At 42.8% G+C, this 72,089-nt stretch overlaps 1 protein-coding gene across 1 annotated transcript; it reads right to left on the reverse strand.

The window, feature by feature from the left end:
- Positions 1–4,512: 4,512 nt before the first annotated feature.
- On the reverse strand, positions 4,513–51,535 carry ect2 (epithelial cell transforming 2). Its single transcript, XM_076079340.1, has 26 exons — positions 51,197–51,535; positions 50,337–50,494; positions 49,668–49,747; positions 43,527–43,619; positions 41,864–42,046; positions 39,617–39,706; positions 37,584–37,691; positions 36,114–36,187; positions 34,178–34,308; positions 33,713–33,825; positions 33,151–33,213; positions 31,794–32,019; positions 30,916–31,086; positions 29,698–29,822; positions 25,728–25,847; positions 25,556–25,624; positions 23,622–23,732; positions 21,617–21,713; positions 21,280–21,361; positions 19,181–19,259; positions 17,377–17,496; positions 15,905–16,043; positions 13,324–13,478; positions 11,730–11,837; positions 8,306–8,440; positions 4,513–5,052 (listed from the first exon to the last, which is right to left on the reverse strand). Exons 2-26 carry the CDS (start codon positions 50,467–50,469, stop codon positions 4,513–4,515), a joined length of 3,345 nt encoding a protein of 1,114 aa, XP_075935455.1. The 5' UTR covers positions 50,470–50,494; positions 51,197–51,535.
- Between the last annotated feature and the right edge of the window lie 20,554 nt (positions 51,536–72,089).

The following is a 72,089-nucleotide window of genomic DNA, read 5'->3' on the forward strand; positions in this document are numbered from 1 at the left end:
ATCGTAAAACAGAACTATGAAAAATGTAATCTTGTAAAAAATAAAACGTTATCTGGAAAAACTGTAAATGGATTTAATATGGCCATACGTGTGTGTGTGTGTGTGTGTGAAGAGTAAGGTTGGTTAATGTGCTCCAGTCTCATTTGAATTAGTGCACAGAGACAAATGCTGTTACTAGCTTCTCTGCCTTCAAACTAACTTTGGCACTGAACTCAACAAGATGGGCAACCTTTGCCAACACACACACTTCATTAGCTTCACCTGCTCTCTCACACACACACACACACACACACTCTCTCTACAAGCATTGAGGCAGAGCCCTGTGTGAGCAGATGAGCGGTGAATGGCGGCCTACATTACATGTGAGAGAGAAGTGTCACAAACATTGAGCTGAATGAATGAGCAGATTACCGGCTGCTTTCCACTGGCGGGGAGACCATGGCGAGGGCCGTCCCGGTCACAATGCAAACATATCGGACCCTCACCACACACCTGCCAGAACTCAGCTCGGACGCAAACGAGCTCTTGATTTGTGGGAGTAGGCATGAAAACGTCTCACACACACACACACACACACACATCAACAGATTGTCCACCCTTCCACTGATATATTACCAGCGTCATGCAGAGCTATTCTCGCTCTTAACACTAAAGTTTACCCAGATGTGGCTTATATTGGAGCGCATTGAAAGGGGCTGATCACAACACTGTCACAGCAGTCTTTCACCAGCTCCACGGGCTGTACATCCAACCGGAGACGAGCGGAAGCTACAGCAGTCTCATTGTATTCAGCCACTCTGCACTGTGATGCAGAGTGGCTGCCTGCTGATTTCATCTACACTGTGTGCACAATTATTAGGCAAATTTTTGAGGATTCATTTTATCATTGAACAACTACAGAGCTCTGTCAATCCAAAATGTTAATAAACCTCAAACCTGAACATTTAAGAAAGTAAAAGTGAGGTTTTGGCTTTCTCAGGAGAATATCTGTGTGTGCACAATTATTATGCAACTAAATGAAAAACGAAAATGTTCCCATCTCACTTGTTTATTTCCATCTGTTAAAGTGAGAATAATAAACAAGGTAACTGATGGCTTCTGGTCCTGAGCGTTGCAGGTGCAGGTTTGCTGCTGGGCAATAAAAGAACATCTTGACGTGTTCGACCCACAGACTGTTAGAGTGCCCCGTTAATAAAGGTGGGTGCAGGAGAGAAAACTAGTTTTGACCTCAGTGAAAATATCGTTTTTGAAAGGCTAAACGTCAACAAATATGGAGCAGAATATTTTGTTAGATAAAACATGTTTGAACTTTAAAAATGTAAAAATAATTACATGAGATAATTACAGAAACGAGGACACGGCGCGTTGCTCGCTGTGTTTCAAAGAAAGGGTGGGGGGGGGGGGAGGTGGAGGCCAATGTTTCTGTCAGTTAATAATAGGTATGATAATAATTCAAACGTCAACATTATGAAGGAACGCATCAAAGCTTCAAACTATTGGATACAGCCCCAGGTAGCGATGACTCCAACAGCAAAAATGTCTGCTCTCGTCATCAAAAGGTTTGTTGATTCTTTGGACGGAACAAAGTGATTTGTAAGCTGTGTGAGAAACAAGTCGGGACTAAAGATGGAAACACCACAGAATACGCTAGTCTGCCACCGACTCCATCCACAAAGAGCAGCCGGACCTAAACTCCTAGCACAGAGAGCAACCACCCCTCAATCACTGCAAGGAAAGCAGAGACAAACGTGGGAGACGTACCAGGTCAGTACTACCGGTGGACTGAGCTGATTGATCTCACAATGCCCATACATTGAGTCTCTCTGTGGCTTGGTTTTTTTGGACAATTATTTTGTATATTGTTGTTCTTAAAGCAATATTGTCAGTGGGGGGATCTTTATACACAGTCTATGGTTCAAACCTGTTTTTAGGAACAGGATGTTCTGTTTTGGAAGGACTGCACACGGCACCACACTTTTGTGTACATCAGGGAGAACCCAACTTGAATTTGTGTTCATAATTAAAGCTCTATGGAGGACAATTCTCCAACACGCCTATACCAATCATGAAACCGATTTGATGGTGGACAGTCAGACAGCCAATGCAGAACATATGGGACTACTACATCATCTGATCTGATTCATATTCATTTTATTAATTTGAAATCCAGAGTGGGGAGAAAATATTGCGGTCATCAGGATCTGCTATCTGTTCCCGGTTCACCCATCTTGTGGCTCTCAGAGATGAGAGAGTAGCTGATTTTCACCTCTTTCTTACACACTATAATATTTAACATGCTGGGGCTGTTGCTTTTTTAAGCATATGAAATGTACTATTAAGCCACCCTCCCCAATCCAATCATTTTATTCTATTTTACATAAGTAAAGTAATGCAATGGTATGGTACAGTTATCAGTCAGGAGGCCTCCCATTAACTGCTAATTTCAATTAGCAATCCTAATGCAGCAATGAATGATGTAAGACATACATCACACCTAATGTGCCGTTATTTGTGATAATAAATTCCCCTGCTCAGAGCGGCTGACTTCATCTTCTGCCAATACTACAGTAACATGATTGATGAGGCCTGGGTTCTCCTCCAGGAGGAAGACGGGACAGCAAAGTGTCTGGACTGAGTTTAACATCCAGAAGAATGGACACAAAACCTTTATAGACAATGGGGAGGTAGACATTTTTGGGACTATTTTCATTGTCTCAATCATGTCTAGAACATTCCCAAAGTCAGCTGAAGAAATTCTTTAGCCATGCTAATGACATGGCTTTAGGGGCGGTGTGTCTGTCTGTCCTCTTCTTTGACCCAAACTGAAATGTGGTTCAGACATTCATGGTCCCGTCAGGATGAATTCTAATAACTTTAGTAAACCTTTAACTTCTAGTCTAGCGTCATCAGATAAAAAATATATATTATATAAAAACAATTTTCAGCTGATCGGCCATGACCGGCTGGCCCGTCTCATCATTTTTTAAAAATATATAATAAAATAAAAAATTCCCAGGCGCCTGTCATAGGCAGCCACTGCTCCCTATATACAGGGATGAGTCAAATGCAGAGACAAACTTCTCCCTTACCGGGATTAATATAGTATAATGAAATAAAAAAAAATATTTCAGGAGTGTTTCCGGTCATATTTATGCATTTGTGCCACCGCTGCTTAATTTTACATCACACAAAGCAGCACAGATAGTAACGTGTCTCTCACACGCACACACGCACACAGAAAATAGGAGTAAAATGGATAATTAATTTCCTGTTCTGTTGGTTGGAATGAAGAGGCTTCTGTATGGTTCATAGTGAAATGGTTTAATGATCTCCAAATAGAAAACACTGTCATGTGTCTGTTGAAAGCCCATGTCACAAGCAAGAATAGCTTTCAGACTGGTAGAGCTCTGTCCATCATCTAACATGGAACGGGTTAAATGGCTGCGGTGAAGACGGAACATCGACTTAGCAATCACAAGTGGTTCAAATGTGGGACAGATGACACGTGAAAGATGAGAAGTCATAGACCATAGATACACTTACATTTGAATTCCAGGGAGCTGTTTTTGTGTAAACTAGCCAAAACACACAGAGCTTGGGATCCACAATCAAAGGCATGCCTTGACATTTAGATTTGTACTCTTGATATTATCTCCAACTGGCACTTATATTAAATGGTAGATGGTAAATGGACTGTACTCGTTTCTCTCTCTTCTAGTCTTCTGACCACTCAAAGCTCTTTACCACTACATGTTACCATTCATGCACTGATGACAGGGCTACTCCCATATTAGTCCCTTAACTTCTTTCTGAAGTAGCTGCTTTGATTAAAAGAAAGACATCGGACTTTAACTTAGTAACACCTTTTAATGTCAATGATTAATAATCAGATCAAGCCTTTATAATGAATATGAATTTCCCCGTACTAAACGGTAATGTTTAAAACACCTGACAGTTCAGTGAAATATTCTATATGTGACGGCATGCCTTTAAAGAAGCCCTTTTCCCCTGAAGGAGAGAAGGCGTCCACCTGGACAAATCTCTTTTATGTCCCAGCTCTACACCAACTCAGATCCTTTATACCCTTTTGTGTTCAGCCCACAGTTATTGGCACCCACCTAGTGAACATTCCCAGCCACCACCATCAGTTAGTAACCCGGGTGATTCATACCAGCAGAGCAATTCCAAATCAACCCTTAAAATCTCTGCCCTGTACACAATCTCAAGTAGGGAGCAGCATTACACCCCCCCTCTCTTATCTAACCCTTGAAGTTCAGAGTTCAGCTGAACAGCGGGGCCTCATTAATCTGATGCATCTTTTCAAAGGGCCTCAGCTTCTAAGGAGTTGATTTGGGACTAGAAATGCACCTGTGGCATTTGGATGTTAAAAGGCTAAAGAGTAATCTGCAGGTAATGAGGATTAATATGAAATTAAAAATGGTATTGGTGCACCCCTAGTTGAAACTAGACCACAGTGATAGGTTTGCTCACATCAGACTCCAGGACTGAGGTTTAGAGCAGAGTCTCCCTGCGAGGACTGGTCAGGGCAGCCTTGCATGGGTCCAAGGGGGCTTGGGGATCCCTGTATGACTCAGAAAAGGTCCTGCCTATGACATTAACAGGCTGATTAGCCAGGAACCTTGCCTGGAACCCCACTGAGGGTAGGTGTCTGGACACGTGCTGGCTAGATTTTGGTTGGGAGTTTTTTGAGTTGAGCTGAATGAAGTTTCGGACAGCTGGAATCGAGGTGGAGTTGGGAAGGGTTGAAGTGGTGGACTGTTGAGAGGTGTCGGGGCCTGAATGAGCTGGTGCTGGTTGGGACAATAGTGGAGCATGAAGGATGGACTTGGGTTCTTGGGTGCTAGGGCAATAGAAGGGGCGGAGGCTTTCGTTAAACTCGGGGGCAGGGTTTGGGGGTGGGCTGCTGGGGGTACGTATACAGACTGGGACCCTGGCTCTGACTGGAGGATGGTCCAGAGAGTTAGAGCGCTGCACCACAGCACTGCTCTTGGCAGAATCACTCAAACTGAACGTTGAGGCAGAGCGAGACATCTAGAGCACATAACAGAGGGGAGACACACATGGAGCAGGGATTTACATATCATGAAACAAAACCTGAAAAACAAGATGAGACAGGCAGAGAATAGAGACGCTGAAACAGAGCTTAAGGAGAGAGCATATCCTCAGAAGGTAAAAAAGACAGAAACAGATGAAAGACTATATAAGGCTGTGTATCACATGAAGTAAGTTAGAAATGTTAGGAGTTTAAGCAGAGCAACAAAGATAAACGCAGGGGAACATTTAAAATTGCATACCTAGACAGACTGTAGTTTTAAATATACAATGCACAACAGCATACACTGTTAAATTGATAAACACAGGTTCAAAAGAAAGCTGTGTATCTCTACCGTGTAGCATCTCTATAGCGCATCTCTATAGCGCATCTCTACCGCGTAGCATCTCTACCGCGTAGCGCATCTCTACCGCGTAGCGTATCTCTACCGCGTAGCGTATCTCTACCGCGTAGCGTATCTCTACCGCGTAGCATCTCTACCGCGTAGCGCATCTCTACCGCGTAGCGTATCTCTACCGCGTAGCGTATCTCTACCGCGTAGCATCTCTACCGTATAGCGTAGCACATCTCTACCGCGTAGCACATCTCTACCGCGTATCTCGATCTCGGAGACTTCAGAAACACATTGGGCCTCATTCTCGAACATCTTCCGAAATGTTTTCTTACGGACTTCGGAAGACCAACGTCAGAAAAGATCTCCGCCTGATTCATGAATGCCTGAAAATGGGTTCTTACACAGCCGAAGTGTTCTCAGCTGTGCTCCCCCGAATTAAGAATTCTTAAATTGAAGGCGCGTTCTCGTGCACCTGGATCTGCATACAGAAACGCCCCGCCAGCTCCTTATAAGGGCATGCAACTGAAGAGACGTGTGCACAATCGACAGACTCCACATGCAACGCGAAAGCAACTTCAGACTGATTAAAATCATGTCAAAGCGGAAAACGAGCACCGGTCGAGTAAACTGAGACCTAACTCCACCGGTGCAGATACTGTTGCAGAATGTAGATGTGACCTTACTTACATTAGTTGCACTGACTGAGAATTTTGTTAGTGTTGTGTAGTAACTTCAGTTGATAAATACAACAGTTAATATTGGTAGATCATCCAGCCTGCTCATTGCAAATGTGTTTTTTCTTGTTCATATTGTGTGCGGTTAACAAATAATTTCCTTTTTATGTTGCACTGAAATTAAGTCATTTAGTGTGTTCTTGGTCACATCAATTTGAAAGCTGGACCAAAGTGTTCGATTTCATTCAATTATAATTAGGCCAAATAAAAAGCCTCAAGTTGTAAGTACAGTCTGGACAGTCTTTTTCTCTCAACGCCTCAATAGGTAGATCTTGCCTGTCACCAAGGCAGAGGTCAGGGATCTTGGGATTAAAAAGGTTGGTGACCAATGGTGTAGCACATCTCTACCGTGTAGCACACAGTATCTATTGTGTGGGAGCTAGTCCTGGATGCTACTATATCTGAGTGTAGGCTAATGTGTCCTGCTTTATTGGATTTGAGTAGGGATGACCTGATCATGTTTCTATTGTATTTTCCTACATAACACAGCTGCAGTGCACACTTCAAGTACATTTAAAGTTATTAAAATCAATACAATGTTTATGCTTGATAATTAAATAGCTCTGCATTGCATTAAACAAATTGCCTGCATCCAAGCTGTTGCTTATGGGGTTTTTTTTCTTAATAATGAAGTACTCTTTAAATTAACAACCCCTCTCTGTAATATTTGTGGCCTAGCAGCTGTCTAGATGGAATTTCTCTCTCCCTTTAAACGTGTCCTCCGGTGTTTGTTGCCTCAGTGTAGCCTTTGCCTGAGTTACCTGAATGAACTCTACTCCGTAGAGGGTTTATTTTTGTCTTCTCTACATCTTTTGTGCGGATTACATTAATAAATTACTCTTATTGGCTTTTTGCTTTGAGATTTTGTCGCACTTGCTGCGTGGTGAGTGTGGTTGAAAAAGAAAGACTCCCACACTAAGTGACATAATTTAGGTAAATATCAATAAACTGTCTCATACTGCATTTTGCTTATGGTGTGTGTGTGGCCCCCTCATGCACATGAGTGGAACTCAGCAGAGTGGGGGAGTGTTGAAGAGTTGGCAGTCATTGTGTTACTGTGCATTACAGTGTTAGTGTGACAGTTGACGTGAAACAAAAGATCAGGCTCAATAAAGCCGATACGATCAGTTATATATTGCCTTTAACGGACCTGTACAGATCTTTGAGATCGGCTCATCCAGAGTTTATACTCCAGCAACCTTGTTGTCCTCTACATGGATCATCCACTGGTGAGGTCTTTTACCATGACATGTCTGTAGCCGTCGAGATACATTTTATAGCCCTGTCCTCATTAGCCAAATTGTCTCAGCAGCCACATTAACTTTCCTTTTCTTTAGATGCAGCAGTTGTGGCTGAGACTCACCTGCTCTGTTTGTATTAAAGGAAGTGCCAACTGTGAAAAAGGATAAAGCACACTCTGCTGCCAGTGTTGACGAGGAATTACCTGAAGCCTGCATTCTACACAGCAAACTATAATATGCTAATCAAGGAAACGAGTTTCAGTCATGGACCAGTTTATACATTAATATATAGCAATATTAATCCTTCAATTAATTATAGATTGACATCCTTGTGTCATTGGAAACAAGGTAACGAGTAAGATAAGTGACTAACAAAAGTGTGTAAACGGTGGGAATTCGATTTTTTTTCTTTAACTTCTTAACATTTCTCCTCTTCTTCACACCCACTTGTTAAATGAAAATAGAGTATCATGAAATGAGTCATTCAAACACTGGCCATAACACAAAACATGTAGGAAAATAAGTATGGTAACTACTGAAATAGCAATCCTACAAAAGAGCAGAAAAAGTTGCTGCACATTTAAGAGCAGAAGGCTCTTTTCCTGCTTTTAAATCAAGCTCGATCAAATCAACCGACACCGGCTGAAAGCTGCTCCATCATGGATTGATGGAGAGATCAATTGTATGGTTCTCAAAGGGAGGAAGAGATGGAGAGAGAAGAAAATAAGTGAACAGATGGACAGGTAGATGGACAGAGACGCATCCCAGTATTAATTGTGTTATGCTGTTGATATGAAGGAGACAGAGTAGACACATTTTCAAATTCAGGAAATGTATTTTCTGAAGTAAGTAAACCAAAACTTATATAAGAGAACATCATGTCCTTTCCCCCACCAAGTAAATATGAACAAAAAATACTTACAGCCAGCGTGGAGCTGCTGCCGAGGCGGTTTTCACAGCTCAGCCTCTGGGTTTTCTCATCTGGAGTACTGTTGGCCATGAACGCCCTCTGGATCGCACGCTTTGGGGTCTTGGTGAAGGAAAAGGCCCTGGTCACCTAGCACACACACAAACAAAATCTTAGCAATGTACACTCAAGGGCCACTTTATTAGGTACACCTTGCTAGTAGCGGGTTGGACCCTTTTGCCTTCAGAACTGCCTTAATTCTTCGTAGCATAGATTCAACAAGGTGTTGGAAACATTCCTCACAGATTTTGCTCCACATTGACATGATAGCATCACATCCATGATGAGAATCTCCCGTTCCACCACATCCCAAAGGTGCTCTGTTGGATTGAGATGTGGTGACTGTGGAGGCCATTGGAGTACAGTGAACTCATCGTCATGTTCAAGAAACCAGTCTGAGATGATTTGAGCTTTGTGACATGCTGCACTATCCTGCTGGAAGTAGCATCAGAAGATGGGTCCACCGTGCTCATAAAGGGATGGACACGGTCAGCAACAATACTCAGATAGGCCGTGGCATTTAAACCATGCTCAATCGGTACTAAAGGGCCCAAAGTGTGCCAAGAAAACATCCCCCCACCATTACACCACCACCAGCAGCCTGAACCGTTGATACACATCAGGATGGATCCATGCTTTCATGTTGTTTATGACACATTCTGACCCCACCATCTGAATGTGGCAGCTGAAATCAAGACTCATCAGACCAGGCAACGTTTTTCAGATCTTCTGTTGTCACATGTTGGTGAGCCTGTGAGCCTGTAGCCTCAGTTTCCTGTTAGCTGACAGGAGTGGCCCCCGGTGTGGTCTCTGCTGCTGTAGCCCGTCTGCTTCAAGGTTCCACGTGTTGTGCGTTCAGAGATGTGATCTGCAGACCTCGGTTGTAACGAGTGGTTATTTGAGTAACTGTTGCCTTTCTATCATCGCCATCCACTCTGCCCATTCTCCTCTGACCTCTGACATCAACAAGGCATTTTGGTCCACACGACTGCCGCTCACTGGATATCTTCTCTTTTTCGGACCGTTCTCTGTAAACCCTAGAGATGGTTGTGGGTGAAAATCCCAGTAGATCAGCAGTTTTTGAAATACTCAGACCAGCCTGTCTGGCACCAGCAACCATGCCACGTTCAAAGTCACTTAAATCCCCTTTCTTCCCCATTCTGATGCTCGCTTTGAACTTCAGCAAGTCCTCTTCACCACGTCTAGATGCATAAAGGCATTGAGTTGCTGCCATGTGATTGGCTGATTAGCCATTTGTGTTAACAAGCAATTGAACAGGTGTGCCTAATAAAGTGGCTGGTGAGTGTATATTGGATTGAATGGGATCAGCCACTTCATTTTGACTATCTTAGTATCCGTCACAGCTGAAGATAATTATACAACCTGTTCTTTATTCGTCCCAAACACTGCCAATAAGTACTGCAGGTGATGTGCATGTGACTGAGGACCATCTGTACTAGACATTACATGGTCTGAACAACAAAGGTAACAGCTTTCATTAACAACGTACATTTGATTTATTATAAGGGTAATGTGCACTATGTAATGATAATAATAATTACAATATAAAAACATCCAAAGATACCCATGTCAAAAGACTTATTTCTATATAGTTTAGCAGCAGCAGGCTGGTACTTCATTTGTGATGCTTAGATATTGTCTTCAACTTGTTTATTCACTTTCTTCACATATTGATTTAACAAATATTATCCAGTGCTGATAACGATTTAGAAATGTGAGATAAAAACTAAAATCTGATAATGAACGCATATTTATTTCGCATTAGGTTCGTAAGAGACAAAGTTATGTAGTGAATGAGACACTGGGCCACCAGTTGGTTTGTAGACTATGTTTTTGAAGCCCCAATCTCAGCATTTTGGCCATCGCCATCTTTTTTTTTTGTTTACAGTGTTTACTGAGGTAATGAATCAAATGAGAAGTAGAGTAATTTTCTCACAGAATTCTATACAACCAGAGGAGTCGCCCCCTGGTGGACAGTAGAGAGAATGCAAGTTTTAAGACACTTCCGCATTGGCTTCACTTTTAAATGTAGAAGATGCCGAATGCCGCAAATCATTTAGGTTGTAGTTTACCTCTATGTTCGTCCAAAATATCATCGCTTTATCCTATTGGACAATTGTGAGAAATTATCATAATTAGCAAACGAATTCATGATTTGTGGCCAAAAATGTTTTTTGTGAGGTCAGTGACCTTTGGCCACCACATTCTTAACAGTTCCACCTTGAGAGCAAGTGGACGTTTGTGCTAACTTTTAAGAAACTCAGATATAACGTTCATGTAAGGATGGATGGACATTCAGGCAGACAAGCTGGAAACATAATGAAAAATAAAAATCAGGAAAGCAACATCGGTGTCATACCAAGTCCTGACACTTTGTACTGACCGCTTACGTGGAAAAGAGCTAAAAGATGACAGGCAGAAAACCCAGGGAGCATGCTGCTATCTTAGCTTCCAAAAAGTGAATAGCCGTTGTGACAGCTCGTGAGAAGGATCAGCATCTGACAAGCCATGGTTTTTATAAGCGGCCAGACATTTTGCCATTAGTAGTTCTATAATGTGCTTTTATCTGTTAAAGGAGTGGTCTCCTACATAATGAATACATGCAAAGCTATTTCTTGAAGAGATAACAGCTGTTGACCTCTGCATATGTGGCCATGTTTAAATTCAGCGCACTATGAATGAGGAAAGAAACTTTGTAGCACCAAGGAAAAGAGAATTGGTCGACTGACAGTCTGCCCCATAGCCCTTCTTTAATCTGTTGACCTTCACTGCGCTCAGTTGCTCCCTCAAATGTGTCTGCTTTAGAGTCGGATAAAGCGCTGATGACAATGTTGCATATCTTTTATCTGCTTGTTCCAAAGATTCTTTCAGGCAGTATATGATATATTCAGTTAAATATTGAAATCCTTCAGCTGCTGTGTCTGAATGAGCTGGAAAAAGCAGCTAAGAAAATCTCAGGCAGACTTCAATCCCAGCCCTTTGTTTTATAAATGCAAAAACACATCAAAGGGAAGAGTCTGCACCGCATGTCTTGTGCCTAATTCCATTCATGTTTATGTGTAACATAGCAGGAAATAAGTTAAGTAGACCCGTCAGTCTGAATCCGGGCCGTACCTGAATGAGGACACCCGGGTTGACTTCAGGTCATGAGTCTCTTGTGTGGCTGCTGACAGCTCTGTCAGCTGAGGAGTCAATCACACGGAACGGCAGTAGTGTACCAACATCTGGTTAAAAACTAGTTTCGCCGACTTCACTGCATTCAGCAGTCTGAACAACGCCTGGCTGCTCCACAGGTATGTTACCGTGACCCACCACTGGAAGAGGTGCAGTTGGGCAGGTTGATGATGGGAAACTTTACCTTTTTAGAGGTCTTCTTGATGGCCCTGGAGGCTTTGCTCAGGGTGCTGTCCATATCCTTGGTGCTGACATGTAGTGAGTCTGGGTCTGTGCACTGAATCAGGTCTTCCTAGTTACCAGACGAGAAAAAAGAATACATCATGACCTGAAGTGTGCAATTCACGCAATCAATGCTGATAGATACTTTATGTTTTGTGGTAGGATACACACAGTCCTTATTTCTCTCCCCCCCTCCCCCTGCACTGAGCTTGTTAACAAGCAGGGCTCCATCTCGTTGGTATTCACATGGTAGCGTTGACCCAGTGAAAACAGCATTAAGAATGCAGCTGCGAGGTGGCAGGCTGAACAGAGGCCAAGATCGCCCCCTGCTGCCTGCTCTGCTTAATAATAGAGTAGACAGCCTCACCTCCATAACTTCCTGTGGACTCATAACCATCACGCCTAATCAGCTCATAACAAGTCGGTTTTCCATAATCTCCCCAAACCATTTAGGGATACAGTTGGGGATGTTCTGTTTTTCTTCATCATGAAAAGAATAAAACCAACTAGGAACTGGTAGAACTAACAAGAATTGTCTGTGTTTCATGTTGTTCAATGCTATGAAAACACATCAATGAGCCACACTGCTGCACTGTTCGCTACACAATAGATTATTTCAAAATTAATTTCAATCCAATTCATCAATTGCTTTTGGAATCACTCGCTAGAGCAGCAGATGTGTATTAATCCACAGCTGAAAATAGTCCCCAAGAAACGCACTATTCCTGTATGAGTAAGTCTGTCTGTGTTGAAATTGGTCGACCCTCATCTACCTGCATGCATGTCTTATTGTTTAGCTGCGTCCGACTGATTTATTTATTTCTCGTACTCTGCATGCTTTTATGTTGTGTGCCTCTGACATGGATGTTATTTAGTGTCTAATAATGCAGCATAATATTGTAATCTTATATTCTGTTTTTAAGTTTACTTTGTAACATCTGCCTTGGGACTACAGATGAAAGATAGCCTCTTGGCTAACTGGCGCATTTACAGCAATGCTTTTATTAATGTGCACTGTCTCTTATCAAATAAACCAATAAAGAAAGAAAGAAGTGCCGTGTGTGACGATGAGTAAGCAGTCAGCAGTAACATTACGGCTGTGAACGTAGCAGTGCAGTGTGTACAGTTGATTTCTCTTCTTAATAATTATTCAAATTAAAAATGTTCGCGAGTTCTTTTCAACTGACTCTTTGTAGAGTCGGCGGCCCAAATGTCAATTAAACATTCGGTCTCCTCCTCTACGCTTGTGCTACTCATTTTGTTTGATCTGGTTCTTTCTAACAGCCGGCCAGAACTTCCTGTTATGGTCCGACACTAGAAACAAACTGAACCGTGCTCCTTTTGGTTTGGATCACCAGAAAAGTCAGAGTTCAGGGCCGAGGTAGGTGTGGAAGGGCTTTTAGACTGGACCAATTTGTTTTTGGAGAGGAAAGGGCTCTTCAGATTAAACTGCTGTTGAAGATTACAGAGCTATCACAGCTTCCTTCCCTGCCTCCCACTCTGTCAAACAAGCCATTATCTTCTCTTTGTGTGTCTGTGTGTGCGCAGCTTCTCACCGCATCAGCCTTGCAGATGGTGTTGGCGACATGGCGGCACAGAGTTCGCAGCCAGGCGCTTTTAACCGTTTCTTCCCCGGCCAGTTGGAAGCTGAACAACAAGTTCTCCTGTTCAGTTGGAGGGTGAACCACCAAGGCGAATGCATTCACACACTCTGAAGGGAGGCAGTGAGAGAGTGAGAGAAGGACAGACAGTGATGGAGAGAGAGAGACAATAATGAACAGTGACAGAATGAAAGGAGGAAGAAAATTGTCCAGTGAAGAGATTGAAATGAGGAGAATGTGACAGAAAAGGATGAGCATGATCGAGGAAGAGTGTTGGACGGGGAGAAAAGGAAGAGAAACAGATGGAGAGATAAGAGCAGACAGAAGTGGTGGAAGAAAGAAACAACATGCAAGACAAATTCAGTGCTACATCCAAACTGCATGGACATCAATCATCAGTGTTCCCTGTGTAAAGATAGCATTTGTCAGAGAACATTGTGTTCTCACATGAAACTACAGGGGCAGACAAAATAAAGGAAGTGCCAAATTATGTAAGAAACAATTGCTATTGGATCCCCTTCACTTGTCAGCGTGTCATACTAATGTGGGATCCTGGAGCTTTTTTCCTGGAGATAAAGGTTTAATGATATCCAACACTGCTGATGAGGAAGGCCTGAGACAGATGGAATCAGTGAGTATGGTGTCATCTCTGCCTCACATTTGAGAGCAGCAAGCATTACGTGTATAATTAACTATGAAGATATAGTGTAGTAGTAACCTGAGCACAGAATAAAGTCACTGGCCCTCTGTGTCATTGTTGTAATCGGAGCTTCTCTGAACATAGTCGGGCCTTTTAGTGCACGTGAGTGTGTGCCACTGGCTAGCTCATGCTCGTTGCTCTGCACTGCTCTCATACTGCTGATAACGCCGGAAGCTTAGCACCCACATTCTGGTTCCCCCCAGGTAAACAATGTTAGCATCATTAGCCGCTAGCCGCCTGCTCAGCAGTCTCCATGTTGAGCTGTGTGGAGGCAGTAATTATGCTCAGAAGTTCATATTGAGCATCTTTAATAATGAGATATGTGTGGACTTAACATTTTGTTTCAGACAGAAAAGAGTATTTCATTCTTCAATGTCTGAAATCACTGTTCACTCTACACTCCAATGTCTAAATGTGCTGAAATGTATGCTGCATTACGTGCCCGCAAAGTGTTCTGCTAACAATATTTAACTGTAACGTGTCACATTCTACAGATGCAAAAATTGTAACCTCGTTCTCACTATCGGTACCGATTTTGGAGCCAGCTCAGCTGTTCACTCCTCATTGTGATGAGTTATTATGTCTATCATGTGGAGCAACACTTGCATGATATGCAGGAGACCAAAGAGGAATAAATGAGTATAAAATGGGAATCGAACAGAACGTTGCCACTTCCAAAATTGTTTATAGATCTAAACTTTGCTCCTAAGTGCACCAGATGCATGCATCTAACTTTAAAATGTACAAAACATTCCTATCGCACTATGTATTGCAGAAAAAAACCTGCAATGTCAGTTTTCTTTCCAATTTCGTGCAGCCCGACTTGCTGAAATTATTCTTCATGTTCACATTGGCCGTTAAAACCTTCCGTCAATGTAAAACTCTGTGAGGCTCCAGCAGGTTTTTAGTATTAAAGTGGTGCAGGAATGAGTCCTAAAACCTGGATATGAATCAGTTCCCGCATCTCGCAGTCAATGTGTATTCTGGATGCGTTTCTAGTTAGATGCCTGAAATAAAGTCTGTGGTTAACACAAGCTGAAGCGATTGTAACGTTGTAAATGAACACGAAAATAACACTCTTTCACGCGTCTTCAAAAAGGTCTAAATGAGACGACTAAACGTCATCACGCCTCTACAGCCATGTTGTGTACTCACGCTCATGTGACCCTGGTGTAGTTTATTTATAGCCCACAGATCATATTTCCTGCAAAATCCGATGGAATATTCCTATTGGATTAGGTCATTTTATTTGTTTTCCTAAATGAAGCTTGACATATCCAGTATTATCCCATTGAGATTCAAAATATATTTTCAGAGGCAGAATAAAAGTTCCACACAAATGTACAAATAACAGACTTAAAAACAAAACAGCAAAAGGTTAACGACATTTCATATTAAAGAGACAAGTAACAAAGCTAAAACAAACAGCATCACACATTTGATGTTTGTTTTCTCCTGTTGGTGAGTTAAAAGAGATGAAGACCAGCTACAAATTCACATTCTTAAATGAAGAAATTGCAGAAGTGAGCTGACTCAGATCTCAGAGCATGGAGCATTCTTGAATGAAAGTATTGTGAAATAGCTTCTGCAATGTTTGAACAAATTGAGCTGGGATGTTGGAGTTGGTTCGTCATTCTTTTAAGCATTGCACTATAATAATAATAATAATAATAATAATAATAATAGGGACACTCCAAAAGACACTGATTTGAGTGGTTAAACACAAGGGAGTGCAGATTGAGAGGGAGCCATAAAACACCCTCAAATGACATGCAGATGAAGTGATAAGCAGTAGCCTCATTAGTTTACAGTGTGGGCATGCTGTCGCTGTGTTACCTTCTGTGTCCTGCAGGTCCAGCACTCTGCGGATCTGGGACAGCGGCATCAGTGCGATGTGTTTGAGCGGGGGTGGTGGTCTCGTCTGTCCCAGCGGACTCTTAAATGTATTGATCACCTTGTGTCGCTTCCTCGCGATCTGCAGAGACACACACACACACCTGACAGATGCACAAAATAGACAGCCACTTTGGAGGGGAATGGGGAGAAAGGCAACTTGTGTGTGTGTGTGTGTGTGTGTGTGTGTGTGTGTGTGGTTGCGATTAAGAATTGAGTGTGGGTGCATTTTGCAGTGTGTGGGTGAAGCCGCTATCGGTTACTTGCCAATAAATCAATGAGGCCTTCATAGAGGTAAACGATGCAACTCATTAATGCCACATTAATTAGATGCTGAGAGAGAGGAGGTAGGGAGCGAGAGAGAGAGATAGGGGAGAAGATGAAATAGGGCACTACACCGTAGGTCAGTGTTATTTTGGCAGTGTGAGTGAAGAGGGGGACAGTGGTTATATGAATGCAAGAGTAATCAATGACGTGAGATGGAGAGGAGTAGTGAGGCCACCCACTCTAACACAACATTCCCTCATTATACATCCAGGACTACATGGAGGACCGTCTCACACACACACACACACACCTGAATCAGCGCAGCCACCCACCTCCTCTCATTGTGTTTGTGCACGGCTTCTTTGCTAATTAACTGATTGTGTCAGCAAGGATAGACTGCACACACAGGGATTGATGACCTTTTCAGGCCCTTTTTGTATTCAACGCTGCGTGTGCACATGAATCTCAGCATGTGTTTAAGAACATGCTGAGAGCCATGCTGCGTCTCGCTTAACCAACAAGGTACACAGAAAAGGTATTTATGGTTACATCACTGGTTAAATGGTATCAGAGTTGAAAGTGGTGAAAATAGAAAGCACTCTCTACTTATTGTAACTACATTTAATAAATTATGACATTTATAACTGCCCCTTTGTGTCTTTCATGTTGTTTTAATAGAAATACACAATCTGCTGCTAAAATGACTTTCAATTATCTCTCCGCATCCAACAATCCAGGATGCAGCAGAATATTGGATATGAATGAATGGTGGGGAGGGTGTAAATTAACAAAATGAAAACTACTCCTTTCAATTACATTTCTTAAAGATAGTGTAATAAACGTGACAGTACATGTAATTTACTATTTCAAAAAGGTGGATTTAGAGTTAAGTTACTCTGTTAATTAAAGTGAATTGTGGATAAGCGTGAAATAATTGATTAGTTTGAAATGAATGACCATTTTAAACGTTGGTGTGACTTAGGCCTTTAAAAAGGAAATAGTTAATAGACTTGAAGAGCTCAAGATAGTCCAAGTCTAGTCTGGAGTCTTACCTCCAGCCCTGACTTATGGTAAAACAGGTCAACTAGGTGTGAACCTTTTCTGAGTGAGATTGTCAAACATTTCTTGGTGTTTGTGTGTATTCTCACCTCAAGGCAGTCGTTGAAGAGGAAGAGTGTGACATGTTCCCCACGGTCACAAGGCTGGTCTCCCAGGGCGATCGTTTCTACCCGGTGAACCAGAGTGCGATGGGACGACAGCAAGTTGGCCTGCAGAGAAGACAAAGCACAGAAAGTAAACGGGATGTTTGAAGAATTACAGAGATGAGGTTATATAAGATAAAAGAAAGAGACGTTGACTGTGACCATAGTGACATCTATGACTGAAATACACTAATCAACATGGGAAAAGGAAGCACGAGGACTGGATTAAGGGCAGGAGACCTTGAGACAATTACCGCCAAAACATCTTCCGCCTACCCAGCCACACCAAACGCCACCAAAAGCTGCATTACAGCCCCAGGAAGAGAGGCAGGAGCTAAGCTAACCCAGCTTGGACCTAAGGCTACTCCACTACCAAGCCTGCTCCTCCTGGCTAATGTCAAGATGCAGGAAAATGAAATGACAAAACAACCGGATGGTATTTTTACTGTGGCAGGAGATATGTTTCATCGGAATTCCATCAGCAGGTCCACATGTCCGCCAGAGGAAACAATACACTGGACCATGTTTACACAAACACATCACATGTCTCTGCTTTTCTGGCCAATGTACTCCCAGCTGATTAAACAGGCCAAGCCTTTAGAAAAACTGTTCCAGTGTCAACAGATGAAGCTACAGCAGCTTTACTGGACTGTTCTGAGTGCACAGACTGACACATGTTCAGACATGCCGTCACCAAGGAGAACCATAACAATCCTGAGGAATATACACCAGTGACATCATACGTCGGCAGATGTGTTGATGTGTTGATCACTAAGACAATAAAATCATTCCCCAACCAGTAAGCCTGGATGATAGAGAGGTGAGGGTCCTTTACTGAGACAGAAAAGCTGCCTTTCGCCAGTCAGCTAGCGTCTGGCCCGCCTCCAATGGACCGGCCACCGTCAGTGCACACAACAGATGTGAGAAGAATCCTGAAGAGAGTGAATACGAGTAAAGCTGCTGGGCCAGATAACATCCCTGTGTACTCAGAACATGTACCCACCAGCTAACTGATGTCATCATTGACATCTTTACTGTCACAGGAGAGTATGTCATCTGAAGGACCGCCCTGTGGCATACACCCCCATCCTGATGAAGTGCTGTGAGAAACTGGTTCTTCAAAAACAACGTCCCAGCCAGCCTGGACCCTCACCAGTGTGCACACAGAGCCAACAGATCCACAGAGGATAGCAGCAGACTACACAGCAGCTTCTCTCCTCAGGCTGAGACTCCATCAAGATGTTGGTTTTCTCATTAGCAGAAAGGGACTACATTGTCGCTTCGTTGTGCAACACGATACAATTAGGTACAATTGACAATAAATGAACCTAGAAACCTTAAACTGACAGCCAAGACTGAAGACAAAGATGCACACATGGGATAAAGGCAACACTTTGGAAGGTAGACGGGAAGGTTGTGGAGAAAAGAGTCGGTTTTCACATGGGACCTAACCTATGGTCCTAAATTAAATTAAATAGAAATCATTTCTACATATCATCATCATTATTAAATTATTTAATACCACAATATCCAAAACGGTAGAAATCTTTCACTCTTCTCTAACGCTCACACATCCATATTGTATGAGAAGCCAGTAATAATGTCTCCCAAATCAACAAGTTCATTGATGAATAGCTGACAACTGGTACAAAACATCATAGTGTCACTGTCTGAGCATGTCGAATATACTTGCACATCTTACTATGGTTTGACTGATTTGTACACAAACAGCAGCAATCCTCAAACTTACAGGACAGTCAACCACTTCATAAACGACATCAAAGATCTGCTTCTGGCCTTCAGTCCTCCTCTTGTCCTCATTGATGTGACTAGTGGGAGAAAAGGGAGAAGCAAAGGATATTATTTTACATCTCATCTGGTACTGAAACTATGAACCAAGAAATCCATTAGTTGACCAACAGTGACTCAAAATGCACCACGGATGTTTAATTAAACATAGTAGAAAAGGAAAATAATCATTAGCTGCAGCTCTACTTCTGGTTATTAGTACTAGTCTCTAGTCCAGGGGTCTCAAACTCCCGGCCCGCGGGCCGAATCCGGCCTGCCAAGTCATTTTATGTGGCCCGCGATTCCGCCAGCAAAAAAGAAAAAAAAGAAAAAAAAAAGTAAATTTATTTTTGTTTTTTTAAAGTTAGACTTGATAATAAAAATATCCCCATAGTCGAAATTATGAGATAGAAAGTCATAACTATGATAGAAAGTCATAATTCTGAGATAGAAAGTCATAATTATGAGATACTTAAACACAGTCACAGAAGCAGCTCTTTGGCTGGTTACTGTACACTAGAAATGGAAATGTATTGTGAGTACATTGAAGTCTACTTTAAACGTGTCTTTAAAACACATGAAATACTTCACGTGGGATTGTGCAAACGCACCCTTGAAAGGATTTTAAGCGTTGAACAAAGTTATTGTAATAACTTGTTTGATATTTGTCTTTGATATTTTCTTTAATAGTTTGATCTTTGATAGAGTAATGTGGGTTTCTTAACCCTAAATTAAAAGGATTTAAGTTATAATAACAGAAATGTGCTTAAATATATTTTACATTTATATAACTGCATGTACAAAATTTTTACACTTGAATAAACAATAATCAAATGCAGAGACAGTTATTTAACAATATGTTAGGAGTAGTTACATTTACAACCGGCCCTTTGTGGGCGACCATGATGCTGATGTGGCCCGGAGTGAAAATGAGTTTGAGACCCCTGCTCTAGTCGCTGTAATAAAAAAAAGAAACCCGTAGTTTTTCTCTACCAACATTCATTTACCAATGAAAAACACATGAGACTATTGTTAAAGGTTGAATAAATCCAACTATGTCACAGCCTGTTGGTGGTTGGTTGCTCATGGTTGGGACAAAACGATTTTGGATAAGCATTTTGGGGTGTTCTAGAGGACCCCTCAATAATGAATGAAAAATGAATCACATCTCAATGAAGAATGTGTATGAAATAAATGAAGCTTCAAAGACAATAGAGGCACTGATTCACGCAGCAGAGACAACATATTTAAAAGGTGAGGCGATTGTTTAAAGCATCATCTAGTGACCACGCTCATCACAAGTGGAATGGGGTCGGGGTCTGTCTGATTGAGCTCAGCATGTGACACTAAATGCATTAATCCAGTGAGTTTAAGGCTCGTCTTGTATCAGCTGTGTGATGTTCATCAATGACTGACTGCTCAAACATACAGGTTTGTCCTGGTTCTGAATGAGGTGGAGGTGCAACCATATTGATCCTATAAACAGATGCATGTGCACCGTGCCTTCAACAGGCGTAAGGTGGCCTTCGGGCAAACATGATCATAAACGCCAGCTGGTGATTAAAAACTATATTCAAACATGGAACGGCAGGTCCGCTCTCCATGTTTATGATCGATATTGCGTGATGGAAGCAGCACCACCACATCGCTGCTGACATTACATAATTACAAAAATCCACCAACTGATGCGCTTGTAGAGAATAGTGTTCCATGGAGAGAGTTTTGTCGGATATTTGTATATAGAGTTCATGCAAAGTAGAGCAGCAGGTATCCCCTCCCTGATATACAGGGAACCATGCATTCATATTGGCATATTTAAGTCATACAACTATTTTATTATAGAATATAATTGTACATTTTTGCACTGAAATACCAGGCAGTTAGGTATGTCATTATAAATCTTCCATCAAAGTCACTTGTTTCTCGCTAAATCTTGGCTCAACAACGGTCAGTTATTACACGTTGAAGCCACATAACGCTCGAGTGGAGAGAGTTCACATGAGGTGTTGGAAATGATCAAACATCATCACAAAAGACAAGGGTGAGGTCACGCCAACTCACGTCATGACTTCTTTCAGAGACTCGATTGCTTTCTCCAGCGTTATCTTGTCTGGGTTGTCATCCGACGTATGCTTCTTTATGTCTGATGAAACGGTGGAAGAAAAGGAAAGTTTGGTAAAAAGTAGACGGACAGGATGAGATGAAAATCATGTGGAGAAAGGAGAGTAGAAAGGAGAAATTACAGACGGGTATCAACAGGAGATAATAGAGGAAGGAGACAGGTATGAAAGGGGAAAGATAAGGAGCCAAAGACAATCAACCACGTAATTAGCATGCTTTTTTTTTTCAACACAGGTGTGTGTGTGTGTGTGTGGGGGGGGGGGGGGGGGGAGAATACCGTTAAGGAGAAGGGCCACACTGGGCAGTCTCTGTACAGGTCTGATGAGCAGCTCCACCAGCGTCTGCCTGCCACACTCTGGCTTAGACTGGTTAATCTGTAGAATGCAAGCATTAATGTGTGACAGTGTGTGTGCTTGTGTTAGCGTGTCGCTAACACAAGCACACTGATTTGGACACAAAAGTTTGCACTGCATGTCAACCACCAACAAAATAAAGGTGGATTCGCTCAAGTCCATCTGTTCAACGGGCCTTTTTTGCGGATATCAGACGGTATCTTTTTAAAAACAAAGTGTCACTACTTTGTGCACTTTTAACTCTGTGACCTTCTATGATTCATGATACATTTATTACTGTGAATCTGCAGCAAGACAGCAACCTTCATTTTATACATTACAAACATATTTGAACTGTAGTAGTGATACCAAATACTGCTTCAGTTTCTCCAGCACAAAAGTGTCCAACTGTCAAATACTCTGGTTGAAATCCAGATATTTAGACTTGTGAACCCTTCTTAGTGTGGATTGAGTGGCAGCGTTGTAAATAGGAGGATTTATTGCTCTGTGAAATGATCTCTCCTTCCATCCCACCGCTCTGCTGTCACAGTGCCACGGCCCAAGTCCTTTCTTTCCCAGAGGACGATTTTTAATAAAGAAATGAAGAATTAATAACAGTGCTACTACCGTCGCTTTCACTGATTGAAATGTCAAATGTTGCTGGCATAAGTCTCTACTTAAGGTAAATTCTGCTTATAAGTTGACGGCAGGTCTGTGTGCTCTCAGCTGGACGGCATCTGTAGCCAAAGATATGGATAGATCATATACTGAGAAACTATATTTCTATGGTCACATGCAAACAAATGCATACATGACATTTGACCTCTGCATTTAACCCATCCTCGCATTAGGGATGCTGTGAATCCCCCGGGAGCCACCTGGGGCTCAGTGTGTCGCTTAAGGACACATGAACATGAGGACAGATCGAACACCTCGTGGTGTGAGGAGGACCAGAGAGGTTTCTCTAATACCCTATCCAGATTAAGGTAATTTAAGGTAAATTAAATCCAGTTAGAGAAATTAAATAAAGTACAATTCAATAGGATTTCTAGAATATTTATTGAACTGGAGGGATTATAAATAATAAATCATCCAATAATAAAAATGTTTTCTCAAGCCAAGTAAAATGAGTACTTCATTAAATAATAAAATACATAACTAACAAAAATGAGCATCTTAAAGTGAAGTGCTTAATCTTAGAAACATAAACACGTTTTGTTAACCCTTTCACATCTTAGCTGAACAGCTTCTGTTCTCTTCTATCCCACTCCACCACGGTCTCTTGTTCAGTGAGCTCGTCCTGCCAGGATTTCAAATTGAACTAGAGGTATTATAAATAATACATTTAATCACTTCAGACTGATTTCGAGCTAACAAAAGTATAAAAAAGGTAAACTCAAGCATAACTTTTCATATTTATTTTTTCTCAAATTAAACACTTCATTATAAGATGCACATTTTTCAAAAGCTCTGTTAAATGCAGCCCTTATTTTACTTTAAAAGGAAAAAAAGAACAGTTGTTTATTATTATGGTATTTATTATGTATAATCCCTCCAGTGAAATGTGCAAAAACTGACAATAAATACTGTAAACTGCAATTGTCTTTTATTTATTTATTTAACAGTCAGTCATTTTAGATTTTTATTAAAAGATAATGGGATAAGATAATGTGTCAACTCGCCGTGTGTGAGAAGAGAAAGCACAACGCTCAGCGCCCACCGTGTATTGCTATTGTAGAAAATGAGTATTGAAACCATTTCAAATGTTCAGTATCGTTATGTATCAATACATCGATATTTTCTAATAATAATAATAATCTTTGTTTCTATGAAGCAGTGTCTTATACATTTGGTTTTCCTGTTTTGTATTTTTTCTTTGCCACAAAATCCACCTTGACGTGCCATCCACCGGTCATGGAAACAAACACGGTGCAAGTACAAAGGTCATACCTTGAGAAAAGCATGGAAGCGTGGCTTTTGTTTCTCACAACGAACAATTGTCTCCTTGCTCATTTCAAAGAAGTTGACGAAGGGTGGGTAGGCCTTCACCAGCTCTTTAGACTGGAGAGAGAGAGAGAGAAGAGGAGGACAGGTCAGAACGATCCACACACATACAACAATGAGGTTCCACAGAGAGGAGAGACAGAAACTGGTTTCTAATCTAGTCCCATGAAACAATGTCCAATGGCACACCATAATGAATGGTAACTGAACTGCAATCATATAGCAGTCTTCTACCTTACTGGACAAAGCGCTTTATTATTATTATTCACCCACTGACACATACATTCATACACCAACGTTGTGATAAAGGACGACCTGCTCTACATCCTGAGCCTTAAGACTTGTAGAACAGTGGTTCTCAACTGGTCTGGCTGCGGGACCCACCATCACCCCTTAATGACAAGCCGCTTGTCATTAAGGGGTGATGGTGTGTGTGTGTGTGTGTGTGTGTGTGTGTGTGAGTGAGTGAGTGAGTGAGAGATATTCAAGAAGTCTAAAATAAATTACGTAACAGAATTCATTTTAAAAAAAAAAGTTATTTTCACTGAATTGCCCTGCAGCTTTAAATTCAGTTCATTCAGGGTGAATTGAAAAAGCCACAATATTATATTTTCTCATCTTCTAAAAAGAGACATTGGTGAGAGAAGAATTCACTTATACGAGTCGGTCCAGTCAGAGTCGAATGAATCTGGTCTCTCTGGCCATTTTTCTCTTTTGGAAATCGTCCTAGGATTCTGACTTTCACATCTCACAATTCAATAGTCCTGCTCTGCTATTTGTATCCTCGTCTGTCCTCCGTGGGTCACGGTGTGTGTACATCTCACTCAAGTCAGGAAACTTGTCAGAATGCCCATATTTGATTGGCTGAGCTTTATCACGTGATGTGATTCACAACGCATTGGTCGGTGTTTTTCCTGCACCGCTGAACAAGTGGCGTAAATGCTGGAATAAATGCGCTGCATAAAAAATGCCCTCCAAAATAAAATCACAACTTTTTTTTTTTTTCTTCTTCTTTCTTTTTTGTCAGGCAAAGGCCTGAAAACAATCCACTGAAAACAGACCCACCAGTTGAGAATCACTGTTGTAGAAGACCCTCATCAGTAGTTACCCTTAAACAACAACTTAAATATCCCTTAAGATAACGCAGTTGTTCAGTATGCGATTCAGAAGGTACGCAGCTTTGTTGAAATTGAATGGGTGTCAAAACATCTGTCAAACAGTAAAGTATTTACTGGTTTTAAAAGTAGTCCATTTTGGCAGTTGCTTAGAACTGGAGGAGGTCAAAGCCATTGATCAGGAACTGTATCACTGTCTCTACCAGAGGAGACCACGTTACATTGACCTACCATGAACACTTTTAAGGCTTTCCTACAGATGGGTGTGCTGCAACATAACCGGCTCTTACTGGTCAAATTGACACACGTAAACGCATGATGGTTTTACGTCGTGTACACAAAGCATGCAGTTTGCGCACACAGCTGCGGCACATAGTAGAGCCACACACACACTGTGTCATTGCTGTGGAAGTTCTTCAGCGTGAGTGAGGAAGAAATAACCTGCAAGTCATACATAAGCAGTGGAGGAACAACCCTAAAACCAAGGTTTTCATCACAAGGTCTAGTAACTTGTAAAGAAAAATGTATTTATTTAATAGTCAATGTTTAATTATGAACCTACAATTGAATTTCAATTTTCCATGAAAGAAAAGTTACAAATATGTCACTTATAGTTCTCAGAAAGAATCAAAAATGGAATAGGCGTTTTAAAAAATCCGGATCAGTCAAGCAAATTGCAATCAGGTCATCTTTAGTACTTTGTTCTATAAACATGCAAAGGACTACATGCGTCTGTCATAGGAGGAGAGATTTGTCTGTACTCACATATTTGAGAATGATATCTCCTACACTCCTGTCCTCTGACCAGTCCGTCAGCAGCTCCTGAAGGTGACCCTGAAGAACAAAGCAACCATCACACACAGAAAAGAACAAAGACCACACCACCACAGTCCTTTGGTCAAACCAGGTTTTGGATGGAAACAGCTGAGGACTCTACCTTTATTCTAGTGTGAACATCGTAGATTTCTGGGATGCTGCCAAATATTGTCTTCATTTCTTCTTGAGCCAGGATGGGTCCACCCACCTGCCCCTCTTTCTCCAATGGAAGCTTGAAAAGCTTAAAAAAAAGAAAAAATAGAAACATTAAAATGTTCCACAAAATTGCATAAAACGCATTACATCAATGAGCAATAATCAGTGTGTAGTAAAGTAAGATCCCCAAAGAACATATTAATGATGCTGTACAGTGTTTTTACAAGACATACTAGCCTTATGCGTTGATTCCTTCAGTTGATAATAATAATAAATTTAAGTTGTATAGCTCTTTAAAAAGGGTACTCAAATGCACTTTACATGACATAACAGTAAGGAACAGCACAAAAACAAACAAAACTAGCTTCACAGGTTAAAAGCAGATTTAAATAGGTGAGTTTTAAGTGCAGTTTTGAAAGCGTCGAGTGACGGAGAATGTCTGAGGTGCTGGGGGAGGGAGTTACAGAAGGAGGGGGCAGCAATAGAGAAGGCCCTGTCCCCCCAGGTCTGATGCTTGGACAGAGTAGGGGGGGTAAGGAGGTTGGCGTCGGCGGATCTGAGGTTGTGGGTGGGAGCGTGTTGATGCAGGAGGTCCGAAAGGTATGAAGGGGCGAGGTTGTGAAGGGCTTTGTATGTGTTGTGGTGAATCTTGAACTGGATTCTTTGCTGTATGGGGAGCTCGTGGAGGTTTTAAAGGACTGGGGTGATGTGGTCCCTGGTGGAGTGGGAGAGAAGACGGGTAGCTGAGTTCTGGATGCATTGTAGTTTGTTGATGATTTTGGTGGATGAGCCGTACAGGATGCTGTTGCAGTCGAGAGGTGATGAAGGCGTGGGTGAGTGTTTCAGCAGCTGAGAAGAAGAGGGAGGGGCGTAGACGGGCGATGTTTTTGAGATGAAAGAAGGCATTTTTTGTGATGTGATTGACGTTGCGTTCAAAGGAGAGAGTTTGATCAAAAATGATACCACGGTTATGGGCATGTGTGGAAGCAGGAACAGTGCTGCCATCGATGCAGAGGGAGAAGTTGTGGTGGGATTTGTTTAGTGATTTGGGGCCAATGATGAGGATTTCAGATTTGAAGAAGTTGGCTTGCATCCAGGTCTTTATGTCTTTGAGGCAGTTGGTAATGGTGGAGTGGGTGGTGGGGGTGATGGATTTGGTGGAGATGTAGAGCTGGGTGGTGTCAGCATAGCAGTGGAAATGGAGACCATGGTGGCGTATGATGTCGCTAATGGGAAGCAGGTAGAGGATGAAGAGGAGGGGACTACTGAACCTTGGGGGACACCTTGAGATACTGTGTTAGACTTGAATTTATTGATACTAATTAACTGTTCACGGTCGGAGAGGTATGATTTGAACCAGGAGAGGGCTGTCCCAGTAATGTGGAGGGAGGACTCGAGACGGGAAAGGAGGATGAGTCAAGTGGCCAGTTGGTTGTAGATGGTTTACATTTTTACTTTGTAGAATGACAGGAAGGAGTTACATTTCTCTGCTGTGGAAAAGTGGGAGAGATTGTCCATAGGTTTGAGGAGTTTGAGAGCAAGCCAGAGTGTGTACCGTGAGGCGGGTTTTGTTGGAGAGTCGCTCTAGTCTGCGTTTCCAGGATTGCATGAGGCGGAGTTCAAGGGTGAACCAGGGAGCAGTGTGGGGGAAAGAGACAGTTCTTGTTTTGAGAGGGGCAAGCTGATCAAGGCAGGAGGATAGTGTGTTATTGTAGAGGTTGACCAGGTCTGTGGGGGAGGGGCTAAAGGAGGGGGGTGAGTGTGGAGAATTTGTCAGTGAGACAGGCTGACAAGAATGAGGGGCAGACGGACTTGATATTACAGAGAGTGCTCTGGGATGGGGTTGTCGATCTCCATGATGATAGCTAGGTGGTTGGAGAAGGTGGGGTCAGAGCCGGAGAGGTGGTGGATGGTGATTCCAGTGGAACAGATCAGGTCCAGGATGTGACCGCAGTTGTAGGTCAGTCAACAAGATGTTAGCATCAGAGACCGGTTTCAAAACTATAGTTCGGTTAATTTAGTCCAGACCAAACAACACCATCGAGACAGACGGGTAACGACACCATCGAGACAGACGGGTAACGACACCATCGAGACAGACGGGTAACGACACCATCGAGACAGACGGGTAACGACACCATCGAGACAGACGGGTAACGACACCATCGAGACAGACGGGTAACGACACCATCGAGACAGACGGGTAACGACACCATCGAGACAGACGGGTAACGACACCATCGAGACAGACGGGTAAAGACACCATCGAGACAGACGGGTAAAGACACCATAGAGACAGACGGGTAAAGACACCATAGAGACAGACGGGTAAAGACACCATAGAGACAGACGGGTAAAGACACCATAGAGACAGACGGGTAACGACACCATCGAGACAGACGGGTAACGACACCATCGAGACAGACGGGTAACGACACCATCGAGACAGACGGGTAACGACACCATCGAGACAGACGGGTAACGACACCATCGAGACAGACGGGTAACGACACCATCGAGACAGACGGGTAAAGACACCATAGAGACAGACGGGTAACGACACCATAGAGACAGACGGGTAAAGACACCATCGAGACAGACGGGTAACGACACCATCGAGACAGACGGGTAACGACACCATCGAGACAGACGGGTAACGACACCATCGAGACAGACGGGTAAAGACACCATAGAGACAGACGGGTAAAGACACCATAGAGACAGACGGGTAAAGACACCATAGAGACAGACGGGTAAAGACACCATAGAGACAGACGGGTAAAGACACCATAGAGACAGACGGGTAACGACACCATAGAGACAGACGGGTAACGACACCATAGAGACAGACGGGTAACGACACCATAGAGACAGACGGGTAACGACACCATCGAGACAGACGGGTAACGACACCATCGAGACAGACGGGTAACGACACCATCGAGACAGACGGGTAAAGACACCATAGAGACAGACGGGTAAAGACACCATAGAGACAGACGGGTAAAGACACCATAGAGACAGACGGGTAAAGACACCATAGAGACAGACGGGTAACGACACCATAGAGACAGACGGGTAAAGACACCATAGAGACAGACGGGTAACGACACCATAGAGACAGACGGGTAAAGACACCATAGAGACAGACGGGTAAAGACACCATAGAGACAGACTGCTCATTCATTAGATAGTTTTGGAGCTGGAATCTGTGAAACATGGAATAACAGACTGCCGTAGTCATGCAGGTCTTTAGAGCATTTGGTCTTCCGTATTGCTTCAAAGTTCTTGTGGTAAAATAACTGATCATAAGGACTCCATAATATCACAAATATAGAAGAACGGATAGAAACAGGATGAAATAAGCTGATTTATCATGATGTTAGGAGGATGCTTACATCATGCTTATTTTGCCTTCTGTTTTAACTGAAGTAATCAACAGCACTACAACTCATGTCGAGCATGCAGTGATTATTCAACTGTGTTCAATGGCACAGTAATGAAGCTACGACTGCATGCTTGGGGTTCGTTTTTAGGATTCATGACAAAAGAGAAGCTTTTATTCCTATTTTTAGTTCAAAGCTTTTTGTGAGGACAGAACAGTTAAACCCAGGAGTATACAATAGAGAAGACAGATTACAAGAGAGGGAGATGGCAAAACTTGAGGCAGAAGGAGAAAGAGTGACTGAAAAGGACGTCAAAATGGAGGAAGTTGAAGAAAGATAAAAGAAAAAGCAGAAAGAGGAAAAGATTTTGAATGGAGGGAGACAAAAAGAGAAATGGTCAGGCAGGTCATTTTCTCCCTCAACGGTCAGCTGGGACCAACAAACACACACCTTAAATGACTGTAGCTTAGCCTCAAACTGTTGTCAGGGCAACCAGCTGGCCAACCTGTGAGGGAGTGTTAATTGTCCACATAGACACACAGACAGTACCTGTATGATGGTGCTCAAAATGTCCACATAGTTGCTCTCAGTCTGGTAGAGCTCCTTGGAGACCTGCCACCTGGCTGACTGCTTGGACAGAACCGGAGTCGAGCTCTTGGATGGCTTTGAACTATCTGGAGGAGCAAGACGGGCAGGGAGGAGAGACAGTTGTTAATAGAGCACTGAAGCAAGCACAGACACCGCCACGTGTCAGTCCACTGATCCAATGAAATTAGGGCTGAATCAAAGTAGAACATTTGACTGAATATTCTCGACCTGGGGAGTCAAGATGACAGCATCGCTGCTGTTCTGGAACGCTGACTCCAAGACATGGTCGGTGATTGAGGGGATGTCTGTTGACTTATATACTATAGATAGTATAGGCATGCAGTAGGGTTAGGGATCAACAGCATTCCATCTAATCCATTTACAGCGTGAAACCTGCTTTCAAATTCTAATCATTTTGTATCCCTCAATGGAATCTAATGAGGATAAACTCTGATCATTTAAAAGTAACTACAGTTATATGTAACTAAGAAATTGATAAATTGTATATATTGATGATCAGCTCCATCATGAAGTCACTAACAAACAGTAAGCAGATACCAGCAGCTGGTACAGATACCAGCTTGCAGACAGCACATTAACCAATCAACAGCCAAATGTCTAATACAAGCATTACTATATAAACTAAATAAGTCTGTTACAGTCTGATGACAATTAAGGTTTGTCATCTCAACCAGTCTAAGCAATATAACTCATATTCAACATCGTAGACCAACACTAATTCATGCTAGCAATACTATGTCTTTAACTAAGTAAACAATTATCTCTCCTGGAAGTCAAATTCAAGAAGAAATGTAACAATATAATGAATTTTCCAACGTGGAACTGAACCCGTTTGTCATGCTTTGCTTTATACCTGTAAAAGGTGCTACGCCACCTGTTGGATGAGAGAAAAAAAGGTCTGCAAGCTCCTCAGAAGGTGCTGTATTCTCAGAACACTCTGAGTACAAGACTTGTTGTGTCAGCTCAGGGGTCCATGTTCAGGTTTGTACTGCTGGCAAGCAGCTGGCAACTGAAAAGCTATTCTGTTCCAGCTCCATTGGTAAAACTGATGAATGGCATATTTATCGTTACCACAGAGATCTCTCATCCTTACAACAACTACTTTATATCAGCCTTGAGTTGGCCCGTTACTGTGGTACTCTTGAAGCAGAACCTGACCTGTAGAAGTTCCTGGCTGCTGCTCCTCTGGTTGCTGAAGAGTACCCAGGTAGGACCTCCTCCTGTCTTCCCTGTCTGTCCTCCTCCTTTCCCTGGTTCTCCTTCTTCTCATCCTATCCCTGGTCACAGTACTGTCTCCTTTGCTCTCTGAACTCTTCCCTACTCTGTCTTCTGAAATTAAGAGGGAATTGTCTGGTTATTGTAATCTTAAAGAACAATCAACCATAGTAACAGAAGAGAATATCGTCTCAGTTAGTGTTTCTCTGAGAACACCAACAACCAAAAAAGTTACAAAATGACACATTGTAGCATTATACAGCATATATACTGACAATTTAATGACAAGTCTCTCAATTTGTTGATCCTTATAGGCTTTTCACATGGGTTAGAATGTTGTCCAGGGACCAGTTCACAATCTGCATTTTTCCTTTTCAAATATTTCTCCATCGCTGTTCGGTTTGTCACCACAACCTCTACCGCACATCATTTAATACTACCAAGTGAACAAAGTCATAATTGCGTTACCTACTGTCACCCACTGGCATGGAAGAGTATTTATTACTTAGCCAGCCACTATATTGCAGCTCAGACGCTCAATAATTGCAAATTATTTGCAGCAACTAAATAATTTTTTGGACCGATTAAGTGAAATTGGACATTTTCTCACGGCACACCTTACGATCTCTCACGGCACACTGGTTGAAAACCACTGGTCTAAGTTACTGCATTTTCCATATACACATATGTGGCTCAGTGGTAGAGCGGTGTTACCAATTAACTGTTACCAATTACCAGTTACCAATTAACTGTCAACCAGAAGGAAAAAGGTTTTAGGGTTGGATCGAACAGTTGTTTTCCAGTCCATCATTCTTTCTTACCTGCCAAGGCCTTGCATGTCTCAGGGGTATTAGAGATGTCCAGCAGAGACCCGATGGACAGGGAGTGCTCTGCTGACGGCCTTTTGCGTGGCGGAGGGAAGGGGGAGATCTCTGTCTCGTTGGTGAACTGAGCCAGCGTGTCCCTGAGGCGCCGACGCTTGCGATTACTGTTGGGGGTGGTGAGGGACAGGAGGGACACTGCCTTCTTCATGGCGGGGCTGTCGTTCTGAAGTACAGTGCGACAGAGATATTAAATATATAAGGACAAGAACAATACAGGTTCAGTGAACAAAATGCAAACAAGCTGCATGTCTCGTAAATGATGATGATGATGGGGGAAAATGAACACCTTGAAGCAAGAACTTTTTGCAACGAATACAATTATCTGTTGGACAGTGAGGTAGCCACACAGACAAATGACGCGTTTTTTCTTTTATGTGTAACTTCTGATTCCTGATTGTGTAATGCTGTCGCTTTGGCTAAAATGGATCTTGACCTCAAATGGTGAATTCTTGCTTTAAGGGTGGGGTAACTCGTATTGGGTCTCTTTCTTCAGCTGGATAGTGCAATCTTAGAAGTCTTGGCGTTATGTTTGACCAGTCTATAGACTTTGATCTACACATCAAGTCATTGACCCGTACATGTTTCTTGCATCTTCAAATCGTTGCCAAACCCAGAGACTAGAGATGGTTCACTCTTTATATCATCCTAGGTTGACTACAGGAATTCCCTTTGCACTTGTCTAAGCAAGTTGTCTCTGAACTGGCTACAAATGGTCCAGAACATCTGCTGCAAGGCTGTTCACCAGGTCCGGTAGGAAGACTCACATCACACCCATCTTGTTTTCTTTACACTGGCTTTCCATCCAATTCAGGTTTTAGTTTTCACACATAGAGCTCTGCGTACATGTGTTGCCTGCTCCATGCCTATATCACGAGTAGGTCACCTACTGGTTGTCCCTCGTGCCATTGGAGTGGTAGCTTGACACTGTGGAATGCTTTTCCTGTAGACATTAGATGTGCGGTCTCTGTTGATGCCTTTAAAAATGAGCTGACGACTCCCTTATTCAAACTTCTGTGAGTCACCTTGTGCTGTCTGGTGTTTGTAATTTTGTAATGTGTTTTTAGGTCTGTGTTTGCTTCTGTGTTATGGATTGTTTTATTGTTGTTAAAATTTGATGGTGAAATTTCTAAAATAATTGATTCTAGTAAAGCCCTTTGTGACCGTGTTCTATGGATGGTGCTATACTACATTCAAATGTCTTGCTTGTGTGAAGTATCCTTTAGGTGAGTGTCCATGCATTTGGCTTGAATTACTACACACACATGTACATTAACATGAACCATAATACACTTACCTTCTCGTAGAAGTACATGGACTCTCCGGCCCGAGCGTCCATCTGAATGCTGCCCCAGAACCACTACCACAGAAGAGAGAAAACTGTTTTTACCGTCCCCGTGGGTTAGGATAGAGGTATATAAAAAAGATTTCTGAAACTATGACAGACTTTCCTTTGAAAACCAATAAAAGTGACTGAGTAAAGAAAAGGCCATATTGATTGCAGGGTTATAACTACACCTAAACTACCGTTGCTCAAATTGTTCATCCACTGGAATGGGGAAATCTATTATTGATCCCTCTCTCTGACAGCACAGACAGAGAGAGGGGGTTAGAGACTGTATCCATTGAGCTTTCCTCTAAATAGGAATCCTGTGCAATTGATCATTTGGCATTCTGTGTAGGAGGAGAAAAACTGAGAGGATTCATTATTTTCCTCTTGTCCCCCTTGTGTCTGTATCTTCCTGTAGCAAAACAGTTATCCTGTTATGACAAGATGGTGCTTGACCAGTACCGCAGGTGTCAAGCGTTCTTTTCTTTGGTAGCACTGAAACAAACTCAAAAAAAGAAACCCTACCTACCTCCTGTTTGACCACATAGAGTTTCTTGGGAGAAAATGGCAGCTCCTTTACTGAGTTTTCCTCCACCACCATGTGTGTACACCTCTCATCTCCAACCTGAAGAGAACTGCCACCTTAGACACAGAAAACCAGGGGGATGATGATGAAAACACATGTATGGATCAGCTTTACTAATTGTAATGTAGGTGTACTAACCCCCTTTCTCAAACAGCAGTTATCCAATTATAGCATAAAGATTGTAACTGGGGGCAGCAGGACTAACACTTTGGATTTCCCAACATGATGAGTCTGCATTGGGCTCTAGTAAGAACATAGTCAGTATCCAAAGAGTTTTCAAAAAGCCCAAATAAAAGTGAAGTGTACAAAACAAAGTCTACGCACTGTAAATTGCGTGACTGCCAAAAAACAAGAAGAAAAGCTGCTGCATGGCTGCCATGACAGATCCCCGTGTGCTGCAGCACTCACCGTGTTTCAGAGTCCTCTCCTCCATGTTGGCCTTCTCTTCATCTGAAAAACCCAAAAAACTGAGGATGCAGTCCTGGAACGGAGGCACTTTGAACTCCGTTCGAAACTCCTCTTCTCCTGCGCAAAAGTGCCTTAACACATGAAGGTGGGAGGAACAAGGTTACCATCAATACTACCATGACATCATTCCTGTAACTGGGTTCGGGTTTACCGTAAACATATTTTTTTGATTGAAGAAAATATTTGCCCTGTTTTTATAAATTGGAAAAACTTCATGGACGGACAGTTAGAAAGTGTGGCCAGACCAGGTGCCAGCGGTCTGATCCTGGACCGTCCCGACTACCCGCCGGATCAGCTAACCTTCCGTTGCTGCTCGCAAATCTAATTTGCCGATCATTAATTGTTATCCGACAAGATAAGTGCCTTGCATGCATATTTGTCTGTGAGGAGATGCTACCACTCCTCAAGAACCCTCTTGCTACCTGCTACCTACAGGGAAGGGGGTTAGCCCCGGAGTTAGCGGCCCAAGCTCACTTAAGGTGGACTGACTGGCCACTCCTCTGAGTTTTGCTCAGCCTTTTAATTTGAATTTCTTTTAAACGTTTAACTGATAACAATAATCAGTCATAATTATTGTTGATTATTAACATTCCTAGTTGCCACTGCTGTGAGGTTTACGCTGGCTGAATTTGAGTTTCTACAGCTGCTAACTGAAGGTCCGTCACCAGAGCCATCCTCTCTCTTCCTGGAGATATTGATGTTTATTCCCATAAAACCTTTTGTCAGACTTCTGCCATAAAATGTCGTTATTTCAGAAAAACAGGGCAGATATGCATTACGCCTCCGTATAGATCAAGCGTTTATTGTAAATGGCATTTTTCAATTTCAATTCCATTCATCACTTAACAGAAAACTGACTTTGTAGTAACTATCCTAAAGGAGTAAAAAGAGAAATATAAAAAAATGAAAAGAAAACTGTTGTACTGTATAAATAAACTACTAATAGTCTGTGATTCAATCAAAAGTTATTTCTAAACATGTATTAACTGCAACAATAATACAATGACCTAATTAGCTAAATACATCCTGTATCTTGGTCAGAACTTCACATAACCTGAACCTTTAAGAATCTTGTGGAGCTTAGGTACTAGCTTTGTCTTGCGTGTCCACTATTTTTCACAAGGGCTTCAAAGCGGATCACTTTTTATATTTCCTCTGAGTTTGGTACGCAGCTGTGGACAGATAATGTTTCGTGTAGTGCAGATGTTTCTGTTTTCTTGAACAGGAGATGCACATTTAAATGACAACAGTGAATCTAGAGCACGCCGGGAGGTGGCTGACAATTTCATTTGTCCGCAAAGTGTTTTCTCTTTGAATCAGTTGTCTTTGCTGGAAAAAGAAATGAGTCAAATGGTAGTTACTGTACTTGTTCAGCACTGCAGCTACCCTTAAAAGTACCCAAAACATAGCCAAATCCAAGTTATTTAGAAGTTGCTAATACCAAGTCCAACACTGCCAGTATGATTACAGAGAGGCGGAATATACTCATTGTACATTGATATTACAGAGCGGAGTTTCTTCCCTCACAAATAATCCAACCCTGAGAACAAATGCCAGCTGGCAGAGAGGACACAAAGCACACAACAGTTTGACTTCAGCCTGCCATCAACAGCAGATGACCAGCCACCACTTATCATTTTGACCAGTGAAAGATATAGTCAGTGGCAAAAATGAGAAGCTGCTACCTGAACCGTGTATTTCATTGCCAACCTGGACGCAGCCTTCCCCACAACAGTGAGGCAAAATAACTTTTCACACTCACAGAGATTTTTCATTCTCACACGCAGGGAAAGCTTGCATTGTAGAGCTCGACTGTCATAAAGGAGAGCAGCTTTGAATGATACATAAACTTGCTTCTTTCCTTCCTTCTACTTACACTTCATCTCTTCTCTCCCAGGCCTTATGAATCCATGATGGAGTCAGAATGGGCGTCCCCATGCACACTGCCAGCTGAGAGATGGGACACAGGAAGACATAGTAAAGAGAGGAGGAAAAGAAAACACAAATGAGTAAGTAAATAAAACTCCATGTAATTCCACTGTCAGTGCTCTCAGTACAACAACCCCCATTGTCTGTTTTTTACTCCTGATCAGAATCACAATACACATTTGACAGGAACAAACACTTCTCACTTTGGGCACTGTACAAAAACAAGTATGAGTGGCTGAATCCTCCTTGTATTTCTTTAAAGTGCTGCACTTTCAAATGTAAAGCAGCCTTGACTGCCTGTCACACATTGGCCTGGCATTTCGTCTTGTTGAGCTTCAACAAAATACATCTTCAATACGTTGAAAGAGTAAAGGTAATAACTGAGAAGAGGGAGAGGAAGAAAAAAGATGAAAAGATCATTGCCATCCATCTATCTCGGTGTATCTCGAAAGAGGAGGCCAGTAGGGGACTCAGGGGAGCCCTACCGGTCTCTCCCCTGCACATCCCTTCTAGGTTCTTATTTAAATACACTCTTACACTACACGACATCTCACTTGTTTACAGTCCCGTTATCGGTTCGTTTGTGCACTTTAATTTATATTTCACTTTATTTTATATTTTTCTGTAAACTTTAATATGTTTCTACTTTTTGCACTGTGTTGATTGTTGTTGATTGTTAAATCTTATGCACCTCCCGTCATGTCAAATTCCTTGTATGTTCAACATACCATGGCAATAAACGCTTCTGATTCTGATGTATTGAAGTCAGTTTAAAAAAAAAGATTCAACTGGGAATTAAAGTGGCAATAGATTCGATTGTGTAGCTTGAACTTATCATTATGAAGAGATTGTTGATTGCACAGTGATGGAGATAGAATAATGACACCATCTGCGTTTAGATTGGTTCCCTATGAGATACGCTTTCACTGTGCAGTTGTGTTTAGTAGGAACTCCCGGGAAAATGAAGCTGCATTTATGCACAACCAAGGAGGATAGCACTTTTGTTTTCCCCGGTACCTATCGGTAGCTATCCTCAGATAGCAGAACTGGTGCATGGTGGAACAACCAGAGTAATTACTATTACATTACTACTGTGTTCTTCATAAAGTGTGGCAAAAGATAAAGAGCCTCGCTGACGGAGGAGGCAAAAAATGTGATTAAATCAAAGTAAAACATTTGAGAAGGTTACAAGGTTACAGGTCACTTTGTCTTATTTTCTGAATTTGGCTAAACATTCTTGGAATTTTAACAATTCAAAATTACGTAAATGATGGTATTTATTAAAAGCTGGTTTGTATATTGCCAAGTTTAAACATAGATATACATTTTTAACAATATTGCTTAGCCCAACTGAACAGTGGTATTAATGTCAGATACACAGAGTAAAAAAAGATTGAAAAAGTCAGCCTGTACAAACCCTGTACTTCTCTCCATGAGTGGAGTAAGCGATGAGATGAGTAACCTTGGTGCTGAAGTCTTTCCGGATGGTTCCACCCATGTGATGAACCAGATTCACCAACTTCTTCTACATGGAAACAAAACAGCAAGCACAAGTTTAGCACAAAGAGGCAATTAAATGCCAAGGTGGTTTATGCTGAACAGTTTGCTCTGCCAATGACTTTTCCTCTATTGCTATTGATCTTTGTCCCACATAGTTGATTAGTCACTCTGTATACCTGAAACATTTGATTTGTATTTGAAGAGCAATTGGGTGGAAATGTGTAGCAGTAGCATTGTACCCTAATAAGCAGGGACAACACGACTTACAATGAAGCTAAATTGTGACAAATGGCAGAAACATTATGACTCTAGTCCATCTGAAACTTGATCTCAGGTACATACTTCAATGGATCTTTGGGAGTAAAAGAAATAAATAACATATTGGCCTTAAATCTTTTTTCTTTTTACATAAACGCACAACTTAAACAAAGTATCTTTGTATGGATGGCCCATTGTTTTTTGGGGGAGGGGGTCAACAACATACTAATGTGTTAATGCTCCCTGATAACGTTAAACTAATGCAGTCTAGGAATACAACAATCCTGGAGTTAATTCAACCTTCATGAAGATTTCAACAATCTGGTATATTTAAATGTTTTCATCAAGTGTTCAACTCTATGGACATTGTGATGGCTGTATGCTGCAGTGCTGTTGAACTGTATACTGATAGGACAAAGAGAGGCATCTCAACAACATAGCATTGAGTAATGCTTGCACCCATCTATTTAAGGAGTGAGACTTTTCTAAGCAGCAGTGTGACATGTGAAGGTGGAGAGATGTGAATGTTAATCCATCTTAATTATTTGCTCCTCCAGTCCTGGTTGGATATTAAGATGCACGAACACATGGTACAATAATTCACAACTGTTTTTTTAAGGCTTCTTCTTACATCATCCCCCTCCTGAATTGACAGTCAAAATATTTTCTGTGTTAATTAGAAAAATAAATATTAAGTTCCATGTTCTATCATCACTGTGGCGTTGATGGTCTGCCCTCCCTCAGCTGTGTCTCGCACTGCTTGACTCGTGTATGGATGTGCTGGTTACCAGCCAGAAAGCTCCTCTTCTAAAACTCTCACCAAATCTCTGTTTGTGGAGTTTACTTTCACTCCAGTTCCTGTCTGTACCTTCAGTACTACAGCAGTATTTTACTAATCAGCATTTCCTGCTGCCGTGGATTCTTATTACCATCACCAAATTTGCTGATCTTTTGGTGCCGTTCTCCAACAAAAACACAACAGAATATGATTTGGTCAACTGACCAGTTTTAAAAGTTGGAGAAATAGTACATTGGCATGGGACTATATGAAAATCTCATGTAACAATTATCCTGGCTGAAATGATTGTGATTCACAATATTATCCAGATAATTGTCAAAATATGCTTGAAACATTTTTTTTTTAAATAAAATATACTGGAATCAATGTATAACTTTTCACTCGTGAAGATATTTACTAACATCCGGATGATGGAATTTCACCACCATCAATTTATTGTGGTTTTTTTAAATCGCAATCCATGATATAATCCCATATGGTCCCATTTCTAGTACGGGCAGAAACAGCCACTGTGAGATCATGGAGGATCCTGCTGGATTTACTGCAAACCAGCACACTTTCAGCCCGTCATCAAGGCAAACAACTTGTCCCTGCTGTGCTGCGGAAAAACACACACATCATGCTCGACTCTAAGAGGCTGTTCACAGCATGACTCAGCGCGACCTCCACTCCACCACGGAAAACCCCTATTAGTAAGTGTTCCACTACAACATGCATACTAAATGAAAGGTCATGGCAATGCATCTGGAGTGATGCTCCCCAAAAGACTAGTCTGTTGCTGAGAAAAGATGGGCTCTTTCTACACAGAAGGATCAAGAACAAAGAAAGCGCCTAAATGATCATCCCTACATAAGAAAAGTTGAACTTGCATAATGTTAAGTTAATATACTCACCATTTCCTCTTTGTTCCTGAAGCCGGTGAAACACAGCGACAGGTTCAACATTGTGGTGCAGTAGAGAGGACGACATGAAAACTGTAGAGGCTGCGAGGAGGGAAAAGAAAGTGACGTACAACATAACACAGTGATACCGTTAATGTCATTTTGTCTTTGAACAATATGAGGACAACAAAGACTAAAGCACCATCTTTAAGTCGCAAGTTTGGGAGCATTTTGTTTTCCCTGTAACTTATAATGATGGGATGAGGGAGGTGGACAAAACCGGTACGGTATGTAGGCGTTGTTTAAAGAGAAAGACATACGACAACGGCACTACATCGGGCATGTCCACACATATGAAGCGCCTCCATCCCGGTCTGTCAGCGACGGGGGACACTCCGGTGTGGGAAACAAAGGATTTCAAAATCTGGTTAAAGTGCTTGAGCCACACTACGAATTCTCCTCACGCACCACTTCAGTATGAAGATCGTTCCTCTATGAAAAGGAAAAGACTGACCGCTCACTTCATCACGGTGGAGTGGAGATTCATAGTCCGGTGCTGCCGACACGCCCCCTCTGTGAGAGTCACACAGACAGGTGCTGTAGACACGCCCCCTCTGTGAGAGTCACACAGACAGGTGCTGTAGACACGCCCCCTCTGTGAGAGTCACACAGACAGGTGCTGTAGACACGCCCCCTCTGTGAGAGTCACACAGACACACACCTGGTGCAGGTGCTGACAGAAGCAGCAGAGTGGAAGCTAGACAGGCCCAATAGCAAATATCCCAGTCACCACAGAAAGGTCTACCCTCTCCCCAGACAACGGAGATATTCTCATCTTTTTTTAAGAAAAAAGATAAAGTTGTAGACCATTTCACAGTAATGGTAAACATTCCAAGTTTATTGCAGTGTATTTGAATGACATAACCTGACAGGAAGTAAACAAAGTTATCTGCTTTAAGTGTTCTTGAAGTTCTTTAATTAATAAATGGAAAGCATTTGTCTCCTCCCCTTTTCTTTGCTGATCCGAAAAATGATCCGAACCGTGACTCAAGGACCGTGAGGTTTGTGATCCGTTGCACCCCTAGTATTGACCAATCATATCCAAGCATTCTTTGGTTGAAAGCAGGTAAACAGTCCGTATGGAGAGCAAAAAAGGTATTGGCCGAAATGCATTCTGGGAACCCACCAGCTATCGTATAGGCCTCCTCCACCTGAAGTCTTTTCGTCTGCAGACTGATATCCAATGGGTTCAGAGGCTGCAGTGACCTTGACCACCAGTATCTAACTGGTTCATCCTCGAGTCCAGGTGGACCATTTTGAATTTGAAGAAATTCCTTCATGATGAAACAAAGTTTTTGCATCATGTCCACAATTCAGTCTATACTTGGTCCCTCCCTCCCCGGGAGAGTCCAGTATATTTAAACATGAATAAATAAATAAATACTCTACCACACCTTCAAAGTTTAGAGCAAGCTCCTGTTGCAAGATCCATTTTATGAAAGCGCTGAGGCTCGGGCTGCAGGGGTGACAAAGTCTCACGTTCTTTCTCTCTTGACACTTAGCTAGGCAACACATTTTTGGCACTGATTGATTAAACATGAATGGGTACTCTGTAGTACTTACGTAATTCGGTCAGTACCCTTAAAAAAGGTACAGATTTCGGTAGCCAACCCGATAATAAATATGACAATAAACCTCGGTCATGGAAAATGATCTTTTAAACTATATGCTCCACAGAGGTCAACATACATAGTGACTCCAGCACATACTAGTCTTGAGGTCAGATAAATGCCTTTGGACATGGCCTGAGACCAGTTCTCCTGTTATCAACAGATTCACATCTCTATGATGCTCTGCAATGCAGTCTAACCCTGCGTGCATGTTGTTCATGTTCCACATTAGCATCCTGTGTGAAGTCTGTCAGACAGACAGCACAGCAGGCGGAGGCAGCTCCCCTTCATCACCCAGGATGTATTTTTTTGCATTCCGATTCTTCAAATCAAGGATCATCTCAGGCCTGTCTCTGGTGGGTCCTCCCCACATGACAAACAGGCAACATATTTCTCTGAGCGAGAATTTCAAAAAGAAGCTGTAAATTCTTGGTTTGAATTCCAAGTTGAAAAGGTTTGAGAAGCCGTGCATTAGACCAAAGTGGGGAAGTTATTCAAATGAATTGAATTACTCCTTGATTACATCCTGTTGGTGAATCCAGTCCGTGACACATTTCATGCGCCAGAGAGAAAAAGATGAATCACTTACTTCCTCCTTGGCAGCACAGTGCAGCACGACGGGAGGCCCAACAATGCGGTTGTCGCGTTTGTAGAGGTAGTTGTAGTCGGGAGAATCGAAGTCTGCGAGGACGAACACCGTCTCAAAATCAGTGTTCTCTCCATCTCCCAACTCCTGGACGTCGTCCGTCAGTATGCACGGGGTGTTGATGTCCTGAAGAGGAGGAGTAACGGAGCGGTGCATGGACCGGTAAAGGAAATTAAATTAAACAATTAATCAGCAATGAAAGGTTTGTTAGCCTCGTTAGTGAGGCTGACGGTCAGGTTTTTACTAATTACTAAGAAAAATATGCAAACACCAAATGTTCATGACCAAATATTTGCATTGCTTGAATTCTGACCTGGTTCCTCACTGAAATGTAAGGTACACTGTCACAACAATCAAACCATGAGAAAGTTAGTGACAGTAAGATTTTTAATGTTGTGAAACATTTTTTTCCAAGTACCAAGGTCAGCTCTCAATACAAACAGACTGACTACCCCATCATTCTACACATACAGTAGACAGCATTCTCTCCCTGTTCCACACAGAGAGCATGCTCAGTGCTGCATGAAAACAATCAGTGCTGCCCTCTCAGAAGGGACGATGTGCTACTCTCTCAATAACACAGAGCAAACTGTCGGGATGCTCATGGGCAGCGCTGGAGGGGTGAAATGACTCGTGCTGCTTGTGAACCAGCCCATAAAACAAATGACAGGACAAAGTGAAGAGACACACAGAATTAGAATTACATTTGTTAATGTTCAGACACCTGTGTGAGTAGTTTAACATTTTAGGAAATGCACTTATTAGCTTTCTCTCTAAAAGGTGAGATGAGCAGATTAATACCAATATCATACACTAGCTTAGCATAAGACCTGAAGGCAAAACAGTGAGCGTGGCTCTGTCCAGTGTTCAAAAATACTCCTACAGCTCACTAGTGAACACGTTATGTCTTGTTACCTGCACATGAAGAAAAAATGTATCTACAAATGTATAAGACTAATAGTCCACAGCCATGCTAGCGTGTCTGTAAGGTTGCTGCAGTCGGATGTGATGCCTTCATGGCTGTGCACAGACCAATACTTCACCATATCTGGCAACACACTTTAGACTCTACATCAAAGTCCTGCCACATCCTGACAGTGATGTGTAAAGACATGCGGTTTTCTTCGCATCTCACTCTCAAGAGAGAAAGCTAATTGACATGTTCTGCAAAATGCTAAAGCTTTTCTTTAACAGGAGAGGACACTCAGAAATCAAAGCTTCAGGTTTGCCTTTGATCGCAGTCCAAGACCTATCTAATGGGCTCTTTTGTGTGCAAATAGATTTTCACGAGACTGCTTGCAACTTTTAACAGCTGGAAGCTGCCCATTTCCAAATGCCATGAAGCTAAATAGAAAGCCTTTTAAATGACTCCTCAGCCCCGAAACTTGCATTGACATTTGAGTGCAATCCATCTCGGTTAGAGAGTGATCAAGTTATCAAGTATGACATCACATACATTTAAATATGCACCCACAAATCAATTCCCCATCAGTGAGTTGGCCATGCACGATGATTGAGTGAGTATCCGGTGTGAATGAAGACTCATGCACCACTTCCCCCAGTCCCCATCAAAGTGTCACACAGAGAGGCAGACGCTGTACTGTACCATATTGACTATAGATTTTATCATCATTTTCTCCTCAGCACCTGCATCGCCTTCTCTTATCTTTACCACCGGTACCTCCATTACTCTGATGGCCTGTAAAAACCAACCAGCAGGAAGCAGATGTCAAACACTGGCATTTGAGAGGAGGAGGGGACATAAAAGAGGGGAAGGACAGAGGGTCGAGAGAGGATGAGAAACAAAGAGAGATATTTGGACACAAATTCATATAAATATGCCCCACATGAGGACAAAATAGAGGATGGCGAGGAGGAGATGGGGCAGGGTCTGTGTCCTTGCAAAGTCTAAAGACAGTAACTTCAAACAAATATCAAGCGTCACAGGGGGTAGGCTGAGAGGACACATTTCTCTTAAAAATGAATATAAAAGTTCAAAGCCCTCGGGGAGGATGGAGGCAGGAAAAGACAGGGACAGAAGGGGAAGGGGACGTGAAAAAAAATGCGGGGGGGGGGGGGGGGGGGGACGACTCTTTTTCTGTGTGTCGCATGAGCGATGGCGGCAGGCGGTCGGGCAGGCAATCGGGAGAACTCTGATGGAGCTGTCGGCAGATGTCTTTGGATGTGGCCGCGCTGCAGATTGGCAGCGAGAAATAGATGATTTAAGCGGGAAGCCTTCACAAGTGACAGGGCTCAGGAGACCTGGGAAGGAAGTCATTCTCACAGCACTTAGTCTGCCGCCACGCCTCCAAATCACCTTCACACAGCGCTACTCACAGACTGACAACCACGCTGTTTACTGGAGCGCACACAAACACACACTGGTACACACTTAAACATCCCCCTGAACAAGTGGACACACTTTGACAGGTTATGTTTCCACAGCCTGATCAGGCGCACTTTGTTTTGTTAAAGGGAAATGTAACATTAACCCAGGGCTGTAGTGAGATACATGTTTCTGTCTGCTCGAACGGCAAAAAGACCGATGAAGATTATACAAATTTGGATTTGGACGAACGAAGTTAGTAAAACGATTGTAAAAGAACAATTTAGGAACAAAAACCCTTCGATGTGACAACTGCTACGACCCACGTCTACCCACCAACCAATTAGAATACAACCTGAAATGACACATAAATCCCCTGCCTTACATGCAGGGCTGCTGTGGTTGACGTCAGTGAGAGCTAGTGTGTGATGATGAGTGTGAAACAGTAGCGTTATAGCTGTGAACGTAGCACTGCAGTCGTCTATGCTTCTGTGGATTAAAGTGAAGGGGGTTAGCCTCGAAGTTAGCAACATGTCTGGCTGGGCTGACCTTTAAGGAGGACCAGCTCATCCGTCTTTTCATTTTTCTTTTAACTGGTACCATTAAATCAGTCAGAATTATTATTGTAGTTAAACGGTTACTTATTAACATCCCTACTGGTAACTTAGCAGAAATCTTCTACTAAAAACTTTGGAAAAGCAGCGTTTCATATTATCCACACAATCAGAAATGCCTCAAAAATCAGATATGCACAAATACAGATGGCAACCAAAACCTAGTTGGATCCATCTTATACAGTGTGACATAGAGACACAGCGCAATAAGTCCCGCCCACACAGAAAGGGAAAACAGTGTATTGTGTAAAGGAGCCTCCCTGTCTGAGAGAAATGCTTCAAAGCTGCTATGTGGTGGACGCACTACACAGGGTAATGGATGCAGAGCTAAGCTTTCATAAGCACTGAACTCTGGAGCCATGAGACAGACTGTTGCAAACAACTATTGTATCCAGCTGTTGTTGAGAAACTTAGAATGCATGGAGCATACTAAATAACCACGGAGGACAAGTGGGTTATCCCATGGTAGTAATTTGAGCACTCTGTATTTGTAGTTTTGTCTCACTCCGGATCACCATTTGAATTCATAGGAGCAGTGAATCCAGACTACAGCTAAAGTCCTCTTGGAAGAGCAAGCACATTAGTTAGAGACATCTTCTGTGAACCACTTACAATAAGAAAATAGCTCATATTAAAAAACACAGGACGTCTCCTTTAAAGACTGAGTGAAATATACTGCGATAGTATTTTCTGCTTTATTTTGGTATCTGTAAATGGCTGCGCCTTGTCTTCCTGCTCCGGGCTCGACTGTCCCGAGTGAGTCAGGGGGTCACCCTACCAGTCTTAAAACACCTACCCCTTCTCATTTACCATGCTTTGTGGGCGGGACTTTTTTGTTGTTTCATCAACATTCTTATCCATACAACCAAACTGTTGTTTACAACATATTAAGCACAATGTTTTGTTGTTCGTTTTTTTAACAATAGAACTAGCCTCATACTTTTGCTCTCAAGGGGCACCAGATTAATTCATTCATTAACTATGAAATGTACAACATTTCAGGTAATATGTCATCATCTGGTGAAAAGTCCTTTGTTTTTTTCATATTGCATTACAAGGTACATTGAAGGAAAAATAGATAGAATGTTTTTTTCCAATGTCGTGCAGCACTAATTTGACCATGTTTTAGTTTCCTATATTATGCACGGAGAAAAAAGGAAAATTTGATTTGCCACCAAGCTTGACAAACTTGATAATTCATTTTTTTTAGCCATATTGCCCATCCAGGTCAATCCCTTCATGATTTGATTAAATACCTCCAAAACAGAATCCTGCCTGCATTTTCTATTTACTTGGAAATATGTCACATTGCAGAAGCTAAAGATGCTCCAACTGCCTTTTCACTGAGCCTTTAACAAATTGAGAAATTAATTTTCTTAATGTTGTCATGAGTGCACAAGTGACAATATCTAAGACCAGAAACAGTTTTCCAGATATAATGTAAATAAGTGCCCAACGAAGAGCAATATAAAAAACATACATACAAACATACAATGTTTTTAACTTTGGAAATGAAAACAAGCTTCTAATTTTATGTGAACTCATGATGCTGAACAAAATGTCACAACACAGTGAATCAACAAGGCCACAATGAAAGGGAATAGAGATCTCTTCTTAGTCCCCATCAGCTACCTTTTGGACGTATTGTATTTGAAATAAAAGGACACTACAGTCTGGAGAAGAAAACTAAACTGCGCCTTGGTCTCACTTGGCCTCGCAGACGGACAGCTGAGGGACGATCACTCTCAGAGCAGCGATGGTTTCAGAAGCAAAGACACTTTAGGGACGGATACAGAAGGACCAAAGCTGTGCACTGAATCACAGGCACAAAGAAATACAGCCAGTGGAGATCACAAACCTAACATTGTATTACTACAGACCAGTTCAAATGACTAAACATCACCGGAGGCAGCTCACATCAGCGGCCACTAATTGATGATAGTTCTGTTTGTAATGAGAGCTAAAATGAACGTCTCCTTTCTGGTGCTCTGTGTAGCCAGTGTGTGCTCTCTGCGGGGAGGGAAGCTCCATTCTGTAACAACACTGTACAATCGAGTGCGTTTGTATTCACGACAAGTCCAACAGAGTGAAACGTCTTCTCTTTAGCGACCTGGAGAATTTCAGAAGTCACATTCTACCAAATAAACTTTCATTCATATCATTTAAGCTTAGTAGACAACGTGGCCAGCAACGTCAGGATGATCAGTCAGACGAACTGACCTGAGAGCTCCAACACAAGCTGACAAAACTTCAATATGCGAGAAACCCTTTAACCCAATGGAGGATATTATCCGAACTACAGCTGCACGAGACAGCGTTTCAGCATCAACAGTACAATGTGTGCATGCGCAATAGTCACATCGCAGGACGCGCATTGTCAAGTCAGGCAAAATGGGTCCAAGCAGTCTGAGGGGGATTCAACTGGACAGGTCAGGAGACGGCTACTTGGTGTGAGAGGATCCATCCTGGGAGTTCTCCCTGGCGCTGACTGGCATTCACAGGGCGCATTTCCTCCATGGCGGAGTGCCGGGACCAGTTCTAAGTCAGCTTAAAAAGGGCCTGGGGTTCAGGTGCCGGCTCAGGCTGAGAGCTTTAAATTCTTCCATGACCAAATAACAGATGTAAACCAGAGGTCAGATTTCCATAATACTGTGTTGGTGTCCTGCCTGCTATAATTAGATTGATTAATCTCCTTATTCATCAAGATTATGAGCAAACTGGAGGCGATCATTTTCTCTTGTTACGCACGCACAGACGCGTCGTCTAAGATGAGTGGAGTTGTGTAGTGAGCTGATAATCTCTAACGGGCTGCTCTGCTGGTCAGGGAACAGAGAATGGTCTGTGATACAAACACACAGCCAGCAGCTGTTAACAAAAACCACGAGTCACTCATTTCAATGCACATGCTACACTTTAATACTATGGGCTGCGAAGGCTCTTCAGGCTGTCAAATATAGGAACCCGGACTTCTTTATTACCATGCCTTATCTACACAGACAGGCAGGTAGGTGTGTGTGTGTGTGTCAGATTTTAATAAAGTGTCTGCGCACTTCTCCCTTAAATAAAAACTCTCGGATACACTTCTTGACAATATTATTGAATAAAAAATTAAGCTGTCTCTTTTTCGCAAAACAAGTCTCCAAGTACGAGTGGCAATTAACCAAGCCACTCAGAGGGGTAAGCCTCTGCATGTAGCAGCTCTATAAACACCAAAGCACAACACTATAACAATGCAATCCATGTCATCTTGAGAAACTAGCAAGAATACACCAGATTTAAAAAACAATATCCAACTGAAAACCCCAGCCCAGTGTTGCCAACTCTTTTCCAATAAAAGTAGCTAGCAGAACTAGCTCTAGAGTTGCAAAATATAGGGAGAAAGTTGCCCGGTGGTCAACACTGACAGCCCATTCCTTCAGGCCTTCCTGTAAAGACACTCCCACCAAATTATCATAATGAACGTAAAACACCAAAATGGCTTCTGTTAGTACTCACAGCTACTGACCCTTCCTTTATCAAGAATCTATAATTTCTGGGTGGAATTATTTTCAACTGGAAATTAAAAGCTCTTAAATGCTCTTAAATGCTTGTTTAAAAAAGGAGATGCACTTATGACTTCTGGTGACTAGTAGTTCTCTTGAATACCTATGTTGAATACACTTATTGTAAGTCGCTTTGGATAAAAGCGTCTGCTAAATCAGTGATTCTCAAATGGTGGGTCGCGACCCAAAAGTGGGTCGCGGACCCGTTTTCAGTGGGTTGCGAGCCTTTGCCTGACAAAAAAAAATAAAAAATGTTGCGATTTTATTTTGAAGGGCATTTTCTATGCAGCGGAATTATTCCAGCATTTACGGCACTTGTTCAGTGGTGCAGGAAAAACACCGACCAATGCGTTGTGAATCACATCACGTGATGCAGCTAAGCCAATCAAATATGGTTTGATTGGCTTAGCTTCTGACAAGTTTCCTGACTTGAGTGAGATGTACACACACCGTGACACACGGGGGAGAGACGAGGATATAAATAGCAGAGCAGGACTATTGAAGTTAGAGTTGTGAAAGTCAAATCATAGGATGATCTCCAAAAGAGAGAAATGGCCAGAGAGACCAGAGTCATTAGACTCTGACTGGACAGACTCATAGAGGTGAATTCTTCCAACACCAATTTCTCTATTTAGAAGATGAGAAAAATATAATATTGTGGCTTTATCACTTCACCCTGAATGAACTGAATTTAAAGCTGCAGGGCAATTCAGTGAAAATAATTTTTCTAAAATGAATTTTGTTAAGTAATTTATTTTTTAATCCAGCTGTTATTTTACTTGAAATGAGAAGAACATTTATTCATGTATTTCTATGTATTATTTATAATCCATCCAGTTACATTTGAAAAATGAGAATAATATTTGTTAAAATATAATTGATGTGTACTCTCTTTATTTGATTTGGCAGTTGTTTACTACACAGAGACGTTACTACTACTAGACTTCTAATATATAATTTGGGTCGTGGGTCGTGGCTTGTCATTAAGGGGTGATGGTGGGTCCCGCAGCCAGACCAGTTGAGAACCACTGTGCTAAATGACTGTAATGTAATATCCATGAGGGATTTTCACATTACGTGCTGCTTCAGATGCATCGCCCACCTGAGACAACACTGAAGAGTTGACAAACAAAAAAGTTCTCATCTGTGGACAGTTTCAACCCAGAAGCATAAGGAAGTGTCCCACTTCACGAACAGAGACTATGTTGACAAGCTCAGATGGTGGAGGCCAGTGGACCTTCAGGATTAATAGAGGAAGGATGTACCTGCAGTGCTTTGACCAGCGCTCCATTTCTGCCTGCTGCTCCCACAAGAACAACCCTCGTCTCCACTTTTGGCAGCATATCTGAGAGAGATGACGAGCAACAGATAGACAGAGTGAACAAGGTGGAAAAGAGGAAGCACACACACACACACACACACACACACACACACACACACAGAGAGAGAGAGACAGCTCAAGGAGTAGGTCGTCTCTGGGAGGTGATGCAAGTTTTTCCTCATTTTGACTGACAGCCAGGGGTTACAGCCAGACAAAACATCACTGATTAAGAGGGAAGAGAGAAAGGCTGCATAGACATTAGGTAGAGGAGGATTAATATACGAGTAAAGTATGAAGCCAATGTATGTTAAGCAAAACCACAAATCCATTTTCACTGAGAACTAAGGATGCACTGATCCGACTTTATCAGTCCTGATACCAATACCATGGCTTACGGTATCGCCTATACTGAGCACCTCCACGCCTCACTGGTTAGTGAAGAAATGATAAGAGTAGTAGTATTTCACCGGTGGCCAAAGCTTCCCACTTCTTCTACAGGAAGATCTGGGTTTTTACAAGCTATTGGTATTATCTATGATGAAACTGAAGGTATATGGGTCGAGATATTTAGAGGAGGGAGGAAGAAGAGAAGTCAACATGGTAGCAGACTGACCTTCCTCATCGTTACAGGCCATGCCCAGAAATACATGGTCCTTGGTGGTTTCTGCGATCCTCGAATCATAGACCGAAGTATCCACCAACAGACTCCGAGCTGTCCCTAATGTCAGTATGCTGCTGTCAGCCATGCCGGGGACTTATGGAGGCACCAAACTATCAGACGTTACAGGGAATGAACAGAGAGGCACAGAGGAGAGCGAGAGAGTAGAGCAAAAAGGAAGACAAGGAGAAGAAGGGGACAACTGTCAGAATAAAGGCAAGAGACACAAGTGGGCTTGACTTCAAACACACATACTGTCTGAGAGACAATTCAACTGGAGAGAAAGCAACATGTGTGGACTGAGATGACTGGTCAAACTAGATGAGGATAAAAAGAGTATACTGAAAAATAAAGGTTGTTAACATAACAGCTGAATGAAAAGTCAGTGCAGTAAAGTTGTGTAAGTAACAGTTACAGTGATCAAAATCTCAATGCTGCAAAAAACAACTTATATTCATGGTTATGACTAAAACCGAAGACAAAAAGTATGGTGATAAAAACGTGAAACAAGCAAAGACCGGACACTTTGTCTTTAACAAACACGTTAGTCGGTTTATGGAGACCAAAAATAGTAACTTTTCTCTCCTTCTCGCGTTTCTTAAGACGTGCATTGTATAACAAAGTGGGCTAAATGTCTTAAATTATGAGGCCAGCAGTGATTATTAACTTACAGGATACGTTATTTTAACGTTGGCTGCCTTCACCACGGCACGACATTCCCTTTGCCTCACGTCACCAGAGGTTAGCTTAACGGTAACGTATTGTGCTTTTGCTAACAACACAATAAAAACTAGCTCAAAGTAAACCAAACTTACCGACTGTTTCGGTGGCTGATACTCACATAAAGGAATAACAGAAAGGTTGCGAGCAGAGCTACACTAAGGTTAGCGGCGGAACTAAGTTAGTTCAATTCAATAAGCTCTCTAGCTAACTTAGCTAGCTACCGAGCTAGTAAGTCAACAATACAATAAAGAATTTATGTGAATTCTTCTTCGGTCCAAAATACTCAGGAAAGCTGTAACATCTCTCCGTTAAATCTCAAGTCTGGTGTCGACGCATATTGCCTTTTATACGTGAAAATTGTCGAAATGTTGCGGCTTGAGTTTGTTGACAGCTAACTACTTCATAGTTGCCCCAAGTAGGTGTCCGTCCACTGTTACAGCTCATTTCAAAAAGCAAGGCTAACAACGGTGCTGCGCGGTGATTGGGCAAGAGTGACGGAAAGCAGCGGCTTCCGTTTGGCGAGGCCGCTGATTGGTCTGTTCATTCAAATCACGACGCGCGATGCGTTTGCTGCCCAGGCTTGAGACCTTCAAGTACTGTCGGAAATATTGTATTCATCTCCCAGAAGAAACTACAACGTGGGTATTAATTCATTGATATATTGAAACGTAGTTTTACATAAACTGTTTCTACCAGCATTCAACAGTACGGCCATGTTACTAAAAATATACAGCATAACTATACAACTATTTAAAAATAATTTACAGCTTTTTGCTTTTCATTCTGTGTAATGCAACTACTATTGGATTTCAATATATATATATTAGTAGAAGTCTAGCATATTAGCAAATTAATGAAAATAAACTGATACTGCTGTAAACAAAAAAGTGTCTATCTGTGCTATTTGTCACAAAACAATAAAAGCAGAATTTAACATAAGTAGTTCGCTGTAGGGGTCTATTTTTCGATAACAAAAACACCTGATCTGAATAGCATTGGCAAGTGGCATTTAGGAATATTTTAAGGGCCTATTTCTGACTTCAGAAGACAGTCGGAATCACTGATTTCCAAATAAAGCTTTCAACTGTAGACTCAGATCAGTTCTTCCTGCATTTGTTCACATTTCTTAGTAAAAACAGGGCTGAGCGTGACCCTGAAAAATCAATTAAATATAAAAAAATTCCAATAATAATGTATTCTCTGGCCATTGCATTGATTTCCTTCATTGTGCTACTGTCGATATCAAAAGTATTCATATAGGGTTTTGATATGTCACAAGCGCATAATAATGCATGTGTGGTACTTCATGCTTTTCTCTCCTAATATTCCTAAAATAAGATGTCATGAAGGATTATGATTATTGAACCGCATCCTTCAAAAATGTAGGCTATAATCTTTGTGTTATACCTGCAAAAAATCATTGTGTTGCTGTTCCTGAATCAACACACTTTGTTCTATTTATGCAGGTGACTGTAGGCCTAGCCCTTCTCATAATTGGGTATATCTATCAATAATAAAACATGCGTGAGATGCTTGGATTTTACCTCACAGACTAAGGTGGGTGGGAAGAGCACATTTTCCACAGGGGCGTTTGTATGAAAGAGTAAAGTATGATTGCTCAGAGGCCCAGAGCTCTGTGAACTGGCTTTTGTTTCCTCAGCACAGTGAAATAAAAGGTAGCTCACGCAAACAGAGGACAGACTGCACTCAGGCAGACAGCAGCACCTCTGCTTTAGATCATAAGCTCATACACAAACACATGCCAACAAAACCATTTGTATCGTTGTATTATTGCACCACTAATGCACAATCCAACTTTTTCTTCCTGGATTATTATTTGTTTAAATATAAAGGTAGAGGTGGTAATTTTCTTTAAAAAAAAACATTTTTTGTAATATTTATTGAAAATCAGCAAACAACAAATCAAATGCTTTGACAAAATATAATAATAAAGACAAAAATCTGGTATCTGTGGCGTTTGCAGGACTGTAATACACTCGTCCAATCAGACGGGCTACCTGTCTACCTGTGCGCATTCTGCCTGTACACTTACTGCGCACCAGTGGAGTCCTCCACAAGCTGCTAACTTAACAGCTGTGAGTTCTACCAATAACCATGTTGGTTGTTTAGGTTCATCGTGATCATTTTGGGGGAGTGGCTTTGGAGGGAGTCCTGAAGGGACGTCAGTGTTGCTGACTTGGCAACTTCCTCACTAGATTTAGAGCTAATGCGGCTACTTTCATTGGAGAAGAGTTGGCAACACTGGGGTGGGTTTGTCTGTTGGATAATTAAAAAAAATCTAGTTTACTTACTTTTTCTAGTTTCTTAATGCATATTTGGATGGAGCAATTCAATTCAATGTTTTTTGTATAGCCTAAAATCACAAATTTGACTCAGAGGGCTCTACAATCTGTACACATGAGACATCCTCAGTCCCAGACCCCTCACATCAGAACAGGAAAAACTCCCCAAAAACCCCTTTAACAGGGAGAAAAGAGGGAGAGACCTGAGAGAGAGCAACAGAGGAGGATCCTCTATCAGGATGAACAGAAGTGTGATAGATGTCATGTGTACAGAATGAACAACATAACAAAGTTACAACACATTCAATGCATATGACAGAAATGATTCATACAATGAGAGTAGTAAGCAGAATAATGATGGAAAAATTAATAATAACAGGAGCAAGTATATATGAACCAATGCCACATGTGCTAGTAAACTAGCACAAATCCTGTGGCTAAGTGGATAGCAGGGCCGTCTTTCAATCAGAGGGTCGGCGGTTCAATCCCCGGCTCCGCTAGTCGCATGTCGATGTGTCCTTGAGCAAGACACTTAACCCCAAAATTGCTCCCGTAGCTGTGCCTACGGTGTAGAAATGTGATAGACTCTGAATTGTAAGTTGCTTTGGATAAAAGCGTCTGCTAAATGACTGTAATGTAATGTAATGTAACATACCACAGCATTTATAGCCTAAGCTATTTGCAATGCCTGTCCCTAGAATTAACATTTTGATACTGACACCTCTACTCAGTAGAGAATTGCTTCCATATTCTTTTATTTAACATTTATATCTGCAATACACCTTTGAGCCACAAGCTTTAAGCCTGAATGTTCGTATTCTTCTGATAATTGTAGCCTAACTAATCAGAGGAAATGAAAGGAGTGAGGTAGTCTGTTAACTCCACCTAAATGCATTTATTCAATCTCATTTATTAAGTATTTAACGTGTGTATATTTTTTTAATAGCACATACATAAAACTAAGATGTGATTAATCAAACATATATGTTTTCTTAATGGCTGGTTTACCTATCCAAGATAATATAGTGTGATGCGGAAATTCCTGATCCAATACCAGGCCTCTTTTTCCCCCAAATTGAATATCTGGATACCTCACTGCGTGGAAGTCATTGGAACCATTTTTATATAAGGTAACATGAGGTGAGGGATTGCTGTAGTGCTAAAAACAATAAAGATAAAACAACATCAACAACATCAAAACAATCAAAATGTAAATTTACAAATGTAAAACAGACACAGGACTTTTGTCAAGTACACAGCTGTTGGAGTCCCATGTGAGTAAACGTTGACAGTTTATCACATCAGTATTAATTGCGTGAGTCAGTCAAGTTAACGTCAACCAATTCAATTCAATTGCATTTTTGTTGTCCAAAGTAGGACCCCATCAATGCTAAATGGTAAATGGACTGCATTTATTTAGCAACCACTCACAACAACAACACAAGCCAGCATTCACACATTCTCACACACATTCACACACTGGTGCCAGAGGCTGCCATACAAGGTGCCACCTGTTCCTCCGGAGAGAAAAACATTCTCACTCATAAACCAATGGCAGCCATCAGGAGCAATTGGTGGTTCAGTATCTTGCCCAAGGACAAACCAACGTGTAGGCTGCTAGGGCCAGGGATTGAACCACTGACCTTCTGATTGGTGGGTGACCGCTGCTGAGCCACAGGAGCCCCTAACACATAGCATTAACATGCAGTCAGTCTGAGATGTTCTGGCTCACGTTGTGAGTGGATCTCTGGTATAAGGACAGTCTGCAAAATGACCATTTTCTTAAGAAAAAGCATCTAACTCCCCCTCTTCCTGCTGTCAAAAATGAAGGGACATTTACAGCGGGCGTGACGAGGACAGGGTTGCTGTACCAACACTCCTGCTAACAAGTTTCTCCATTGACCCTTGCAGCCCCTCAAGAATTGTCATCCATGGCTTCCTTAAACCTGACACAGATCCCAGCCCCAACTATGTGCATACTGATATGCGATCACAATACAGACGGAATCAAGATAAGAATCTCATTGATACCAGGTGTAATGAGCTCTTATTTCCGAAGCAGCAACATGTTAGCATACTTTTTCAGGATAACATGGTCGTGCCCCAGTGGCTGTTCAACTTTAGGAATAATGAGCTTCTGATGTCTTTAAATACATTCCCTTCCCCATAATGTAATCTGCTACAAAAACATGTTTTTTATCCACACATGTCTCTACTCAATGAGCAGCTGGCCGGAATGACCTGAGTTTGGAGACTTTACCTCATCTTTCAGTTGTTGTGAAGACATTGACTTTAACAATAGAAATACAACATCTGTCACATTACACACAAAAGCACGTACACATAATGACACAATCAGACAGACACAAAGTAAAAAGACAGACACACAAACAGCGGTCCTTTGGGTGGAGACATTCATTTCCAGCCATTCCTTTTTGCTTTTCTTCTTCTACGTTGACTTCTGTGAAAGCCTTAGCATGCTTGTCACATTGCTGTGGCTGTCGGACTGCTCCTTCAGTCATCTTACTGACACACGCACACACAATCTCTGTCTGTCTTTCTGTATTCAGCCCTCAGGAGGTTCGCTGTGTGGAACAAAGCTTTGTCAAGACCTTATCTTTCTTCCCTCTAGCTTTGTCCTCTCTACACTTCCCTAAACCTTTCGATTTCTAACTCAGGCCTCTGCTCTTTGACGCTCAGTCACCAAAAACACACAAATATAAATACACACAAAGGTAAAGGGAGACGACCAATTCTTGAGATGTAAGCAGGTTGGTTTTGCTCACAGCCAGCGTTCATCGATTTAATGCAATGTGTGATTGGCCCGCTACCGCAGCAGCTATACAGCTAGGATTGCCTGCCTCCACACAGCTCTGAACATGGAGATGTCTGAGCAGGTGACTAGCAGCTAACAGCATGAACAGCACTAACAACGGCAACGGTGTTGACAGAGCTAAAGGATTTAACCTGGAGGGCACAGAACTGTGCTGCTACCATGAGTCGGGGGAACGCCGTTATACATGTTAACTGCTGCATGAGCGCTGTGCAGTGCTGTGGCGATTAGATAGCCAGTGGGACACACAAAGCTTCCATTCACATGATGGGTATATAATGATGTAATCTATTGGTATGGGTATCACTTTAAGTTCTTGTCTCTTGACTTTTACAGAGGAGTGATAGACAGCATCCTGACTGCAAACATTACAAACTGTTATGGGATGTTTAAGGCACAGGACAGGAGGGCTCTACAGCGGGGGATTAAAACCAGAACATCACTGGCACCATCTACTGAGCATCAGTGATGTAGATGAGAAGAGGAGCCTGAGAAGAGCTAAAGGGATAATAAAAGACAAAAGCCACCCAGCCTCAACCTGTTCACCTGCTGCCGTCTGGAGAGAGATGCAGAAGAATCAGCTGCTGAACCAGCAGACCTCAGAACAGCTTCATTCCTCTGGCTGTGAGACTCCCTTCACATCTAATATAGTTTTAGTTTTTTTGTATTTTTGTTGTGTAGCAAAATGGGACTGCAGTCTACATTTCGTTGTGCAACCCTTTGTACAATGACAGTAAAATAACCTCGTAACGTGTAACCCTGGGTACTGGTATACTGGCATCGTGATTTTCTAAACAATACACAGCCCTAAGGCTACAAATTGTCTCCATTCTCAGGATTATACCAAGGTATGGACTTACTGACATTTACAAATGTTTCAATCAATACCTTTAATGATATTAGAGAACTAATGAGGGCTCAATAATCTACAGTTCTTATTAAACTCTGATCTCTGGTGAAAAGTCTCTCAGGATATTTGCCTCAGAGAGATAAACAAGGAACCTTATTCCTAGTGTTTGTGATATGCTCAGAAACTCTGTCTTCACCCTCCGTGGTCAGTGCCGATTCTTCACACACGCTCCCAAACACAACTTGTTTATCAGGTTTTGAGGGTTATTGTGACATTTGTCTCCGTGTCTGAAACCCTCTGACTACATATTCATCATGTTACTCTCTCAACCTCTCTCTCTGCTCCTGGGCCACACTGACTAAACAACAATCTGGCTTCTCTATAAATACCACATTGTGGTTCAGAATTTAGAGTTGCTCAAAAAACACATTGTCAACAGTACATATGTCATTTTGTCACAGACATGTCGTATTAGATTTGCTTACATTGGAATAAGTGACAAACAACCTTTGTGTGAAAATGTTTCTGTCCTGAAAAGGTTAAACTGAATGCCAGCTTGTTTTTACAGCGGCTGATGGGCCTCTGAGAGGAAAAGACTGAATATTTAGTCAAATCATTTCCCCTGCCTCCTGAAGATCAACGTGTTGCACATCCTGTTTCAAGTCTGCATTGACATTTTCAATATTCATATAACCCCATCATCTTTTCTAACCTAAAGAATAAGGCTGATGGTATTTTATATTCGCCTTGTCAACAAATCCCGTGAAAATTAAAAAAAAATGGTCAATACTCTCTGATTTCCCTCAGCCCCAAGGCCATTTATTCTTTCAAACGTACAACTTTAAACACTGGTTATATATACTGTATATTGTTCATAAAAAAGCTCAGTTGTTTTTTAAAACACCAGGACACTGTAAGTTGTAGGGAACGCTACTCAAACACGAGGAAATGATGCATTTGTGGGGACTATTTTCAGCGGTGGATTAATTAATTAAGTAATTCAATGAATTAAGTATTTGTGGCAGCAGGACAGTGTATATGGGATTCAATGTATGGTTCATGGTGATGAAGGACCATGACACCCAGTCAAATTATTTTAGTCAAAATGAATCTGAGAGCAATAAGATGTATGAGGACACACAGACATCACTTGGCTGTTCTCAGATCTGGATGGACTTGGTTGTCTGGAGGAGAACCTCGCCTTTAACACAAGGAAATTGACCATGTGCATTTTAGCAAAAAGAAAGTGCTCCGACCCTGTTGTTTTGTCTACATTGAAAGTGGGAATGTCACATTGTGTAGATTGACATCTGCTGCTTGTAATAACCTTACACCTACATTTTACCATATATCTGTAGAACATTAGAGACGGCAATCTGACAAATATGGATCGCTATTTATGTAGCAGCACTAATCAGTTAAGATCAGTTCTCCATTATGTTAGTTAGAATACTTATGGTGACTGGTCACAACGTGTTGGTATTTAATGTTTCATTATGTGTTCATAACAATATGATATCAGCTGTGTGAGTGGCCACTCAAGACGTGTGTTAGTACAATATTTCTTCAATCTATTACAACCCGGCTCAAAGGCTGCAACATAAAGGGAGACAAGACAAGTGTAAAAGCAATAAATACACATTTATTTAAGTAATACAAAAACTAAACTAAACCAACAAAACTAGGAAGCAGTTAAAGAAGAGGCAGCCGAATTCACGTTCAGATGGGTCTTTACAGCTGTCGCAGGCTCAGGTGTGGCTCATTAGTTGCCAATCAACATCCTGAAAGACAAAAAAGACAGCAAACAGGGAACAGACCGAGGGGTCGTCACAAACCAAGACAGGATCAGAGACTCATTTAGTTACACTAATACATCCCATCCAGTTATCTCTGACATGGACTATTGTGTAAAAAGCTATGCAATGCAAGTGTTACATAAATAGTGTGAAATATATATATACCATTTCACAGTTGTAAACATTGTAAATGTCACTGTTTATTTTTATCTTCAGATCTGAATGACATCAGCTGACAGGACGTAAACATGGAGCCAAGCGTTCAGAGTTCAGTTCAAAGTTCAGCCATTTCTTTCACTTTCAATATCAATGCTTGTGATGCAATCTTACAAACATCTTGGGACAATTATTGACTCAAAACTGAACTGTGAAGCAAATTGTGAAGCTGTGTGCCAAAAGCATAGACTGCATACAAAGATGAACATCATGACAGCTGGTGGTTGGCTGCACTATAAGTCATGAACCACGCCCCAACCCATGTTAGCAGATGGGACATGGGTCCTTATCATGATGTATGTTGAGGTGTTCGTTTTTCTGACCATTTGGGTTTTAATTAGTTATTTGATGCTATAAAAAGGGGGTGTGACATCATGATTGACAGCTGTGATTTTCTCTCATGAACAAGGTGTGGCCAAGCTTGGCTCGTGATTGGTTTTAGCGGGTGTGTGGGCAGGACTTCGACACCGTGGCTCCACCACAGATCACTCTCTGGATCTGACTCTCTGGCCCAATCCCAGTGTCCCCCCTAAACCCTCAAACCCTGAACCCTCAAGGACTTACTGACGTCACCTGGTAAGTGGGTGAGTGTGAGAGACTGTGAGGGCTTGAGATGGTGTAAATAGGAATGGGACAGCACTTTGCTGCAACATATCACGTTACCATGACAACGACAAAAAATAAGATGTATAATTGTGTGTATTTATTGTATACTTTGTACTCCCTGATGTGAAAGTCTTCAGGCTCTTTCCTCACAAGATGAGAGGTAACTTCATATAATCTATTTACTCGTTTTTGTCAAAATGGCTTCAATGACAAAATCAAATATTTGATGAATAAATAAATAAATATCTTCAGATTTCATGTTTATTTTTGTTCCATCTTCAATCCTTAATGTTTCTGGGTACATTTACTATGACACACGTGTGTCGTCCTCTTTGTTTACCTTTTTTTTTACGTCTCCATGCGTCCACTGGTTACATTGCAATGATTTGTGGGTAATTCCCTTAGGCTAAGTCAGCATCCTATGCTGACTTACGGAAAGGGTTCATAAAGGGCTCGAAATGTCTGCGAGAGACTCAAACACTCGATGATTTGACAGTGGGACAGAACTAAACCTTCACGGACTTCGCGGGAGCGCGCCTCAAAGTCTGTGAGTCCGTAAGGGGGGACATTGGGATTGGGCCTCTGGCATTCTGGCTCCAAATGACGTCAAAAGTGCAAGATGGAAGCCCCCGTACCCGGGATTTTTTGGCTTCACTTCTGTACAGTGGGAGGAAGTGGGAACACGTCTCTATACTTATCTATATATACATTCTACGGTAAAAAGGGGCCCCAGCATTTTTTTTGTTTAAGGAAAGCGTTCTATTCACACGTTGACAAAACCACGATGACCTTATTCTTACTCACCCTTTGCAGAGTGAATTTCAGCTTCTTCCCTTTGGGTGGTGGTTTTTAGTTTTGAACCTGTACAGTATAAAAGTTCCAGCAGCCACCACTCAGATGAACAAGTCGTGGGAAAGTTGCACAGATGTCATTGGATTCATCCTCAGGGCACTGTAGATATATGTACCAAATTTGGTGGAAATCCATACGGTTGTCGAGCTAAGCTGCTGCATGTTTAAAAACCTCCACCGTGCTTCAGTTGTCAAATGAAATATTGAGGTATATTGCTGATAGTGAGGTGTGGTCACTGCTTTTTTTGAAGGAAGTTTACAAAGTTTTCAAAGAATATGGGTATTATGCCAGTAGTTAGATAGACAGTGTGAAAAATAAGTAATTATAAAAGAAGAAAAAAGGTAAACTTTATCAGAATGGACATAGACTGACAGAAAAATAATTGACCTCTGCATTTAACCCATCCTCAGCAACAGGGAGCAACTTGGATCACAATGTCTCAATCAAAGAGACTTCACTTTGCAGACAGTCGGAGGCAGGGATCCAACCACTAACTTTGAGATTAAAGGACAATCTCCTTTATTCACTTAGTCACAGCCATCCTAAGCATCCAGACACAATGGCAGCCTTATCTCATCTCTATGGCAGACCCACAATCTGGAGCATTGAAGTCTTTATAACACACGTTTCTCCACTTTAAATTATGGTTTCGTTTGGGTGCAGTGGAAAGCAGATCAAATAGTTAGCACCAGTCACAGACAGAGAGAATACATTATGCTTTAAGTCGAACATTAATAGCTTGTTCTTTTCCCCTTGATGGAGAAGCAGAGCCTGACTGCAATGCTAATGATGCAGAGGCGCGACACACCTGAGGAGCCACTGATCACTGATAGAAGAAGAGAAATACACCAGGGCTGTTCATGACGCCTGCATTTCGTCACAAACTTCAAAATATGGAAAAGGCATTGACACTAGAGAAGTCAGTGGACTGCTCGGAGTGTGAATGGGGATCTGTTTGATCTCACTGGCATGTCGATCATGGATGTGGCACATTGTTTCCTGGTGTTGTTGACATTTTTAGACCAATGCTTTAAAGTAAAGACAAAAACACGGACAACTCTCTCAGATGGGACAACACCGTGGCAGTGACCTGCCAATCACTGTGTAGCCCCGCCCTAAAGCATCCCCTGCTTTATGGTCTGTTTGACTCTAAATGGACCATAAGTTACTAAATGAACATCATGCTGTATTGAAGAAGACTTGAAACTAGAGATTGAGACCATAAACTCATGTTTACAATGTTTACTGAGGGAATAAATCAAGAGTCATTTTCTCATAGACTTCTATACAACCAGAGGAGTCGCCCCTGCTGGTCAGTAGAGATAATGCACGTTTAACCCTGTTAATCATTTCTCCCAGTACGTCACCTGTCCAACAAGAACCATATAATACATAAATCTTATTTGATGACTCCTCTGGGTTTGTCAGACCACAGCTCTGTTCATATGGTCCCCACTTAGACTATCAGTCGGGCCTGAAGAGAGGGAAAATGAAACACTGAGTTGTTCAGGTCTTGACTGAAGACTGGAACTGAAGGATTGCTTTGATTGTACTGACTGGGATATATTGAAAGACTCTTGCTCTGACTTTGATGATCTCACAGACATAGTCTCTAGTTACGTCTCTTTTTGTGAAAATATGTAATAATTGCTCACAAAACATACTATTCTCCACAATAATAAGCCCTGGATTAGCAAAACGCTTAAATATGCTCTTTATCAGAAGAAGCTGTCTTATTATAATGGAGGACAATGAAATGAGGGAGGCACATGAACTTGCTAAAAGCTCAAATCAAGTCCAAAAGTAAAGTGAAGGATGCGTACTTAAGGATGCTAAGAAAGGAATCGTGTCCATTGTTGGGATGCAGAGTGTTTTATTTTGAGAAGCCTGATGCTGAATTGGCAGAAGAGTTAAACTAATTCTACTCCAGGTTTGATATCTACTGTATGATTTTAAAGATAATATTTCTAATTTTAGAAATGGGCCTGCAGGCTTAAATCTGATTCAAATGGATGAGCTAAATTCATGTGGCTCTTTTGGTCGTATTAAAGAGAGGTAAAGCCCTGGTCCTGATGGCATAGTGGGGGAATTATGGAAGTGTTGTGCTTGACAACTTCATATATTTTCCAGTCCTCCTTGGAACAACAGAAAGTTGCTAGCATGTAGGAGGAATCTGTTGTTGAGCCGGTGCAAAGGTTAAGTCTACTGAGGCACAGAATGATCGTCTTCCTGTCTCATGTGCCTCGCTATGAAAATATTGGAACATATTGTCAAATCTGACATTTTACAAACAGTGCATGACATGTTGAGGTTGGACCCCTTAGAGTTTGCCTCCAGGGCAAGGAGAGGGGTACTGAGGCACCTGGAGGGAAATAAGAACCATGCATGTCTTTTCCTAGCTTTTACTTGGATTCAGCCACTTTAATAACACCTCGTTTGAAGAGCCATACTTTCTTGACACAAGTCTTGTCTGGGAAATAGAGAACACAGAGAGGTGTTGGAGAGAGATCACATCTCTTCCATTCTCACTCTGCTTTTTCTCACTCCCACTTGTGCATGCTGAGCATCGCAGTCCATACGGTTCAATCTCCTCTTCAGCAGAGACAATGTTTTCAGCAAAGATCATGGTTTTAATTGAAATGAGTGTGATTGTTACGTAAAATAAGTGTAGGCAGGTGAAATTTGATATGACACCGGACACAAAACTATTTTTAGGGATCTTTATTTCTCGACTACCCTTAAAAGAGAGAGTAGTATTAAAGAAATTGGGGATGTTAAACTGGTGATAGTTTTAACAAAGATTTCCTGTACATTTAAAGTTACACTGTCGACACAAATCCTTCCTTCAAAACCTTACGAACCCTGGTCAGTAACCTGTACAGTGCATCAATCTAGTGCCCTAGATGCCAAAACGGGGAACGTAACACTGTCAATGCATAAAAAACTCTAGTGGTAACTCTTCCGTTAGTACAAAAAGAAAAGAAAACAAACAATACCACACAGTTAACTCTGAGGCCATGTCCACACTACTCCGTTTTTACTCCGTATTTGCTACGTTTACACTGAGCAGCCACACTACGCCGGAGTTTTGGAGCACCCTAAACGGAGGGATCTGAAAACTCCGGCGAGGTTGGAGGTGTTTGAGAACTCCGGGGTTGCGTTTGCGTGTGGACGGTCGGATACGGATGTGCTTAGAAAATATTACGCCCACACCCGTGTTCGCTACTGGATTGGTTCTTGGCAACCATGACGTCTCCGTCCCTGATTCGTCACACTCACTATCACATGACCCGTACCCGGAAGAAAACAAACTGGGCTACCAGCGATTCATTTCAACATGGATAACTAATTGCAAGCGTTGCTGCTAGCACAACAGCTAGCAGCAGCTATGCAGTAAAAGTCTGCATTTCTGTGGAGGAAGCAGCTGTTATTGGAATGATTAGCGAGCGGTGTGACCGGCATCAGCCCTATGGAGCAGCTGGTTGTTTTTAGATTCTAATGAGAAGACATGCTGCTCTAACGTTTTACTTCTTCCGTTTGGTAGCCTTGAGAGACCTTAGTCTGTAAGTATGTATTTATGGAGCATGAAAATATGTACGTAGATATATTCTATTCGCGTGTTTAGTATAACATTTGTGTTGTATTAAATGCTAATCGCGGTTAGCATTTCTCCATTGGCGGTAATGTTAAAATTAGCTTAGAAGCTAGCTAGGCGGACATGTTACATGCTGGCTATATCATGGATTGTTGTTTTGTATTCATGTAATGTGTATAGGGACAGTTCGTAAAGCCATATTTCATATTGTGCTTCCACAGTTTTACAAATAAAGATTCACACTGAAGTCTTGAAACTCTTCTATGGATTCCATGGTCTTTATTTCACGGATCTACTGTTAGCGATCTGCTAAGCTTTCCTGCACGAAGGAAGAGCAGAATAGAGTGAGAGACGTGTGTTGACCACATGTATGGACCCATATTCTAGTAAACGTTTACGTGTAAGTGTTGATTTTAAAGTAAATTTGATGTGAGAGAGATAGACCCGCACCGCTGTAATGCTAATCGCGGTTAGCATTTCTCCATTGGCGGTAATGTTAAAATTAGCTTAGAAGCTAGCTAGGCGGACATGACGTTCAGAGCTACTAGTGAGAACAGACATCAACAACACGGAGGAAACGAGTGAGAGACCACATTGATGGACCCATAATCTAGTAAACGTTTATGTGTAAGTGTTGATGTTAAAGTAAATTTGGAGAGAGAGAGACAGAGCGAGTATTTATTTTTTTTTTTAACTAAGCAAGCAATTCACTTCCTGTTTACACCGTCACGCGCATGCCCAGTGTAGTTAATGGTCACGTGCTGTCCGCCTTCGACGGCTGCCGTGTGGACGCAGATCAACTCGAGAATGATGCTGAAACTCCCGTGTGGACGGAGATCGTTTCTATTTGACAAATCTGCATCCAAGGAGAAACGGAGTAGTGTGGACAGGGTATGTAATTAAGAACATGAAACATTTGGTCCATTAACAAAGAGAATATAGATATACTGTATAGTATCTCAATATACTCACAACGTCTTATCTTTGTGCTAGCTCAAATGTACATTTGGCGGCCACACACACCAATCCCATACTACATAGCACTACACAAGCTAAAATAAACATTATTTTCGGTACAGTACACACACATTAAATGTTCTTAAACATGAAGGATATAACAGAATGCATCGAATGTATGTAGGATGCTAAACGTTATTAGCCTTGTAGTTCTCTCCTGAACGCTCAGCACATGTTGATAACATCTGTAACCATCGGACCAATTAAATCACCATCGGCGCATTTAGAGTCCAACAATACATTTCCTGACTTCTATACACACATATTAATGTACATCTTTCGATCATTTTGTACAGAAATAACATTTAGAACATATTTACTCACGGAAAACAACTAACGCTCCACCAGGTTTGCCGCTCGAAAAGTAGGATTTCACTTCCTGCTTCGCTCATTACGTCCCACTAGCTTTCTCTGGAGTACAACGCCCTCTAGTGGCTTTAGTGGCAACATCATTTTCCCCACTAGCTACATAAGAATGCAGCATTAGTTTAGTGTAAGTTATGTATCAAAAGTCGGTAAAATAGTTCATCGTTGACTTGGTTTCACACAGAAAATGAACAGCTGTCTCCGAGGTGAAAGTCTTGTGTTTGTTTGTTCCAACCATCCACCTTTTCCTCCTCCACAGAGGACTGTCTCTCTAATATATACAATGTCAGCTGCTCTGACCAGGTCATGGCCGTTTGGCCTTGATGGCCCTATGCCCATAGGACATAGTGGCCTTGATGCCCCGCCCACTCTGCCCCAGCTGATTTCACCATTTTCTCCTCTGCCTCTTTTCTTCCAATACAGTTTTTACAGTTTTTATCGTCTGTCTGCTAGCGTCTCTTTTCCTTGCGGACTTCATTGTAGCAATGTAGCGGGACTGGAGGTTGCTGCGGTTCGGAGACGGCGGCGGCCCGGACTGGAGGTCGCTGCGGTTCGGAGACGGCGGCGGCCCGGACTGGAGGTCGCTGCGGTTCGGAGACGGCGGCGGCCCGGACTGGAGGTCGCTGCGGTTCGGAGACGGCGGCGGCCCGGACTGGAGGTCGCTGCGGTTCGGAGACGGCGGCGGCCCGGACTGGAGGTCGCTGCGGTTCGAAGACGGCGGCGGCCCGGACTGGAGGTCGCTGCGGTTCGAAGACGGCGGCGGCCCGGACTGGGGATAGCTGCTGCTCCGAGGCGACAGCTGGAGTCGGCTGGATCGCCGACCGGACACGGGGAGGTGGAGTCGGTCGGACCGCCGACAGGACACGGGGAGCTGGAGTTAGCTGCGGCCCAGCGGGAGCGGGGAATCGCTGCGGCCCAGCGGGAGCGGGGGATCGCTGCGGCCCAGCGGGGATGGAAGTCTGACCCTTCTTTCTCTGTCTCCTACAAGTGTTGAGCTGGCAGTCCATCAGGTCGCGGTTCGCCTTCTGGACACTCCGAGGCCCACCAAAGGCCAGGCGGGTTCCCATGAACTGCTCATACCACTCAGGGAGACGGCACTCCAACCCATGGTCTGCTGAGTCCATTGTGGGCCAGATCATTCTGTCACGGGGCATGATGAGGACTCAAGCGCAGACAGTCAGAGTAGGGGAAAAAAGGTCTTTAATAGCTCACAAACAAAAACAGGTAATCCAAGGACAAGACAAAAGACGAGGGGGAAAATCCGGCAGGACAAGGCAGGGCAGACAGACTGGGAAACCGGGAACAGGATGAGCAAAACGGGCGGGTAGGTAGGAAACAAACACAATGATCTGGCAGTGAGTGAGTGAAAGACAGGGGTTTAAATAGTGACTAGGCAGAGTGAACAGGTGAGAGTAATGAGCTGATGAGGTGAGTGTGACTGGCAGGTGCACTGAATGAACTGATTAGGTGAGTGAGGAGCTACAGAAAGAAACAGACACAAAACACACAGGGCAAAGCCTGATCGTGACACTACTTGTCTTCTCAATGGAGCTCGGACGGATCGGTGCTAGGCTATGCTAACATTGTAGCAGCTCCACCAACAGTCAGAATAACGTCATGTAAACACGGCAGCGTCTATTCATTGTTTGTACCATATGGTTTACACACACACATTTATACACATAGTTTGGTCCGGTCTCTATTGATATGAGGTATCGTAGAGCTCTGGGTGAACACAGACGGCTACAGTATTTATTTCCTGATTCAACAACGGCAGGAAGTCAGTGATGACGGGGAGCAACTCAACGCTGATAGGCTATCGCGCCGGGGCGTAACGCGAATATTTCGCCGAAGTTAAAAAATTTCAACTCACGCGTTTGGGGCGATGGTCCATCGCGCCGCAAATTCGCGTCCATCGTGCCGCGCCATCGCAAATTCGCGCCACGCCAGTCTCATCGCGTCTGTGCATAGACTTTGTATGTAATCTACTCACGCGAATAATTCGCGGCGCGTTTGGTGTGAACGCAGCATAAGGAGAGAGGCCTGATGTCCTCTAGGTAGACTTTGCAGATTAAAGTGAATGGGGACAATATTGTTGATTGTCATAGTCTTCAACCAATCAGATCTAGTTTGACATGTTGGGCGTATTCTTTGACGTGCCAGTAGCACTGAGGTAGCCTTCTAAGTAGCTACGTCTGCATTAACGAGCGCCGTGATTGGTCAGTGGACCAGCGTGACTTTTGTCAAACAGAAAGCTAGCTAGCAGATCTTAGTATTTACTAAGAGTTCAGGTTGAAACATATGTAAGAGAAGATATGACATTTTTAGGGTTTTGCTTGGTGTAGATTCTTTTTTTTTTTACCTAGCTGTGTTTTTTTAACACTCAATGGCTGAAGGAGGTGAAACGGATTTGGGAGTTGCTGACAACGCCTTTCTGGAGAAGGCTATTTCCAGAAAAACTGGACATCGTATCAAAGGGTCGGTCAACCCCACAGCTAGCAGCCCTGACCCAGTATGGAAAAGGATTTGTACGAACGGTATTTCTGGCTGACAGCGGCGGAGAAGCGTTGCACATTTTATGGCTAAGAATGCGTTTCATTTGCAACTGAGCTCTTGGTGTTTGGAGCTGTTTGGAGCTACACTATGCTAATGTGGAGTCTAAGACAAAGGATGAGAGACTGCCAGGCTGCAGGACCCTTGCCGCTGTAGACTTCCTACTGCGCACACGCACCAAGAATGAGCTGGATCCGGTTCAAAATCAAAACAGAATTTAATGTACGACACAAAGTTAACACTTGCAATCTAAATCAACTATATAGTAATGTTCTTAAGAGCAGAGACCACCTGCACGCTTCCTCCTCACAGTCCAGCGCGGCCAGTTATGTCACGGGGCATGATGAGGACTCAAACGCAGACAGTCAGGTGTAGTGGGAAAAAAAGGTTTTTAATGAACCAAAAACAGGGAATCCAGGGACAAGACAAAAGACGAGGGGGAAAATCCGGCAGGAAAAGGCAGAACAGGCAGACTGGAAAACCGGGAACAGGATGAGCAAAACGGGCGGGTTGGACTACGGGCGGGTTGGCGAGAGACTGGGAACCAGGAGGGGGTCGGAACTCGAGAGACTGGGAACCAGGAGGGGGTCGGAACTCGAGAGACTGGGAACCAGGAGGGGGTCGGAACTCGAGAGACTGGGAACCAGGAGGGGGTCGGAACTCGAGAGACTGGGAACCAGGAGGGGGTCGGAACTCGAGAGACTGGGAACCAGGAGGGGGTCGGAACTCGAGAGACTGGGAACCAGGAGGGGAACGGAACTCGAGAGACTGGGAACCAGGAGGGGAACGGAACTCGAGAGACTGGGAACCAGGAGGGGAACGGAACTCGAGAGACTGGGAACCAGGAGGGGAACTGCACTCGAGAGACTGGGAACCAGGAGGGGAACTGCACTCGAGAGACTGGGAACCAGGAGGGGAACTGCACTCGAGAGACTGGAGATCGGACGGGGAACAGGGCTCCAGGGGCTGGAGATCAGACGGGGAACAGGGCTCCAGGGGCTGGAGATCAGACGGGGAACAGGGCTCCAGGGGCTGGAGATCAGACGGGGAACAGGGCTCCAGGGGCTGGAGATCAGACGGGGAACAGGGCTCCAGGGGCTGGAGATCAGACGGGGAACAGGGCTCCAGGGGCTGGAGATCAGACGGGGAACAGGTCTCCAGGGGCTGGAGATCAGACGGGGAACAGGTCTCCAGGGGCTGGAGATGAGGCTCCGGGCAACCGGAGTCCATAGACTGGGGCTCAGGGGGATAGACTGATGACCCAGCGGGGTAAAGGGCTGGAGGTCATTGCAGCGCGGAGGCGGCAGCGGCCGGGACTGGAGGTCGCTGCGGTTCGGAGACGGCGGCGGCCGGGACTGGAGGTCGCTGCGGTTCGGCGGCGGCTGGGACTGGAGGTCGCTGCGGTTCGGAGACGGCAGCGGCCAGGACTGGAGGTCGCTGCGGTTCGGCGACGGCCGGGACTGGAGGTCGCTGCGGTTCGGAGACGGCCGGGACTGGAGGTCGCTGCGGTTCGGAGACGGCCGGGACTGGAGGTCGCTGCGGTTCGGAGACGGCGGCGGCCGGGACTGGAGGTCGCTGCGGTTCGGAGACGGCGGCGGCCCGGACTGGGGATAGCTGCTGCTCCGAGGCGACAGCTGGAGTCGGCTGGATCGCCGACCGGACACAGGGAGCTGGAGTCGGTCGAACCGCCGACCTGACACGGGGAGCTGGAGTCGGCTGCGGCCCAGCGGGAGCGGGGAATAACTGCAGCCCAGCGGGAGAGGGAGTCTGGCCCTTCCTCTGCCTCTGTCTCCTTCGAGGTTTGACCGGGATGTCCATTAGGTCACGGTCTGCCTTCTGGACACCTCGAGGTTCTCCAAAGGCCAGATGGGTTCCCATGAATTGTTCATACCAGTCGGGGAGACGACACTCCATACTGTGGTCTGCTGAGTCCATCTTTGGCCAGATCATTCTGTCACGGGGCATGATGAGGACTCAAACGCAGACAGTCAGGTGTAGTGGAAAAAAAAAGGTTTTTAATGAACCAAAAACAGGGAATCCAGGGACAAGACAAAAGACGAGGGGGAAAATCCGGCAGGAAAAGGCAGAACAGGCAGACTGGAAAACCGGGAACAGGACGAGCAAAACGGGCGGGTTGGACGGGAAACAAACAATGATCTGGCAGTGAGTGAGTGAAAGACAGAGGTTTAAATAGTGACTAGGCAGAGTGAACAGGTGAGACTAATGAGCTGATGAGGTGAGTGTGACTGGCAGGTGCACTGAATGAACTGATTAGGTGAGTGAGGAGCTACAGAAAGAAACAAAGACACAGAACACACAGGGCAAAGCCTGATCGTGACAAGTTAGCTGAAAATAAGGAGCGGAAGTAGTCTGGCAATACTCTGTAGAACATTGTCTTTTATATCCCCTGACAGTCGTAAAAGTGTCCGAAACTGTCCTAAAACGTCTGAATGATCCTCCGTGTCATTCAGTGATTGGCTCCATTTGAATTCTGTCCCCTCCCTGGATCGATCCTGGAGCAAAACATCTTGGCTCCACCTCTCCGTCGTGGTCAGCTTGGCATTTGACCGTCCCACTGTCCTCTGCTGCATCTCTCCTTATTTGGTATCACTGCTTCACCTCTCTGCTGCCTGTCTGTAAAGTCTCACTCAGAATATCCCTATCTGACCCTCAAGACTTATTCCTACAGTGTTTTAATACCTACAGTGTTTTAATATCTACAGTGAATATACTTCTATGGTTTAATACATTCAATGAGTAAAATACTGTAACATCTAATATCCTCTATAAGTAAGAATATTGTAAACATAATACATTCCATAAGTAAATATTTTGTGACTTAGCATATGTTGACATGTTATTATTGTGACACTTTAATTCACCACAAGGGGTGCTATTAATCCTACTAATAATACTGAAATCCTTCACACTAACCAAGGCAGCTACACGACAGGACACGCACAAGCTACGTGCTTTTGAAAACTTTTGGAGAAACCTGAGTGGATCTACAACTCAACGAACACGTTCACAGGAGGACTCCGGCTGGAACTGAACCCCACCGATGTTCTGAACAACCGCGTCATTAAACTCTTTGTTAACAAAGAAAGGAGGATGGACTTTGTCTTTAAGTGAACAGCAGCTTTGGTTAGTGAAGTGCTTTTGTGTTTTAACCTCTGCAGTAGCGTTACTACTGTGTTCATTTGTCTATGGTGTCGTTTTTATGAATAGTATGAATGGCTCGTGCTCTAGCGCTGCTGTGTTGCTGGATTGATTTGTCATGCTTGACATTTTATGTTGTCATATAAATATATATGACTGGTTCTCGTCATTGTGTTAATTACATTGATTCTGACTTGTCCGTTAATGACGAAGCATCCTGTCATCGCGGGGTTATTTCGGACATTTGATTCTCTGTTTGAATCAGTAGGGAGCAGCTAACTGCTGTTGTTTCCCCGCTAAGCTAGTTTAGCTTAGCCTCTCTAAACACATGCGGGGCCTCAGCTGTTTTTTGTTATTGTTCCAGGTTCAAAAGGTCACACAGCCCGTTGTCTGTTATGTGAGCGCAGTCCACCGAAAACATTATATTTCCCACAATTTAAGCTTCTGCATTTTCCAAATGCACTAGTATTATTCAAACGTATTGTTCGGTTCGAAAGCCTCGTACCGTATTAATACGAATACGTGTATTATAACATCCCTAGAAACAAATAACCGTAGCTCAGTAGGACAGCACAGAAGGCCCAGGTATAAAATGCACGGCCCGCCACTGGTTTTAAATATAGTTTTGTGTCGATTTTTGACTGAGATGGAAATATTTTGGGTTTTACACTAACATCCTTTTTATACATGTAACAGACTGACAGATGTTCATTGTCATGATGATTTCATTTGTGAGCGCATTACAGATACATTTTGCAAACCAAAATAGCTAGTGAGAGCTAGCGAAAGCTAGCTTTAGCGTATAGTCTACCTTGCCGCCGTGCCGGGCCTAGCTCCTC

The sequence above is a fragment of the Anarhichas minor genome, unplaced genomic scaffold (assembly GCF_050575085.1).
Source record: "Anarhichas minor isolate MPS153535 unplaced genomic scaffold, ASM5057508v1 ptg000071l, whole genome shotgun sequence".
Lineage (NCBI taxonomy): Eukaryota > Metazoa > Chordata > Actinopteri > Perciformes > Anarhichadidae > Anarhichas > Anarhichas minor.

Bases quoted from the DNA above. Each gene is read 5' to 3' on its own strand.
- ect2 (XM_076079340.1), bottom strand. From the start codon at position 50,469: ATGGCTGACAGCAGCATACTGACATTAGGGACAGCTCGGAGTCTGTTG. The intron at 49,748-50,336 runs GTCAGTCTGCTA...CATCTCTCTCAG, and splicing joins GGCCTGTAACGATGAGGAAG to ATATGCTGCCAAAAGTGGAG. The intron at 17,497-19,180 runs GTAAGTTTGAGG...TCTTCTCTGCAG, and splicing joins ATGAAGTGGTTGACTGTCCT to GCCAACTTGCTGTCGTCCCA.